This window comes from Pimephales promelas, chromosome 14 (assembly GCF_988280905.1).
Source record: "Pimephales promelas chromosome 14, fPimPro1.hap1.1, whole genome shotgun sequence".
NCBI classification, from domain to species: domain Eukaryota; kingdom Metazoa; phylum Chordata; class Actinopteri; order Cypriniformes; family Leuciscidae; genus Pimephales; species Pimephales promelas.
This window is the reverse complement of record NC_142782.1, coordinates 2641682-2713770: the sequence shown is the minus strand read 5'-3', so window position 1 is coordinate 2713770 and position 72089 is coordinate 2641682. Positions and strand designations below refer to the sequence as shown.

The window sequence follows — 72089 nt, the reverse complement described above, 5'->3', positions numbered from 1 at the left end:
CACGTCCAAATGATAAACTTTCCCTCTCTGATGGTTAAATTTAGCAGTTAATCCGCGAATCACATGCATGCCGAACCGTGTGGATCACGGATCAACCGCGATCAGTTCCACCCCTAATTTGCATACGACTAATGGTCTCCAAACACAATGAATCGCACAAAGCAACTCACCTTTGGTGGTTTAAACGGGTAGTCTGTCGGGAAGTGAATCGTGAGGAAGAAAACCCCACCTTGATATGGACTGTCGTTCTGAAAAACAAGGACAGTTTACTAATGTATGTTTCATATTCTGTTATAAGGAGACACGTCTGACTCATTTCTGACACAATGTAAGAGGAAAAACTCATTTTTAGAAAATGACCGTAAAAGATATACAATGTATTTGAAATCTACAGACGCAAATAGATCATGTGCTCTAAAATATACAGTTAAAAGTGTATTTTGGATGTTTTCTGTCCACTAGTCTGAAAAAAACTTTATGAAAAGCCAAAAAAGCCCAAAATCTCAAAATTGACAGATACATGAAAACAAAACACACTGTTTTTGCCGGGAGTGTCTGGCCTTAATATGTTATAAACTGATAAATACACATAACTTTTATGTTAGATGTGATTAATCGCAATTGATGGATTTCACAGCACTAATAATCAAAATACCAATAATTATTACAATCCAAAAATGATGCGGGACTTAAATCACAAGAAAGGCCGAAATACACTGGGACTCTTGTTTTGAAATGTCTACGCTTTACTACTACAGCTGCTCATTAAGAAAGATGAGATATTAAATATGCACAATCATCTACAACATATAATACAATATAAATATAAACTCAATCAATATTCTCAATCAACAGAATCACGAGCCATCGTTTGACATGGCAAATGTGTGGAATTCATTGATTGCAAATGTTTCTAAAGTCACAACTCTGTGAAACGTTTTGACGTTGAATATTTATGGAATTAAATCATCACCTTTTGAGGTTTAACAATCACATTAGGCTGTGTCGTGTTTGCTGTTTTCTGTCTATAAATGCACACATTTAGATATATTAAGATATTTAAGACTTTTTATAGCCTTAAATTTGATCAAACTGAACTTCTTAAAGGAGTAGTTCACTTTTAAAAAATCTTTTGCTGATAATTTACTTTCTTTCTTCAGTCGAATTAAGGTTTTTGATGGAAACATTCCAGGATTTTCTCCATATGATGGACTTCAATGGGGTCCAAACGGTTCAAGGTCCAAATGAGAGTTTCAGTGCAGCTTCAAAGGGCTTTAAACGATTTCAGACGATGAATAAGGCTCATCTAGCGAAACGATCGCTCATTTAATAAATAAATAACAAAGTTTAAGTTTTATAAGCACAAATGCTCGCTTTGCTCTGTTCTGCGATGCGCGTTCGTGACTCTCCTGTTCAAACTCGTTCATCAAAATGAACAAATCTTTTTCCGAGTCATGACTCGAAGGGTCCTTCGATAAGACCCTTATTCATCGTCTGGTGTCGTTTAAAGCCCTTTGAAGCTGCACTGACACTCTCATTTTGACCTTGAACCATTTGGTTCCCATTGAAGTCCATTATATGGAGAAAATGCTGGAATGTTTTCATCCAAAACCTTAATTTCTTTTCGACTGAAGAAAGAAAGACATGGACATCTTGGATGACATGGGGCTGAGTAAATTATCAGAAAAAGTTTTTTTTTTTTTAAAGTGAACTACTTCTTTAAGGACCCTGAATGTAAAGATTTTACAAATGTTTTAAGTCTACTGGTCTAGAAATCACATTTCACGACTGTGGGAACCCTGTAATTGGAAAAGAATAAGACAGCTACTCACCGGCCCCATTATTGTTGCCTGCCAGTGAAACACTGCAAAACATGAATCATGACATTAAATCAATTAAACACTGATCCAATCATGTATGCTGAGAATGCCAGACAGTGTTATGTGAATATCTTTGTATTCAAACTGTAGTCTGATAGTAGGGATGCACGATATATCGGCCACCATTTCGGTAACTGTCGATATATGTTCATTTTATCGACCGATTGATTAAAGCCGATAAATAATGGATAATTTCCTTCAGATGTGCACTGTTCACCATGATGGATTTGAATTGCTTGAGTTATGATTGAAATCACAAATTCCGTTTCTCAAAAAAGGAAAATACAGAAAATATAGGGATGCACGATATATCGGCCAGCATATCGGTATCGGCCGATATATGTTCATTTTTAATGTTACCGTTATCGGCCTGGTAAGAAAATGTGGCCGTTATATTAAAGCCGATAAATAATGTATTATTCCCTTCAGCTGAGACACTTGTGTAGCACTGTTTATGTTTTTGAATTTCTTGAAATATGATTGAAATCTCTTCAAAAAATGAAAATACGGTTCGGTACAACATGTGCAACGCAAATCTGTCATATCGGCTATACAACCCTATAACATGGACATGGATTTAATTGTGAGACTTTTGTTTTTGTAATCAGGCTCTCAAAATTAGATAAAAATTTGGATTTAAGTTTATCGGCCGATATATCGGATATCGGCTTTCAAATATAAAGAATTATCGGTATCGCCAAAAATTTTCATATCGGTGCATCCCTAAGAAAATTCCTGTCATATCGCGCTACATAAAATTATCATTAGAACATTATAATTGTGTTTGGGACATGGGACATTGTTTTTTGGTTCGCAAAAATTATATAAAACTAGATTTGGATTTATCAGCCAATATATCGGTTATCGGCTTTCAAATATAAAGAATTATCGTTATCGGCCAAAAATGTTGATATCAGTGCATCTCTATCCAGCCCCATCCACACTACTACGGTTTAGTTTAGAAACGGAGAACTTTTGTTACGTTTACAGACTAAAACAGCCAAACGAAAACAGACAAAATCCACAACAGAACCGGAAGACAATACAATGCTGAATAAAGTCGCAGTTTTTGTTATTTTCGGACCAAAATATATTTTCGATGCTTCAAAACATTGTAACTAACCCACTGATGTCACATGGACTACTTTGATGATGTCTTCATTTCCTTTCTGGACAAGGACAGTATACCGTACACACATTTACAATGGAGGGACAGAAAGCTCTCCGACTAAATCTAAAATATCTTAACCCTCAGGTGCTCTTCGTTTCGGAGTCACACTTGTAATCTCCCCGGTCAAAAGTGACCAGACACCTAAAAATGAAACTTTCTCCATCCCAGTAAAACCAATGCAATTTATTTTTGTTGTATAATATTTATTCTTTTTAATTTAGTATTTTGAGACAATTTAATTGAATTTATTAATATTTATGCAATATTTATGGTTTATTTTTGCCATGGAAAAATATATATATATTTCTATATATATATATATATATATATATATATATTTTTTTTAAATATTAATGCAGTATTTTAGTTTAATATAGAGTCTAGGCCTTCAGAAAAAAAATATTTTTTTAAAGAAAATTAGCACCATCTGGTTACAGTATAGAGAAAAATCGTAGAATCACGTAGAGCATGTACAGCTCTCTATGGAGAGGCATGTGAATTCCCCAGCTGTTTATGAACACATTTTTGTTGTTGTTGTTGTTGGTGGATTTGTATCTTTAGTTGAAAAAATCTCAAAGTATTTCTTATAAAAAAATAACAAAAAACACATTTTTTTTTCTTCATTTTTTTACAATTTCCCATTCATTTCCTATGGGGTCATTTTTGACCAAAGACCACAAGTGTGACTATTTTTTTAAGACCACTTAGCATGCTCAGATCATGACCTCAATTTTTTTGTGGGTTCACATACATAAGGCCATAAAAGTCACTAAGTTTCGTAACATTGCGATGAAGCTGTGATTTTTAAAATTTCAAAACAGAAACTTTTTCAGTCAGAAATGACCGAAGAGCACCTGACGGTTAAACTGTGTTCTGGAGATGAACGAGGTCTGACGAGCTTGAGTCATTAATGACATCATTTTCATTTTCGGGTGAACTAACCCTTTAATGTGGACGGAGATCAATTCAAATACGCAGGTAAAACGCTGGTGTGGACGGAGATCGTATTCGTTTTAATTCTCTGTTTCTAATCTAAAACGCAGTAGTGTGGACAGGGCCAAAGACATTATCCTTCAGTCGTTCCTGATATACTCACAGTCCTCTCCGACCGGACCCGCTGAACACTGGGCTGGTGGATCTCTCTGCAGGTCTGTCAGTTCCTGAGGGGAAAACATCAGCTGGATTTAAGTGGCCATTTCATGTAAAACAACATTTCTAGAGCAGGAAACTTTTTGTGTTTGTAAGTGTAAGTCATGGAAAATTGAAAACAAAGGATTCCTGTCCCGAGCAAAACTTCATCAGCACTAGGATGCTTCATTTATTCAAGACGCTTTCTAAAAACAGAGTTTGGCTCATGTTAGTGTAATGTGGCTGCCGAAACGTATTCCTGAAGCTTCGGCTGTGAGGTTTGTTTCCGTTTTGAGACGTGGATCATTTCAGCATCTCTGCCAGCACAGCCGACACTATGACAGTCATCTCACGCTAGCAACTCGGTCGGAGAAGGAAATATGAATGAATATAACTGAAAATATCAGGGTGTTACAGAAATATCAGTTGTGGAAAACACAGGCTCCTCGTGTGTCCTTCTTAGAAAAGATTATTTAAAGTCAAAATGTGATAGAAGTAAAAGTGTATAATTAACCAACATCAATATATATATATATATATATATATATTATGTTTTGAATGAAGGCAAAAATATTGTAATACAATTATTCAAGATGTTATTCACAATTATTCACAATTATTCAAGTACACGTTTGGGTCATTTTCAATGTTTTTGAAAATCTCACCAAGGCAGCAATTAATTGATAACGATATTTTTTTTTAAATTGCAGTTTTCTATGTGAATATGTTGTAAAATGTAATTTATTCCTGTGTTCAAAGCTGTATTTTCAGCATCATTACTCCAGTCTTCAGTGTCACATGATCCTTCAGAAATCACTCTAATATGAGGATCTGACGCTCAAGAAACATTTGTGCTGCTTTATATTTTTGTAGAAATACATTTTTTGCAGGATTCTTTCATCAACAGGAAGTTCAAAAGAGCAGCATTCATTTGAAATGGAAATCTTGTGTGACATTTTAAACGTCTTTAACACTTTTGATCATTTTAATGCGCCTTTGCTGAATAAAAGTACTGATTAAAAAATAAAACACATACGGACAGTGCTGTAAATATACACTTTACATTTGGATTTGTATTATTTTATTTCCTTTTAGTTTAGGGGTAAAATTGGAGCTAAAAATATGTTGTTAACATGTTTCATGACGAGTTAACCCAAATTATTTTAATTAATACTTCAATAATGTTAAATCTCGATTAATTCTCGATTTCTTAAACCTGTCCTTTAACGATAACGATGGGAGTGGGTGATATGACCAAAATCAGAATTATGAAATTTCAATGGTATAAAAAATTGATATCATAACCTTATTTAAATGCAAAAGAAAAAAAAATAGCCTATATCCCATTTTATTTCAAGGTAACGATATATACATCACAAAATAAGGTAGTTATTTTAACTTTAAATACGATTATGATATAAATTTTTTTTTAAATTTGAATCAATTTCATAATTCTTATCACCATTTCAATATCATTCAGCAGAAAACTACTACCATCCTAAAAACTCTGAAGCGTACTGAAGACGAGTAAACAGTGATAAAGAAAGAGCAAAGAAAACAAACGGCAATAGAACAGAAAAAAATGAAAAACTTCAAGCACTAGAAATAAGAAATACTCCATAAATGTATAAAATAATCCAATGTATAAAAAAAAATGTGTAAATTAAATTAAATACTTCAATGTTAAAGTCCAATATTCATTTTCGGACACTGTCACTTTAAGACCGACTGCACGGATCCAATATACTTGTGCATTATTTTCCTTCTTAACTGTGTTTACGTTCACTTTAGAAATATATGACTTGCAAATACATGGTCACTTTGAAAAACACTGTGAAACTTGAAAAATTAGAATATCTTGCAGAGTTCATTTATTTAAATAATTAAACTTAAAACTTAAAAGGTGAAACTAATATATTATATAGACTCATTACATGCAAAGTGAGATATTTCAAGCCTTTATTTGTTATAATTGTGATGATTATGGATTACAGATATGAAAACCTTTTCACAATATTCTAATTTTGAATTTGGGGTTTTCATATCTGTAATCCATAATCATCAAAATTATAACAAATAAAGGCTTGAAATATCTCACTTTGCATGTAATGAGTCTATATAATATATTAGTTTCAGACAGCGCTGAGAAACAGTCTCTCAGAGAGCGTGCGTGTACTGAAATTAGTTGTCTTTTGCTGCTAATTGTGGTTGACGATCCACTGGTTGACGATCACACGTTGATCTGATTGGTTACAAGGTGGTTTGTGACGTCAGAAACACCAGCGATTTCAAAGCGTGTTTTTGAGACTGTCTTTGGTTCACTGCAGTTTTAAGGAGGAAATACTCAGCAATGCTGTCCACTTATCAACTTACACATGGTGTGTCTTAAAGCGCATTAAAAACACCACAAACAACATTAAAAGCTGGATTTTCACCACAGAGAGACTTTCAGTGTATTGTTTTTCGGCCATGATTCTTCTCTACTGAGGTTTTCTAGTTTTGAAACACCGTTTGTAATGTCGGGTCAGTATTTAGCATTAGGCGTATGTGTGTGTACAGTAACTGATCATTCAGCTCTCATCATCTCTGATATGTAATCCTCATGGCCGTGGCACTCCTCTAATTTGTATTGCTAGAAGTTACTGTGTGTCTAAAGATAGACTCGAGCCGTCAGCTGCTCGCCACCAACACTTTCAAGAACTATAACCTTAACGAAACACATACAGTGAGTGCCTCTGACGGGTCAGTCCATATCTATCCTTGAACACAACAACAGAAGAACAATAAATGGCATTGCTAAGTAGCTTGCATTAACTTTTACTAGTGATTTTAAATGGATTTCTCCAAATAGCGTGACAAACTTTACCTGTCTGGTAGAATCTTCGCGACTGCGGCATCAGTGAGAAGCCCAACCTGTGCTTTTAGCGCATGCCAGCATGTGATATTCACCCAAAATCTCTCTGGTCTTGTTTCTATATTCTGCGGCCTTTCTCTTCTTATCATACACTTCGTATACATTTTTTTTCTCTTTCGACCCTCAGCCATTTTCAAAGGAATGGCTGAAACCGCAACTCCGACATAATACACCTGAAAGTGAAAACTATAGGGACGAGCACGTACGACGGCCTTACGTAAACATATCACCAGAATGATTGACACTTAGATCGACCAATAGTATAGACTACCCACCCGGAAAAAGAAAATCCTCCGCTATACCTTTAAGTACTGAGTTACCACAGTTATAATTCACAGAATATGACGTACGATGTTTCCTGTAAACGGAAGTATGAATGTACGTACCATTGTTTGTCGTTCTTATACGTTCATCATTTTCGATAAAGTGAAAAACATATATATGGTCATTTGATAAAATGAACCGTATTGCAATGTCTTACTGATGACAAAACAGATGTTGCTCGCTGAGGCTTTTATTCGGGATTACAGAAAATTGCTTCAATCAAAACAATAACAGTAACAAAAGCAGCGTTTCCGATACGCATTAACCCAATAAATGCCGAAAAAACAGCAAATCACAACTTTTCATTCTGAAGATCTGTTTGTGTGTCTCCGACTCATATTTACTACTAAATGTCATGCACAAATCTGTGCCTAAAGAGTGCCTACTTTTACAATTTATGTAAAAGTAGACGTTTCTGAGCTTGGTTTCAATAAAAGCTGTTTTTGGACGTTTTTGAGTTCTGAAACTTAGAGGATATTTTACAGTACAATTAGCTCATATGTCAAAAGATCAAGGAAAATTTGCCACATTAAATTGACAAGGTATGATTCATACATTACAAACGGACCACAGCTTTGACAAATACATTTTTATCAGAAATAAGACTATTCTCAATTTAAGAAGAAAATTATGAAAGATTATATAATAATTCTATAAACCTGCAATACAGAATATTGGAATATCGTTACTTATCGTCACTTACACTAAGCAAAAGAAAATAAATACAGTCTCAGTTTTCTTAAACATTAGAGTCCATAGTATCAATCAACATAATGCCTGTATTAATATAATGAGATTATTTTGCTTACATGATTCAATACACGTTAAAAGGTTGTTTGTTTCTGATAGCCTGGACATGATCATTGCTCAAGTGTGATGCTTAATAAATGACCTCTGGCAGGATTTAACACAACACACCACATTATACTGTGTTACATGTGTGCTGCTTTTAAAGGGGGCGGAGCTTCTGCTGTCTATTTCTGATCTGTTGTTGTCACTCTCTCTTCACGCCTGGTTGAAGCAACATGACATTTGGAAAAAGTTAAATGCCTGATATTTATCAATACTCTGTACACATTAAATAAAGTGTTTAAAAACGTGCATTCAACATTTTTATGAATTTGCCAGGGCTTCTCAGATCTTTAAATCCCCCTTTAGTCAATAATTGTATCCCTCAAAACTCATCTTTGATCACCAAAATTATTCAATTTCTTCATGCCTTAAAAAAAAATCTTGAATGTAACTCGACACCCTTGCCTCATTTAGTATTCACGGTTCTATAATCTATAATGCAAATGAGCCCGATCTGATTGGTTACAAGGTCGTTTGTGACGTCAGAAACACCAGCGATTTCAAAGCTTGTTTCTGAGACTGTCTTTAGTTCACTGCAGTTTTAAGGAGGAAATACTCAGCAATGCTGTCCACTTATGAACTTACACACATGGTGTGTCTTAAAGCACATTAAAAACACCACACAGACACATAAACAACATTAAAAGCTGGACTTTCACACTACAGGGGGACTTTAAGATCCTTTCTGGTAACTAAAAATGTTAGAGCTGAAATGAAATTTCTCTTTTGTGAGTCCATTAGAACAACACCATAAAGGCGAGTAAATAATTACAGAATTTTTCTTCTTATAATTAGTGATTATGGAATCATTTGAAATCAAAACAGTGTGATTTTCTATCTGTGATTGCAGTAGTTATGCGAACAGGGTGGCGAATCTGTTAAAAATACCCTCCGCTGTCCTAGTGCCCTATTTGCCGAGCCATATATGGACACACTGACATTGGGGTTCAGCATTTGGCAACTTGAAAGCGGTTGTCGCCCATCACGCATGCGCACCAGTGGCGCTTCTCTCATTCATGATGACAGACAACAGAAAAGATACATTTTAACGAGGTTTAGATCTCCACTTAACTTACATGCCACAAATTATTCATAATAACACCTGAAAAAAACCCATAAATGTGTGTTTTATGCGCGCAGTTCCTTGTGCTACAACATCACACATCGCCAATTGACGTTGTCGATCACATATTGCGCAAAACAAACACTCGTATTCAGCAATATCGAAGTATCAGTGACTGTTTATAACATAATGCCCGTGAATCTGTAACGATCAGAACGGGAACAAGCGTCTGTCGACTGCATGCATCCACCATTGGCCATCCGTCTTTGTCTTGACCAGATGGGGATAAAATGAGGAAAGTGCGAGGGCTTTACATTCACAACAGCGTTAGAAGATGACGATGAGGACATTGACAGAGGCTGTGAGGTTATGCGATCCACACAATGAACACAAACTCACCTTTTGGATTCTTTTCAACGCCATTTGCTCGCTGTATTACAGCACAGTGTCTGTTTGATCTAGTTCAGAGACTGTTGGCCTGTACAGTTTGGATGAGAACGCGGTTGTTGTTGTTGTTGTTGTTGTTGTTTTTCCCCTCTCACTGTCACACGTTAGGTACGTAATAACACAAAAGCACAGATTTGGACATTCACACTGCTGTTTAAACGGCAGTCGCCGATTTGAGGAATTCTTACCCCCTCTAACCTCACTGACAGTTTTTAGTGCTGTACTAGACAGCAGGAAGGTAATCTCGCGAGACAACGCAACGTATTTTATGTATTATCGCGATACTAGAGCGTGCGTGTTAGGGAGGGGACGCTGGGAAATGTAGTTCTGTTGGCGTTACGTGGTAATTTTGCGTAAGGATGTGATGTGACAGAAGAAAATTATGATCGAAGATTAATATAAATCTGCACCTTAATCATTCTACTTTCCTTCTATAATAGTAGTAGCTAAGTTTTAGTTTAGCTTACAATTAGTAGTTTAGCTTACAATAGTTTTCGTGGTAACACTTTACAATAAGGTTCATTAGTTGGCATTAGTTAATGTATTTACTAACATGAACTAGCAATGAGCATTTCATTTGTTACAGTATTTATTAATGTTTGTTAATGTTAGTAAATAAAAATACAGCTGTTCATTATTTGTTGTTAGTTTACAGAGCATTAACTAATGTTTAACAAATACAACCTAATAGTATTTCTTAACAGTATTTAATAAAATATAAATACTGACGAAGTGTTGTTCGTTCTCAGTTCAAGTTAACGAAGGTAGTTAATTAATGTGTTACCGTTACAATAACATGCCTAACTAACAGAATAAATTCTAAATTAAATTTTAAATACACGCGTATCTAATCTTATTTTCCCGAAATGTTTAGTAAGTTTTGAAAGTCCATCCAGTGTATTGCTGTGCTGTCTCTATCCACAAGATGGCGACGTTTGACTATTTAAATGGTGGATGATCCAAAGTATTTCCTTTCTTTAACACAAGCAAAAAGCGCGGGACAACATTTCCATACTGTTACACAAAGAACAATTTAACAAAGCCTCAGAATGTCGGGGTGTGTGTTGGGGGGGTGCTACATAAAGTAGGCCTAGTACATAAAAACAAGATGTTGTGGGGATAGTAGTAGGCTACACTTAAGCTGCATGTAAATTATGAAGATTTGAAATCATAATTGAAATCATAATTTTGGTCACCCCTGAAATGGATCATATCCATAGACTGTAAAAATATACAATTAATGCGGATTCAGGGACATGTGTTTAATGCTTTCACTTTATTTGTTTCAGGGGAATCATCATAAATATGAATTTCACAAAATGCCCAGGTCATATTTCACCTCACAATAGAAAAAAAAGAAAAAGAGGAGAAATTATACATATTTAAATATATAATTATATATAATTTATAATGATATACATCATATAATTAGATAATTTAAATATATAAATATACCTTTCTACATTTAAAATATACATAATTTATACATATATTCTTTTACATTATCCTCATGATAATTATGCAGTTTCCTTAATTTTTCTCAATATTCCACCAATATATATATATATATATATGATGGCCATAGCAATTGTAACAATGTTTGTTTCATTATTGTGTAACTGTTTAAATTTCACTTAGTAAAGCCTATAATTTAAAATACTTTTTATATGCTTTTAAATAGCCAATAATAAGTAGTTTCCCCTTGAGAAAACCTTGTGTTTAATGAACAGTATCTTGTTTCCTGGGCAATAACAGAGGAAATGTTCAGTAGCCAGGACTTTGAAAGTCTGGTTTCCCCTACTCATTTATTTATAAAACCCAGAATAGGCTTTTCTATGTTTCCGATGGAGCATACATTTATGTGGTTAGAACGTGTTAAAATATAAAATTATTGGTAAATTTACAGTGGGTTATATTAACATTTTGTACATGGTCAATACTAAATGATTAGTTTCTTTATGTGCATGAGTACCAGAGGCCTTGATGAATCTAGTGTAAAATATTGCATTGTGTTGTATTTGGTCTTATCCAATATAACTGTGACACTAATGGCTTCTCTGTCAGCCTGAGGCAAGTCATGATCTCTCGGAGTGAATTTTATTCCAGCTGCTTAACATTGACCGCTCCTCTCCTGTAAAGCTGCCCCTATTGTGTGCTTAAAGTGAGCCATGCAGGGTTTATTGCTGCTTTAACAATGAGAAACTCTCCTAAAATCAAACAATGTGAATAAACGGCCTCACAAATGTTGTGTTTATAATATATATGGTATGATCAAAAATGAGTAGAATATGGTGTTTTGTTTTGTTTTTTGTTCACTCATAATAATAATAATAATAATAATAAAACCTTTATTTAACCAGGTGAGCACATTGAGAACACATTCTCATTTACAATGGCGACCTGGATAAACATATTAAACATATTTATTTGATCTCGAATGCTGATTGGTCAGCAAAAACTGCCAAAAACAGTTGCTTAAAATATTTCGGATTTGGTAAATAAGACCTAATGATAGTTATATTTAGGATCATGTCCTGAGTAACCGTTTAATGCTAAAATGGTTCTTTAAAGTTCGGGTTCTTTATTCCCGCCCTTTTGTTTTTTAAATTTCTAACTGTCAAGAACTTTCCTTTTCACAGACTGTGATGTGATGTCGCGTTTTAACGGTCTTCAGCATCGCGAATATAATCCTGCAAAGTTTCTTATTTCTTTCTCTTTTTTTTAAAATGTGTGCTTACATTTAACAATATAGGCTAAATTTTTGCATCAAATTACAAAAAACGCTGCTGTGAGGGTTTCTATGCAGCGGCTGTGGACTGTGACGGTAAAGTTAACATCTTTCTCTCGTCTGTTATCAACCTTTCAAAAATATATTAAGAATTATATTAAATCTTTATCCACCTCCTGTAAATTCTGAATATATGCTCATACGTTGTCATTTTAGCCTAATGTTTTATTTAATTAATATTTTTTGAGTAGAGTTGTTCTATAGTAGACTATATAGCCTAAGTGTTCAGTATATTCTTTATTACCTTTTTATTTAGGCTATTTATTTATTCATTTCTTGATTCAAATATGTAATGCTTGGCCATCCCTGAACCCCTGACTTTTTCTCTTGGCTTATGTTTTACTCACTTTTGTGCTAAGCAATTGATTATTCTTTTTCCTTTTTCAAAGACTGCTTTTATCAATCTCTCTCTATTTTTTTTCTTAATTTTCCTCTTTTGAAAGTTGTGAAAACTATATTGTGGAGTTTTTCTTTTGTCATTTGAGCAACCGGGAAATATATTTAATGTAGTTTCTCATTTACCAGAAGTTTACCCATCTATGACGACTTCCTCTTCTGAGAAACCCGGAAATGTGAAAAGAGTCAATTCTCTGAAAGCCACCAAATTAAAGATTTTCAGGAGCTACACAAAACACACTAAAAAGGTAGGCCTACTTTATATACTTCTTAAAATGTGACCTGATCCAGCAAAACGAGTCACAGTGACCCAAATTTCAAGAGATTTTACTAATGGAAAGAGGAGACCAAGCATTCAAATGACAAATCCCAGTCAAAGTCATAGCTTGAGTGGTTGTAAAGACATACGCATTTGAAAATATATGTAGTCAATTTTTCCAATTGAAAACCTGAGAAAATCGCTTTTATTTTTTTGCCCGTTTTTTTTTTCATATCTTAATAACTATTCATAAACTATTTATTTTACAGCTTAACTTGACCAAAGACATTAATATATATATATATATATATATATATATATATATATATAATAAATGCTATTAAACTATGCTAAAGCTCAAATTATTTTTATCGAAAGATCATTTTGCCAGAGCGGGTAACAAATGTCTATAATTTCTAACTTTTAAATTGTATCTGGTTTCCCATACCATATATTTTTCTCAAAACGAGCAGCTCTGTTGAGATGAGGATAATTCTCTCTTCTTCTCCACGAAGCAAGAAAGGAAATGACAGATATTAAATGTACGATCCCTATTATTTGTTCTTAACTCTTACTCAGGAAAGAGTCTCAAAAACATTAAAGATATTACATTTTTATCACTTTTTTTAACATCGTGAACACTGTCCGTGTTCTGCAGAAATGCAAAGCTTATATTTTTATAAAATCATTTGCATTAATTCTTCTGTTAAAACCTGTGTATTATTTAAAGGAGCATAAACTGGCTTTTTATTTATTTTTTATTATATTGTTGTCTGAGGTCAACTTATGACGTTCGCTTGGTTTTTACATTCAAAAACATCAAAATGAATAAGAAATAGGCTATTTTCTACCCTAGTTTTGAGCCTAGCTGAAAAACGCTCGGTTTTTATGGGCGTCTCGCACTGAAGTCTTGGAAGTAAACGCCCACTGCTCTGAGTGGATAACAGTTTTGCATATTATAAAGAGTTTTATTATCGTCAGTGCACATTTATTGCTCGGTAGCTCGATCCGGTTTGTCATCATGAGGTAGGAATCTATGTTATTTAGCTATGTGTGAATGCGCGAATCAGTGGGCGGGGCTAAACCGGCCGTGTTGAAGTAGGCGTTGATCTTCTCCTGCGGAGGTGGTGTTTTATCCTCTTTGACGTCATAGTTCCCCACTTTGAAAAACGAGTCGTTTGCTGAGGCTGGTGTCAATAAAAGCTTTTATTTGACTAACAACGACGTTTTCAGTTCTGAAACTTACAGGATATTCTTATAATATGATGACCTCTTAGATGTCAAAAGCTCAAGGAAAATTTGATTTCTCAGTTCATCACCCCTTAAAGTCAGTAAAGATGTTCTTGACATTCTAATGAATCACTTTAGGGTTTAAGGGCATTATGTTGCTATGTTTTTTTTACATTAAAATCATGTAAACATAATTGTTTATGTCTTGTGGCTACATACATAGTGAAACATATTTACAGATTTACCCATCCAAGGGGAATTTCTTTTTTTGTAATCAGCATCATGCCACAAGTGCTATCGATTAAGCTATATATTATAGCTTAAACAAGAGGACGGACGAGACCAATGTCCCTGTATATTGTCTTATCTCTAAAGTTCGGCCAAAAATGAAAAGTCAGTCCAAACATGTGACTTTCTTGCTTCTGGGAAACACAAAAAGCGATATTCAGAAATTAAATTTACAATTATTGTTTTTGTCTCAGAGGGGGTCAAATATGCTGTTTGGAGGGCGACTTTTTAATTTTTGATAATGTTATCTGTGAATATGCATCTCATATAAGAGATATAAAATATATTGCCACCTGAATTGTGTTAGCTGAAATTCCTACCAACTCTTATTTAATGTTAGACATCCAGGTTATTACTTTTAACCAATGAGATGCGGCTTAACATTTCTTAACTCCCCTTCTTAAGATTCCCCAGACAATTAAATTGGATTTGTACATTTTTCAAATGACATAATCTGAATGATCAAGTGTTGTCGATCAACAGCGCACAGATATGTGTGTCATCTCTCAGCCCGTCTTCCATTAGTTAGTGATACTTCATTTCATTATCTGTTTAGGCTAGCGGAGGAGCGCGCTGATAAACCGGCGGATTGTGAGGGTGATTACTTTATCATTGTGCTGCCTCTATTCATGTGCGAGTCAGCTGGCTGCTCGAATTTCTGCGCTGCCTTGTCTCTCGGATCCTCATGAGTTTCCTTCTCTGTGTTTTAAACAAGGCGAGGACAGAAGAGCGGCCATTCTCTTCACGGGCCCGCATGAATAGCTGGCACTGTTCAGTGCTCTTAAATGGCTCTCCTCAGTGTCAGGTTTAGCGATCTCTCTTCAGTGTGACACTGAGAAGGAGTATTTTCCTTTTGCAGACCTAGAGATTCCAGCTGATAATATGGCATTGTCAAGACTCATCCCTGCTCTTTGAATAAGTCCAGTGTCCTGAAGGAGTCAGATGCAGAAGAGACGAGTAGAGTAGATTAGAAGCGAGAGAAGAAATGAGTGGAGAGTAGAGACGAGTAGAGATGAGACGAGAGTTCATAGAATAATGAACTCGAATAATATCGGACAAGAATAATATCGGAAGGGCATTACAGTCACGCAATGCTGATGTTGTTAAAGGTCCCGTTCTTCGTGATCCCATGTTTCAAACTTGAGTTAGTGTGTAATGTTGTTGTTAATATCTGTAAAATTATAAAGCTCAAAGTTGAATGCCAAGCGAGATATTTTATTTAACAGAAGTAGCCTACATCGAACGGCCCGTTTGGACTACATCCCTCGACTTCCCTCTTTAATGACGTCAGTAGAGCAGTTTTTCGACCTCAACTCGCGCACTTCTTATAACTTACCGTGTTTCCTCAGCTCTTACGGTGATTTTCTGAAGTAAAACTGACGCTTCATCTTTTGTGTGATGTACAATAACTTTATTAAACTCATCAGTATGTGTTTGATCATCATTCGGACCTGGTCCGAAACAGCAGACTTGTGGGCTATTAATAAATAATGGATACATACAAGCAGACGACAATAACCGTAATTAAACTACTAAACTATACCTGTTCCATCTCTATACAGCACTCTGACTCTGTAGGCATTGTTGTCCGACTGGAAATGAACACCGTTACTGAGAGTTTCTGATATTATCGTCATTCCGTGAGATGAAATTGTCGCTCGTGAAGCTCCGCCCCCTGTGCCGGCAGCAGCAGCAGCTCATTTGCATTTAAAGGGACACACTAAATCAGCGCATTTTTCTGAGCCCCAAAAAATGACAATTTAAACTTGCTGTAAAAAATGATCTGTTGGGTATTTTGAGCTGAAACTTCACATACACATTCTGGGGACATCAGAGACTTATTTTACATCTTGTGAAAAGGGGCATAATATGGGACCTTTAACATTAACAATTTAAAGACAAAGTATAAATGGCACGGTTTGACGTGATAATGGTGATATCATAAGCTACCGATTTAATCAGCTCAAATTACTGCAATGCTTTCCCCCCTTAGTTGGTCAGAACAAAATTTAACAAAAATTTATTTACAAGTACTTGCTTGTTGGTCATACTTCATACAATAACGCAAATAACTGCAATTGCAGATTTCAAACAGAGGTGGCAACACAGAGCAAAAAACTACAGACTGCAGCTTTAACATTAAGTAAAATTAAACAATGTATAATGGTTTCCATAAAGATATGAAGCAGCACAACTGTTTTCAACTGATAATAATCATAAATGTTTCTTGAGCATCAAATTATCATATTACACTCTAAAAAATGCTGGGTTGTTTTAACCCAATTTTGGGTCAAATATGGACAAACCCGAAATGTTGGGTTAAAAATGTAATGTAAAAATTTAACCCAACGGCTGGGTTAGTCCATATTTGACCCAAAGTTGGGTTAAAACAACCCAGCATTTTTTAGAGTGTAGAGTGATTTGTGAAGGATCATGTGACTCTGAAGACTGGAGTAATGATGCTGAAAATTCAGCTGATCACAGGAATAAATTACTTTCTACAATATAACACATATAGATTCTTTGTAGAAAATAGAAATATTTCACAATATTACTGTATTTTTAATCAAATAAAAAATACATTACAACTTCTTTTAAAGACATTACAACTTTTGAGCCAATGTACTTTTTTTAAGACCCACAAAAGTTTTAATTTGGCTGGTCAGACCCCCGAAGCCCCCCATAACAACACCCCGGTTATCACTTAACCTCAAGAATAAATATTCTGCACTATTTCTACGTCTCTAATCAAGTAATTGATAATGTGACTCTTGTACAGACGGTCAAATGTTCATGTTTTAAAGCACAAGATGCTCTTTGGATCATTCTCAAATCATGCAGCGCTGCTGTCATTAAAGTAAAATTAGTATCGCACACATTATAATATTGATAATATAATTTGCAATTTAAAGAAATTCCATTAATGTAGGAAAAAAACATCAAAATAGAGGCATTTACATCTGTGAAACGTGTCAAAGTTTTAAGTTTGATTTTTTTGTCCCTTTGGTATAATCAACAATCTTAAAGTGCCGTCCTCCATTTGCTGGTTGTAATGTAGATGACAAAAAACATTGTTGATAAGGTTATGTAATCAATCCAGGGCGGGCTGAAGCTCTTGCCAAGCTTGTGTTTATCAGGAATTCTTTGCGCTCATGGCAGATTTCAGTAGCGCTTCAGGCATGGGACGGGGCAAGAGAAGTGTGTGAGTGTTTGCGTGTGAACGCTCATAAATTTAGAGAGTCTCACACTCTCTCTCTGCCAGTGTTGGGTTGCATAGACCAAACACGTTGCAGTATTTTAGAGTGTCTACTTACACCACCCTAGTAATGATGGATGCCCCTGGGTCCTGGGGTGCTGCGTGAGTGTGTGTGTGTGTGTGTTATAGGAGAGGCCTGACCTCTCTCACACTGAACACAATTGAAAGTGGCACTGTAATGTGAGCAGAAGGGCCTGTGGGTGATCTCGGCCCACTGGCCATATCTGAGTGAGAAACCCCCTTTATACGTAACTTTTAGAGACCTTAAAGTTCAACACTCAAATGCTGGTACATGTTTGTTGTGTAGCTTCTATTGAAGATTTATCAAAGGCCTGTTCTGAGACCAGCTGCTTGATAAGAGTTTCATCCAAAAAAAATCGAACTAAAAGGGAAAAAGAGATGTTAGAGCTACACAAATCACACAATTTTAGTGGTTTACATAGTGAGAGGGTTAAAGAAAGCCCCAAAAGTCCTTATAGGAACAGTCTATTTTATGGGGAAAAGTAAAAAAATCGTCAAATCATCTCTTTTTGTGTTTCTCCTAAGAAATTAATTCAAGGATGTCATGTGATGCAACTCGCCTCCAAAAATGGTATTTAATGAATCATTTATTATTAGGACTGTCAAACGATTAATCGCGATGAATCGCATCCAAAATAAAAGTTTGTGTTTACATAATATATGTGGGTGCATTGTGTATAATTATTTTATATATACTGTATAAATACACACACATGCTTGTATATATTTAAGAAATATTTTCATGTATACTGTATATAGATTTATATAATTTATATTATGTATAAATATAAATATTTTATTTATAAATAATATTTTTTCTTATATATACATGTGTGTGTGTGTGTGTATTTATATATATACAAAATAATTACACAGTGCCTCCACATATATTATGTAAACACAAACTTTTATTTTAGACCCGATTAATCGCGATTTGCAGCCCTATTTATTATATTTAAATAATACATTGATTTTACACAGGAAAATATATTTTAAAACCTTTTTAAAAAAATATGTATACATTCAAGGTGTAAGTAAAATGTGCTACTATGTTCAGGGTTTAATTCTCACTATTAACTATGACTTTCGCCTCTAATAAACTCCTGATTACTGCTTATTAATAGTTCGTAGGTAGTTAAGTTTAGGATTAAAGAATGTAGAATATGGTCATGCAGAATAAAACATTAAATATGTGCTTTATAAGTACTAATAAACAGCCTATACCCAATATACTGTAATATGCATGCTAATAAGTAACTAGTTTGTGTTACCAATAGCTTAAATTAATATTAAATGCAATTAGTTCTGTTCACCATAAATGTAATAGTTCTTAACCCAACGGTTGGGTTTGTCCATATTTGACCCAACTTTGGGTTTAAACAACCCAGCATTTTTAGTGGGTGTAATTTTAAATAACATGCTACAATTAAAATTATAATCAAGTGCTTTACATGAGCTTTAGTCAAAAGCACAAGTGTGCTTTTTTAGAGCTTGACAAAAGATGATTAAATGTACTTTAAATGTTTTGTTTTGACATTACAACATGCTCTTTTTTCAAGTCAACATGAGTGCGTTTCGAAACAGACATGAAAGTTCACTTAATTGGCTTTTTATTTCAGCAATATTCAGTTTTAAAAATATATATTTTAGTATTTTGAGAACGCTACAAGTCCACATTCAGTCCATTTAGGCACACTTCTTTTTCACAAGTAAAACTAATATATTTGTCCTTTTTCTTCATCATCATGGACACTCTTTTAAACTAACCCTTATAGTTTTGACGGTGAATAAACGTTAAAAGAAAATGTCACATTCCTTTCAGTTTTCACATCACTTTAAGCAGAGCACACAAGTTCCCAATCATCGACATATGCTTGAATGATGTATAAAGAGCTCTGTGCACTTTACTATAAATCTCTGCCCTTCAGCAATCTCCAAACTCTTTGGCCACTTTGTAAAAGCGCATCATTAAATTAAATTAAGCTAATATATATGAAGCATCACGTATGCAAGAAACCAGTGGGAAAATCATATTTCGCCTGGCATGTTGTGCATTGGTTTTAATGGCAGTTTGATTAAATTGGGCCCATTGTCATGCCAGCGGAGAAGAGCAGCTACAGCCCCTTTGTTCTGCGTCCACACTGAGAGGTTTGTCCACGGCTCTTATCAATGAGACTGATTTGATTATGAGCTCATAAGAGCGAGAGCAGTTCTCATGTTTATGGTGTGCTCAGCAACCCACAGCACAATGTCAGCCTGTCTGCGGGTCAATTCATGAAGAGGCTTCATTCTCTGAACTGCAGTCATGCCTGCACAACCTATTTCCTTTATCTGGCATTTAATTGTGTTTGCTGTGTTATGTCTAGACCTTTGTGCTGTCTACGACGGATCTGAGCCGTAGGAAACACACGGTTAATCGTTAAACGATCACAATCTCGATTTAAACATCCTTATTCCGATTCGGAAATGTCTATTTTAAACTTTAACAAGTACGATCAGAGCGACTGAGATCTGCGTTTTGGCGAGAGAGAGCAGTTGTTTCATCTATAGGTATGAAAAAGCTTTACAAACAGCTTTTCAACCACACAATTACTTCTGAACGTTTAATGTTTGGATATAAACACTGACATCTATGGTAGTGATAAATCACCGTCTGAAAGTAATTTGAAGATCGCAATAAAGATTGCATCAATTGCATCGTTACACCTGTAGGTGGCGACAAGTGGCTGTAAAAATTGTATTTGTCGTTTAATCATTCAAGAGATTCACTCAAAAACACTGATTGGTCTAGTAATGAGTTAAAGCCCCTCTGAAGTGCCTTGAAACGCGCAGCATTATTCAGTGTGTTGACATTGACGGGCGGGCGGGGCATATCGATCAGCTCCTCCCCTTTTTAAAATAGCCAGTAGTGTTTAGTTTATATCACAGCTCGGCCATGAGCCGTTGACCAGCAGTTTCCTGCTCCTAATCTCTACAGTTTCTCCTCATAATCTCCTCTATATCACTTCAAAATATAGTATTATGTGCAGAACTCAAAAGGTGCGATATGTTTTCTGTTCTGAGCGACTCGATCACATGATCCGCTCTGTGTGTCGTGTCTCTGGACCGAAGCTGTTGCGGTTCGAGCGACACTAACGTGAATCCAGACTTCATCCGCCCCGATGGAAAGCATATTTACGTTCCCTGTCCCCTTTATAGTGCACTATGTGCCATTCACCATGTAGAAAATAGTTAAAGTGTGAATAAGTGATCGTTTCAGCCGCAACTTCAGTGTCTTTTTATAGTGTACGGGGCGGAGCTTGTGTAGAGTGATGTCATCAAAATCATTGATCCTTATTGGCGGAAGTGAGAGACTGTAAGTTTTGAACGCTTATATCTTCTAAATATGAATTTTGTCATTGTTTTGGGGCACACTAGCTTATAGTAACACATTCTCATCCCAAAAAGTCATATAACTGACGTCTTGGGACGTATTTTGACCATACGTCAATATCCGCCTTTTTAGGGCCCCCTTAAACGTCGGTAGATGGCGATCCCGGGCCGTCATACAACTGACGCTTTACCTTTAACGTCAGTTAGGTGACGGTTTAGGTTTAGGGTTAGGTTTAGGTCTGGGGTAGAGTTAGGATCCCATAACTTCATCTACCGACGTTTAAGGGGGCCCTAAAAAGGCGAATATTGACGTATGGTCAAAAGACGTCCCAAAACGTCAAATATATGACTTTTTGGGATGAGACTGCGTTGCTTATAGATAACTGCAATATTAACATATTCATAATAGAAGCAAAAAACCTTCCATTTTGATTTTTTGGGGACTTTAAGTTTTTGAGTGACTCATTGAATCATTCAGTAAACCTGTTTCACGGATTTAAATTTACGCACTTAACGTTATGTTACAGTCATTTGTTTAGTTGTCTAAATCGTGTCTCTTTAAAAAAAAAAAAATTCTAGCTCTAAAACACACACATAGGGTTTTCAGCAAAGGGAAAGTTCACCTAAAAATGAAGATTCCTTCATATGTGGAAGACAAATGTAAAAGTTTTGAAAAATGTCCATGCTGTACTTTTCCAGGTGTTGTCAAAATCATAAAGGCAAGCATATGTTGTCAAATTATCTTGTATTGGAAAGACAATTTTTACTATTTTTTATTGAAAAAAAAAAGATAAAAGTCCATTTTAATGAACTATTAAACCAGTATCTATTTGTTGTATTAGATGGTGAGGCGTGTATTGTGTTTCATAATCAGTCGAACCATCCTTAGAAATTAAAATAAATCCCTGTATCAAACAACCAGGAAACATAATCAAACAAAAGCCAATCTAACTTGAACATCTTGATTACTTTCAAGAATTTATACATACAGTGACTTAAATAAAAATTTGATATTTTTAAGGCATAAAATCAACAATAATGTCTGTATTATAACTAAAAAGGTAACTTTTGAAGAATAAAACTCATTAAATCTTATACTCTTTATTATTATTTTTTAGAGAACAATAAGCAGTGAAGCAGTTTTGTTAAAATAATTAATGCTATTTTTGTGTGTAAATAAATAAATAAAATACCGTTGAGTCAATTATATATATATTTTTTTGTTTTATAAAGAAGCAATACAAACACGAATACTGTGAAATATTTTTACAATTTAAAATAACCATTTTCAATTTGAATATATTTTAAATTCAATTTATTCCTGTTTCCATCAACAGCAACAAAAATCCACAAAAAGAAACTTTGCCAACATAACGTTTGGCTTGTCTTATAGGCTATAAACAGAACACATGTTGGGTTTATTTAACCCGTCGTACTGGGTTGATTCATTTTTACTATAATACTAGCTTTTTTTTTTTTTAAATAATTAATGTTTACGGATTAACTTAACCACTAAACCTTTAACCACAAAATTACTCCACACAACCACTGGTTTGCATGATAAATCCATTATTTTTTTATGATATTTTACTGTATACCATATTTTAGATCGTTTTGAATTCATATTGCATACATTTAAGCTCATTTTACAAATATTAGAAGTAATTTAAGTGTAATGGACCAGTCTCTGTTGTCCCGCTTCCACCGTATCGGCACTGGATCTCGTGTCGTGTTCAGCCAGCTTCAGTTCAGACATCGTCCTGACTCATTCATAGCCGAAATATGCTTTGACATCGTTTCCCACCAAATTTCATTTTTACCCACATTGTTTGGCGAGTCGAGGGTGTTAATCTCAATCCCTGAATGTTGCGCTCCTGTTTGTCATTGTGCTAAAACTTCACGCCAATAAATCATCAGAAATATTGCTGACTTGTGCGTCTCAAGCCCTCTTTACACTCGTCCTAATGCCTGTTAGGTGTCCGTGGATTTATCTATAGTTGGTGTTGAAAATAGAAACGTCTTTAGACATGAAAAATCGATTTTACAATCAATTCAATGAACACTTATGTCTCAAATCTAACAGATTTTTTTTCACAAAAGTGACAGTCCTAATGGTTAACAAGGCTAGGGTATTTGTCTTGCATATTTGAAAAACTGAATTGCCTTAATATGTCATTGCAAGGTGAAAACATAAGCATCATGTCACTGAATGTACATGTTCTGTGTACTCTATTGATCTGTCCACCTAAAACACATTAAAAAAAAAAAAAAAGGGCGTTAAAATTGGTTTTCGAACGTAAAGTGACAGCCCTGTTAACCAGTCAGGATCAGTGAGGTGTTCAGCGAGCTGGGACTCATGCTTAATCAGAAATAACCGTGATCCCAGTTCGTGACAGAGAGTGGCAAACAGCCTGATATTGAGTGGACGCATTTTTATTTTTATCGCAGTCTCAAGAACACGTTTAGGTTCTGGGTCAAGTGTTTTGCTCGCAACAGCTTCTCTGTGTGTAATACAATCTGTGAAATTTATGTGAAGCGCCACTTGCAAGACTCTTGCTTTAAGACCTTTCTTTTCACCCAGGATTCCTCCAGCACCGTCTGTACACATAACACACACACACACATACCGATGCACTCGCCCAAAGATGGTCCCTCTTCCTTTAGTTTGTTGTCAAGTTTTGTGGAAATGTCCTCGCCTGTGCACGTTCCCTCAAGCTGGGTGCAAACAGAATCGTTAAGTTTTTTGTCAAATCTGTATCTGATGAATACAAGGAGCTGGGGGAGTTTTATTCATTCGTGGATTCATCTAACTGTACAGCATATTTCCCATAATGACACATAATGTCCTGGGCCATGCGCCGGGCAATAACTGTTACATTCTAACCCAGGATCTGGGTAAAACAAAAATTACCCAAACACTGGGTTGTTAAAGGGTTGGATCTGGGTTACACAAGTACCACCCAAACATTGAGTTGACGTCTGACCCAGGAGCTGGTTAACACAAAAATTACCCAAACACTGTGTTGTTAAGTCTTACCCAGGATCTGGGTTACACAAAACCACCCAAACATTGGGTTGACATCTGATCCAGGAGCTGGGTAACACAAAAACTACCCAAACACTGGGTTGTTAAGTCTTACCCAGGATCTGGGTTACACAAAACCACCCAAACATTGGGTTGACGTCTGACCCAGGAGCTGGATAACACAAAAACCACCCAAACACTGCGTTGTAAAGTCTTACCCAGGATCTGGGTTACACAAAAACTACCCAAACACTGGGTTGACGTCTGACCCAGGAGCTGGATAACACAAAAACTACCCAAACACTGCGTTGTTAAGTCTTACCCAGGATCTGGGTTACACAAAAACTACCCAAACACTGGGTTGACGTCTGACCCAGGAGCTGGGTAACACAAAAACTACCCAAACACTGCGTTGTTAAGTCTTACCCAGGATCTGGGTTACACAAAAACCACCCAAACAATGGGTTGACGTCTGACCCAGGAGCTGGGTAACATAAAATCTACCCAAACACTGGGTTAAGTCTTACCCAGGATCTGGGTTACACAAAAACCACCCAAACATTGGGTTGACGTCTGACCCAGGAGCTGGGTAACACAAAATCTACCCAAACACTGAAAATAATATCCAAAAAAATGTAGCCAAAAGGCTTAACCCAGGATTTAGTTAGAAAAAATAACCCAAGATTGTTTAGAGTGCAGAGTAGTTTAAATGTTCTGCTCCACTGAGAGCGGCACTGCCCTGAGGCATGCTGGGAGCTGTAGTCCTGTAATGCATTAGCTCCCTCACAGCATGCAAATGAATCAAGCCAATTAAACACACACTGCCCGGGGCAACCTGCGCACTTACACAGCAACGCTCTGCTTTCACAACCAGCAGAACCAATTCCACCCTGTACTTAATTGTCTTAAGTGATTCATCGCTGAGAGGGCGAGCTGATTTACCGGCGGGGGGTCGTTTCTTAATAACTCCTCATTTCCTTCATTTTACACAATTAGCATGAGTTATGTGTTCTGTAAGAGGCGACGTAGATGGCCGGTCTCTCATGAATGTCAGCACTATGCCGGAGAGCCTCGGCCAAGAATTTGACCCTTGTGTTTAATATATGACTTAGTGACTGCTAATGATAATTGCGAACTACTTGATTATGCGTCAGAGTTTCCGAGGTGCATGTGATTTAACGTACAGTAAAGCAGCTTCTTTGTGCTTAATAAAGGATGCATTGTCACAGATGAGGAGCCATCAGTAACCCTCATTAAAGATAGTTTGAGAGCGATTGTTATTGCGTTCTGATGGGAAAAACTTGCAACAGCTGGAATTTCTGAATCACAGTGCAGACAAAATAAACAGGGAATAAGTGAGCATGGCTTTAACATGCACCGCTGTTGATGCGAGTAAGCCGTGTAAACCTTTGAATACAATGTTGTGGAGCGATCTACCCAAAACAGTTGTTTTCAGCTGGTGACTCGCAGTTGTACTAGAGTTGCGGATTGCAGAGAACCAAATGCTAAATGCATAATGAAAAAGAAGTGCACTTAATTGTGTTGAGTGTACACTTGAAGTGTACTCCAAATCTCTTCAGTATGCTTCTTTGAAAACTGTATGAGTTAATATAATATAAAAAATGAAATAAAAGGCACTTAACTTAAGTGTAAAGATATATGACTAAGTTTTTAAGTACAGGTACACTTTAAGTAAATGCGTTTCACTTTCAGTGACATTCATTTCACACTCAAGGATATTCTTTATATCCGTAGTATTCTCTTTTTAAAAGTATGCTAGTGTGTTTATGTTTTAACAAGGAAGGAAATGCTTCCGATTTGCTTTGTGTTTAGCATTACAGTCCTCTCAACTCAGCAGTATTTGGGTTAAAATTCATCTGTCCCTTTAAGCTTGTTAGATGGCTTATATATACTTGACAAAGTCCTCATCCTTAAACATCCTTAAAAATAAATAAATGTATGACCCAAGTTATATTAAATAAGATTAAAACACCTTTATAAAAAGGTGCAACTGCAGAATAAATAGTTTGTGGCCAACACAGTTTGTGGTAATATTAATACCTGTGTGTGTGTGTGTGTGTGTGTGTGTGTGTGTGTGTGTGTGTGTGTGTGTGTGTGTGTGTGTGTGTGTGTGTGTTTGTTTGTTTGTTTGTTTGTGTGTATGTTTTAGGATTGGTATTTTAAGAAATTTGTATTGTATTTTAAGATTGGAAAATACTAAAATACTTTTTATTGATTAAAATGTATTGATATTTGAAGGTATTAAACTAAATATATTTTTAAATATATACTTTTACTTTGAAAGAGTTTCACCGCACTCACGGCAAACAAGGTGCCAGACAGATACCACTTGACAACCCAAAAAATAAATAAATTGTCTGCACACTTGAGTCCTTAAAGCAAAATTTAATGCCACGCTTTCGGTAATACAACCATCCTCAGGGCATGTATATACTTTTACTTCAAACCTATATTTAGGATACGTTTAAAATATATTTAAACCAGAAGAGAAATATATTATTTTTACCGTTGTATTTTCTTTACTGTGAGGTAAATTAAAAAAAAACGTTTTAAAGATAAAGATATAAAGATGCAACTGTGCAATATAAAGTCACATTGTCACAGAGTTATTGTGACAACAATGTACTAAAAAACAGAAAAGTGTTTTTTTGTATGTCTTTTTTTAAGTACAGACGGCAACATTGTAAAAAAGATCTGCAAAAACTATTAAAAAACGCTGTACTACTCATGCCAGGCCAGTAGTTGGCGATGTCGATATGTAAAGAAACACTACGCATCTATAGACTGAACATGTAATACGCATGGCATGTGCATGACGTCACCGTTGATTGCGATTTCTCTTTTTTCATTTTAAATAGTGTGTAATGTTGCTGTTGGTGCATGAACAGTATCTGCAAAGTTGCAGCGCTGAAAGTTCATTGTAAGCAGAGATATCGTCTTTTAAAAACCAGGAAGTTTAATGCCTACAAAAACGACTCGATTGGGACTACAGCTGGGTTTTATGCCGCGTTCCAGGCAACCTGTAACTCGTGTTTTTCCAACCTTATACCTGTGAAAGTGCACTGGAACGGCAGTCAAACCCGTGACTTCCCACCCGTGAACTCGTACTAGACCGATGTACTCCCAGTTACGAGTTCTGACGTCACATAGCCCGCGAACCTATACAAAACTACAATGACAGCCCCTACGGATGCAGTGTTTCTGCAGGCGGTACTCTGTGAGAATACACTTTAGGACAATATAACGTTAACTAGTTTTCAGTCCATTGAGTTCAAGGATAAATTAATACCAAATACATTTCCAAATATAAAGTAAAAAAAGTATAACAGTTTATTTTGCCTCATGCGTTATTTTGCCTCCTCAGTTTCCCACAAATAAACAAGGAGTAAGCACCTTTGGTGTTAGCAATTATTACAAATGCACGTGAGCCCGTAAGGTCCACCATGCTGGTTTGTTTACATCTAGGTAGTTTGGCGTGAATGACCTGGAATGCAACATAAGTCGTAAGTCGTGGTTTGAAGTCGTGATTTACGTGCTCAAAAACCTGCCTGGAACGCAGCATTAGACGTCACTAACCCACACATTTGCATCAACCCTCCCTCCGGAATATGCAAAAAAGGGCAAGGCCATATTTCTGCGGCTCGTCGAGTGTGTTATGTTCACGCAGCTGTCAGGTCCTCTGTGTTCGAGCTTTCCACGGACGCTGTAATTCGTCAACAATGGATACAATTTATGTTTGATTATGTTCCTGAAAATGACGATCTTAATCTAGTTCCCTGTGCTGCGCATTTACGGGAGACAGCTTCCAGAATCTCCACGAGTTCAACACCGGATTCAACAAGAAACTGTTACTAAAACGTGAAGCAGTTTCAACTTTAAAACCAGAGACAGCAGTTGTTGGGCCACAACCTGTAAGTAGGCTAAGACTTCATCATTTTAAATGTATTTGCATGTATAATTCCAGACGTAATGTTTTAGTTTTATCAAATGCCAGCGCTGGCTTTATAGCCAGTAGTGGTGCAACGGATCATCACTGATCCGTGATCCGTTCGGATCAATGTCTTCGGTTCGGCACACACGTGATCCGCGGATTGATTATGAAAAAAACAAAAAAACAAAAAAAAAACGTGCGCATGTTGGTCAGTCAACGCACAGCTTTGTAATAGCGAGCGGAGGACCGGAGAAGCTTGAACGCCCCGTGTCATTTCAGGGCTCCAAACCAGACTGCGACCAAAATTTGAGAGTGTGCGACTGAATTTTACATCCAGTTGCACATGTGCGTCCAGTAAATTTGCCACACGTTAAACGCATGGTAAAGCGGCGCGTCAATGAATCCGTGACAAGAATAGCGCGCGTAAACATCTGTGGGAGGGAGACGGAGACAAATATCACAACCTGATGTGCGTCTGAGCAATCAGCGATCTATCGACTCGTTAGTCGTTACCTAGCAGCGAATGCAAACAAAATGAAAGTGGAACGAAAATACGCTACTCATTTATGATTAGGACCGTGGAGCAGCAGCAGCGATCCATTGACAAAATAAAGCCCCGAACTTGACAGTCGCGGGCCGATCTCGCTCACGCAACACTGTTACTAGGAGAGCCAGTGAAGAAATCCATTGAATTCGCCTCAGAATTAATAACATCAACACCACGAGATCCAGTGAGAAACACTCCGATTCGGCGCAGGTTTCTGTTATAAACCATATCAGATCAAACAGAGCTGACGTGGAAACCAGGAGAAACACTTACAGAAGGCTTTCAGTCCACAAATCAGCCTATATGATAATGTGTAAGAAATAGTCAAATGCTTACAAGTAGCCTACTACACATCTTTTCCCAGCACTTCAATAATATCATAAATAAATGTTTTATTTTTTTTAATTTTTTATGTGATTACCAACACATTTTTTGTTTATCCTTTAAAGATTGTCCTAAAATGAAAAAAGTACGATGATATTTTCACTACTTTTATTAATTGATATTAAGACATTATAAATGATAAAAACTAAGTTAATTTCATCTACACCCTAAATTAAGCTTAGTGATTTATTGTCAGCCCCAGTGCTACCAGAATTATTATTATTATTTTTTTTTTTTTTTTTTTGTAGAACTCGCTGTGAGTTCTCATTTGAGGTGATGCTGCCCTCAACTTTCAGTCTGGAACCCTGTGAAGTTAAAATAAAACAGAATATCATAATGTTAAGTCTATTTATTATTAAAGAATTTGTCAGTATTACAGTTATTTTGGGGGAATTTTTTTTTATTTTTATTTTTTTCTGATCCGAAAAATGATCCGATCCGTGACCCTGATCCGAGAAACGATCCGATCCGTGAGTTTTTTGATCCGTTGCACCCCTAATAGCCAGATAGTTATGCTATTTCGTGTCTACAACAAACGCGTGCCGTACAAACATTTTGGACCTGAATTTGTATATGAACTAATGTATATAATATACTTAATGACGTTGTTTTTCGATTTGATCAAGAACGTAAACCAGTGCCAACGCTGTTTGTGTATATAGTAGTCAGTCAGTTGGATGTTATTGTGTAAAACAAATGTGTATAAAGTTTAAAAAAATATAGGCAAATTACCATTCAGAAACATTTAGTAAGAGCCGTGTGTGTGAGGTTCTGCTCGACTCTCTTCATCGCCGCTTTCTGGGTCTGATTCTGACTCATAATGATACTGCAGTATCGACACCATTATTTACATTTGACAGGAACACACATGCAACTCTCTCCCATAAAGGTAATGGGCGTGAAGTATCCGGACAACGTGCACTACAGTTTAGCCAATCACAACACACCGGCCCAAACTAACCAATCGGAGCCCACTGCCTGTTTCAGGAAGTCGACCGGTCGTTCAAATTACAGAGGAGAGCGCGGCTTACAATAAGTAGTAAACCACCCCTTTAAGTAAACCACCCCTTTAAAATATTCCTGGTCTACTGACATTTGCTATGACATCCGCTTCAAACATTACAATGCTCATGGTCACTTTCGTTAAAAGAGTAGTTCACTTTAAAAAAAAAAATGTTGCTAATAATTTACTAACCACCATGTCATCCAAGATGTCCATGTCGTTCTTTCTTCACACAAAAAGAAATTAAGGTTTTTGATGAAAACATTACAGGATTTTTCTCCATGTAATGGACTTCAGTGGGGTCCAAACGGTTCAAGGTCCAAAAGACAGTTTCAGTGCGAAACGATCGCTCGACTAACCGTTTGGTTCCCATTGAAATCCATTATATGGAGAAAAATCCTGGAATGTTTTCATCAAAAACCTTAATTTCTTTTTTCGAGTGAAGAAAGAAAGACATGGACATCTTGGATGGCATGGGGGTGAGCAAATTATCAGCAAAAGTTTTTTTTAAAAGTGAACTACTACTTTAACTCTACAATAAGTGAATCCACTTCACCAGCTACTCATACTCTTTGATAGCGATTCCATAGAAATATACTGAGTGACCGCAAAAACTAACGTTCAAACACAAAAATGCGCGCTTGTTTCTCTTCTAAGAATTTTTTAGATACAGTTTATTATTTTGGACTGTTTTAGTGTTCAGGCGCCAGAGGCAACTGTAAAACCGTAAAAAAGATGGAAGTTTATTGCGAATGCCAGGCCAAACAGCGCTATGGGGAAAACTTTTAACACCTTACCGGCTCATACAGAGCCCTTTTGTCTTGCACTCGGTTACATAATCATTGAGATCACCAAGAGGAGACTACAATAGCAGTCTGAGCCTTTTCTTGCACACGTTCTCACTCATCCAATCACTCATTCATTTGTTCACTCCCTCGTTTACTCAGAGATATATGAACCGTGTGACTCACTCTTTCTCAAAGAAGAGACAATTGCGACTGGCTTTGGCTAAACAGCAGGTATAAACATGTGAAAAAAGGAAATGCAACACCCTCTAGCATAAGCCTTATTACGGCTCCTCTCCAAATCCATAATGACATGTGTGGTGAACGCTGCAAACCAGAGTCAATTATCATAGCAGCGATAATTATAGAGGGCGTGATTGTTTTTTTAGCTATTAGTTTGTTTGATTATGTGACAAATAATTTGAGCTCGCTCCTGTACACTCCTGTTCACTCCGCCTATAGAGTTATTGTTACTACAAATCATAAGTTAATATTGTGTCCCCGTGTAAAGAGCTTTCAGGATCTATTATTTGTTTCTTTGAGGACACCATGTTTCTTCATGTTATAGTGGAAAGTATGGCATTGTACATTTTGTAATATACCATTTAAAGGTTCTGTAACTTCATTTATCACAATATATTATAAAAATGCTATCTTTTCCTGTGATCAAAGCTGAATTTTCAGCATCATTACTCCAGTCGTCAGTGTCACATGATCCTTCAGAAATCACTCTAATAGGTTGATTTACTGTTCAATGTTTGTACATTTAAAATATATTAACTTTAAATGTAATATTGAATAACATACAGTTAATATAATTAATTATACAATGGTATGTCTGAATACTAAAATAATAAAAATAATAAAATACTGATTTGCAAAAAAAAAAAAACCCTTTAATGCACAAAGCTCCATGTCAGTTATTCTATATTAATGCACTGCTCTTATTAAAGCGCACACACATACGTCACTCGCACACATCGGAGATCGAGCTGCGCACACAGCGCCTTGCGATTAATAAATTAACTTTGCTGCTTCTAAAACACTACATTTTATTACTCGGCAAGAAGGTTGTTGTTACGTATGCTCTGAAACAAGGGGATCCAAATACAGTTTATTTAAAGGGTTGTCCACAACTGTAATCCAGCCAAGGGTCATACACAAGCAAAGAATTTAAATGATAGCAGTTAAAGGTGCTGTGTGTAACTTTTTACTCTACTAAATCATAAAAATACCACAATATGTTTGCAGATATTTAGGAAACATGCTAAGTTCACAGCTAAGTTCCACTTCTACTGCCAGTTATTTTACTTATTATTTTACACGTTCCGTGTTGTCAGATGGTTTTTGTTTCGGTCTGTGTGACTCCGCCCACTGCCAGTTCAGCCAATAGTATTTTGACACCCGGGATGCCAGTTGGCGGAAAACACAGCATATCGCAGCCATGGAAACGAGCAAACAAACTGGGTCAGAGATTTCAGATTCCACACAACCTAAAAAGCCTCGATATCCATCTAAAAATCTCTATGAACAAGAGCATATTAAAACGCGGATAAATCAACTCAATAATTTAGTGTGTAAGGCTGAATCCCGATTCACCCCTTGGCCCTACCCCTTGTTTTCGAGTGTACCCCTTGGCCCTTAAAACAGAGTTACAAGAGCCAAGAGGATGAAATATTTCCCTACGAAATGGAACAACCCTTCATGAACCCGATACGTCATCAGTCGTCGGCGATGGCTCTGCTGTTACAGAGTTTATACAGGATTTCTCCATGACGACGACTGACAATCAGCGCAGCTGCTTTTAACTTTGAATAAACATGATGATTATAACATCCCTTCCTCGAAATGTATGTCTTTTCTAATTGGAAAGGTAATTTATTATAGCATTTCTTAATTTAAACGACTGTAGTGTTATTATAAGAGTAAATAAAGTGCGTGATGGAATCATCTGCCGCTAAATTTAAGCGTTTAACCGTTTGCGAAGCCATCTCGCCGGTGATTTACGATGCATTCCGTGAACTTTCTCTTAGCCCTCCATTTGGAGTGTGCCTCTGAAAAATCTCCGCTTCGAAGGCTATGTAGCCCTACCCCTTCGTCCTACCCCTCGATCCCAACAAGAATCGGGACACCCTACCCCAAGACGTGAACGCGCAAAACGGAGGGGAAGGGCCAAGGGGTGAATTGGGATTGAGCCTAAGTTTCCTTTTGTGTGTCCTCAAACTGGCAACCCGTGTGAGCGTTCAGTCTGAGGGGGAGGGGGAAACAACGGTCTCTGATATTTTGAATTTCGATTTCATTCTTGCATACAGCACCTTTAAGGCCTGAGGCAAAGAGAGAAATCCGACCAAGAAAACCATGAACTCGGGAGTAACAGACAGAACGCTCAGAATCGCAGTACAAACACTAAACAAGACTTCACAGGGAATGAATGTGAAAACCAGGCTATTATAGGGTGAGTTCAACAAGGTAATGAGACGCAGTCTCTCGTCCTTCACTCTTAGAAGAAAAGGTTCTATATAGAACCTTAAAAGGTTCTATCAGTGCTACGTATTTGTGCTACGAACCCGTAAAAGGTTCTATACACTCTTAAAAAATGGGTTTCTCTGGGTTCTATATAGAACCCTGGGGTTCCATACTTGGCCAATAGAACCTTTCACCAAAAAAAATGGTTCTATATAGAACCATTTTGGAATTCCATAAAGCGGGGGATGGAACCATTTTTGGTTCTAAATAGAACCATTTCTTCTAAGAGTGTTCACTGTCATTGGTCCTCCTTTATGCTTTTGCTCCTCCGTGAGAGACACGAGACCGGTGCGTCATGCAGGTGTCGCTCATCAATAATCACGCCACCGGCCTCGCGCCGTTCCCTCACGGCCCTCGGCCTCGTCCTGCTCGCCACTACAACGTAGCATGAAAACTTTTAATTTGACATTATTACAGTGTGTTTTTAAAACAAACATAGCCATGATAGTGGAATCTTATTAAGTGGCCTTTTATTTCATCAATATTTATCTGCAAGTACAGTTTTAAAAAAAATACCCTTATAAAAAGTGCACAACAAGTGCACACTCAATACAATGAAGCACATTTCTTTTTCACAAAGGCTCTTAATGCTGTTCCTTATTTCCAAGTGAACACTAGCATTAGCATTTCTGCTGCTTAGCTCTTTGAGTGACAGGTCATCCAGTAAGCTTGTACAGTCCGTGAGCTTCCTTAAGAAACAAAAGCGGGAAATCCTCCTCTGCGCACACACACACACACACACACACACACACACACAAACAAACACTTGTTTCACTAGATTAGCGAATGAATGATATTTTCTATGTCCTAACCCAACCTGTACCCCTAAACCTACCCATCACAGAAACATGTGCAAAACACTATAACCAGGTAAATGTTCTCACTAGTTGTTTTTCACTATATAAGTGAGGACATTTGGCCCTAACAAGTTTAGCCAATCCTACTAACACACACACACACACACATGTTTAATTAGCTATCTAAATGGGGACATTCCATAGACGTAATGGTTTTTATACTGTGCAAACTGTATTTTATGTCCCTTACACTAACACAACCCCTAAACCTGCCTATCACATATACAACTTTGTACATTTTTACATTTTTAACTAAAAGTACTTAATTTTTATACCAGATTTACAAATGAGGACATCCCTAAAGGAAGGTTTTTTGGAGATTTTGTCAGGTTCTGGGTACAAATTTGTCCCCAAAATATAGTTGAGTAGGTACACACACACTCTCACTCACACACACACACATACATCATTACAGTAACACCATTACACGTGATCAAACAGTTGCAGTCCACAATGTGTGGTCATGTTGCTTGTAAAATCTGAGGTAGAAGAGTGTGACAGATTATGAGTGTGACGTTGAATGAACTGAAGCTTTCTAATGTAATGAACTCAACTGGCCCGGCGCTCTGAACGAGCCCTGAAACTGTACTTCAGTGAAAGGCAGCGTTTATGTGGCACTCTGTATTCTGAAAGGGTTCTGCACTGTTCCTTTCATCAGAGGACTCTGTACAAAAACAAGCTTTATGTGTGGATAAAAGACACGACTGCCCTTTTGACTGTGCCCTTGAAACCCAGAACGGATGGAGAGAGACTTTTTGTGCTTTATTAGATATAGTCAACAAAAGAGAAAGAAAGATAGGAAGAGAGAAAGTCATTAAATCGACCACCAACAAAAGAGCAGAATTATAAGCCAACAAGAAAGCCAAATTCCTTTCCCTAAGTCACAATGCATTATTGTTATAAATAGGGTGAATTCAGGTTAACTCACCGTTTGCCATTCAGGTGATTCGGGAAGAGTGTCTCAATCTACCCAAATTCACACGCGTCTCATGTTTTTTCAACGCAAAAAAGTGTGTGAATGTCCCATTAATATTGTTTATACAGTAGGCTATGTCTGTGTGGTGTTTTTAATATGCTTTAAGTCAAACCGTGTGTAAATTCATAAGTCTGTCGAGTCGACTCATTGCTGAGTATTTTCTAATTAAAACTGCAGTGAACCAAAGACAGTCTCAAAAACACGCTTTGAAATCGCTGGTGTTTCTGATGTCACAAACTACCTTGTAACCAATCAGATCAACGTGTGATCGGGGCTCATTTGCATATTCATAGAATCGCGTATACTAAATGAGGCAAGGGTGTCGAGTTACATTCAAGATATTTTAAAGCATTAAGACATTTTCTTTCAAGGAAAAAATGTTTAAATACATAATTTTAGTGATCGAAGATGAGTTTTTAAGGTCCCGTTCTTCGCGATTCCATTTTTTAAACTTTAGTTAGTGTGTAATGTTGCTGTCAGAGCATAAATAAATACTCTGCAAAATTATAAAGCTCAAAGTTCAATTCCTAGATATGTTATTTAACAGAAGTCCCCTTTCAAATCCTACAGCGAACGTCTGGTTTGGACTACATCCCTCTACTCCCTTTTTTAAATTATGTTTTTGAACAGTTTTTGACTAATCTCCGCCCACAGGAATATACAATAAAAGGGGGCGTGGTCGGAGAAGAGCATGGCAGCTTGTAAGGCTATATCCATGGTAAAAATGAAGTTTATTTATATAAAGTTGTTTGCATGAAAACAATTTCAAAAGAACTATACACAACAACAAAAAAATGATTTAATTGTTACAGTAATTTTTAGATTTCTTTGCAGCAGATATTTTCCACCTCCGTTGGTCACAGTTACCACATGTACACCTATAAAACATATATTACTAATATAAATTCGTGCACACATGTAACTAAGGTAGGAATAAACAATGGACTTATTTTAAAAATTCAACAACACCATCGTTAATTCGACAGATTGAAAAAAAAAACAGATACCACAAGCTATTATAACAGTTTGTAACATTAAGCATTACAATTTAACCAATTAAAAGTATGACAAGTCGTGAGCTTAGAATTATAAGGTTCTATCTCCACTTTTGGTCGAAATTGAGTTTTTGACATAATCTGATCCATTAGGTGTTTATTAATGCCTGTGTGGTGTTATTTTTGTAAAAAAAATATTTTGTTAGTAGTTATTAATAAAATAAAAAGGTTCCATCTCACAAAACATAAACCGAGTTGGGATTATAAGGTTCTATCTCCAGTAGATTCAATATCCAATCAAAACCCTGAATGAACACGGACGGACCAATCAAAACCCACCTCTTAGCTCTGTAGCCTGACAAGATTGTGAGTAAGATTGTGTTTTGTATAAACACTGCTTTGTTTTGCGGTACTGGAAAAGTATCTGGGAAACCAACGGCACAGATAGAAAATGTGGCATAAAGACAACTACAGAGAAAATAATTTTATACGAAAACACCCTTCAATTTAGGAAGTACTGTACAGGTGCTAAGCAATGCAATTGTCAGGTATTAGGTGTTTATTAATGCCTGTGTGGTGTTATTTTTGTAAAAAAAAATATTTTGTTAGTAGTTATTAATAAAATACAAAGGTTCCATCTCACAAAACATTAACCAAGTTGGGATTATAAGGTTCTATCTCCAGTAGATTCAATATCCAAGCAATGCAACTGTGACTGTTTATCCTGTTGAGTCCTGGACAGTGCCTCAGTGGGTCCCATTGTCTAATCTTTCTAATATTTATCCATGTTCAAGTACATGCCTGCAGTTGACAAAGCATACTACAAGGCAGTATTTAGAAAGTAAAGATAGAAGGTTGGAAAGAGTCATGACAACATAAATTACATAACATGAAGTACATTATACAAAACAAAACCGACATACAGAATAATAAGGGATGAAAACATAATTTTCATGATGTTACAATATTTTGTATTAATCTACTAAATTAAACGTTTTTAATGTAAGATGCTTCCTAAATGTTTTTTTACAGTACAGAGGAGTGAGGTGTAGTATTGTGTAATTACTCAATGTCCATGTTCTTTGAAAATATTTTTTTTTCTTACAAACTTGCTTGCTTGGCTTTGATACTATACTATTATATTATATTATCAATGGTTATATACAATTATTCTTTGAAATGTGGGGTTTTATTTGTAAAAGTGGAGATAGAACCTTATAATTTCAAACAGAATCAGAGCTCTCAGACTTAAAAGGTTCTATCTCCATTGGCGTCATCTTAAAAAATCCCATTTCCAAATGTGCCAGGATTTTGATATTTTATTCACAAAGTACCTGTAGGGTGATGGTCTTGTTGAGCTATAATAGAAGATTATACTACATAACAGTTTTGCCTGTTGGGATGTAAAAACTTTGATGCTCAATATCTCAGAACTACCCTAAACGGAGATAGAACCTTATAATTCTAAGCTCACGAAGTACTAAATAAACAGCTTACCACTGTGAAACATCCTGCAAAAGTCATGTTTAAACAGGTTATAATCCATTCTCTCATCTGTGTTCTCCGAGTCTGATTCAGGCTCAAACTGATATGGTAATATATGTTTGACATTTTTACAATAACAATCTACGCATGCATCTCCGACTTATGGTAAGAGGCGTGACCTTTCCGTCAATGTGCGATAAGCTTCTGTCCAATCACAACACAGAAACCGCTGGCCCAATCAGGGGTGCGTTTCCCGAAAGCATTGTTAGCCAACTATGGTCGCAAGTTCCGTCGTTATCTGCATAGTTTAACGAGTCTGTGTTTCCCAAAACAATCGTTCCAGCGAACATTCGCAAAGTTGGGTGGTTTGAACGACAGCTCTCGACCTGTGGTTAGAGGTATCGTTTCTGTATTTCATAACATTTGGAGGTAATAAATCCTTATCTTGAGCAAAATAAGCAAGCTGACATTCAGTACAACCGGTGCCATTTATTCAGCATACATACAAATGTAATTTACGTCTTTTGGTTTTTCAAAAGATTTGAAGTAACGTGTTTGAAGAGTGCGCATGTGCGAACGTGCTCTATGTAAGAACGAGCCAAATATTGAGTCTGGTAATGAAGCAAAACAATTGACTGAGAACAATTAGAAATAGTCCTCAGATGATATATCTTTAATTTATATAAAACAAATCTAGCGTTAATTGGATCTCAACCAGTTTCATTAAAGGTGCTGTATGCGATTTTTAGCGGCCTCTAGCGGTGATGTTTCAGAATGCAACAAGAGTGCTAGTGCTCGTGCTCGTGTGCGTGCTAGATCTCAAGAGCGAGCATTCACTACCGGCCACACGGAGACTTTCAACGCAACGGGGAAATAATCACACAACATGCTGGAAACTCATGTAAACTCCCACTGCAGGTACAATAATAGCTTACTTTTATCAGCTTGACGTTGAACTAATGCTCTGTGCTCGTACCATGATCATAATGTTACAATAAACTGCATTTAGCCGACATGTGATGATATCAGCCATTTCACTGACTATTCGTGTATCTTTCACAATCACCAATGTCAACACAGGTGAATGTATAATATGATAACGAAAACGGCTAGTGAACTAAACTGAACAGTTTCAGTGTATCAGTAAGATCGTAGGAAGTAACATTACTGTACTGAACGTGTCTGTGTATTATAAACAATATGATAGATGAGTGACGTTAGTCAGTAGATCTAGTAAATAAAATAAGTTACATCCTAAAGCACCGACTTTTTGTTCTCCTGGAGCATTCTTTTGTATTCATGTCATGTTTCATGTAGTTTACCTTGCTGTTTCACTTGAGTTTACTATGTTGATCCGCGTTTTCGTCCGGAGTCGATCAGATTCACGTTTTGCCTGACGAGCTTCAGCAGATAAAACTTTTTTGTTTTTATATTTATGTGGAGTTTGTGTTGGAGTCTGTGTTGGACGTTTTGGGGGGTTATCAGACTCCATGTCATCAGCTGAAGTGCCATTGGTCGCATGGTTGACTGTATAGAGACTGGATAGAGACATGGTTGACTGGAAGGATAGAGAGGCTCGGGAGCGCGCATGCACGTCACATCTGATGGATTTCGCAGGAAATCCGACCCGGAGACCTCACTTAGAAATATGAATATTGGTCTACAGAGGTAATGGCGAAACTCGAAAAGTGGATCATTGCAATGTGTGATTACAACCCCTTCAAACACAGGCAATAAAAAAAGGATTCATTTTATAAAAAAAAGTTGCATATAGACCATTTCACTGGTCCAGAAGCACTTCCTGTTTCAGTTTTTTAACACAGGGTTGCCAACTCTCACGCATCTGGCGTGACACTCACGCATTCAGCCTCAATCTCACGGTCTCACGCTCAACAAAGGAATCTCACGCTAAATTAGAAATTCTTCTGTGCTGTATTTTTTTTGTATTACTATAAGCAAGTTCAGGCTCTTAATTACCAGTGTTGGGAGTAACGCATTACAAAAGTAATACATTACAGTAACATATTACTTTTTGCTGTAACGCAGTAGTGTAAGGCATTACTAATCAATTTTCAGTAATATTTTACTCGTTACATGTTCAATGAGGCTTGTATTACAGTTGTATTACAGTGTATTGTCTGCTTTTACTTCTTAAAGGCAACAGACTATGGGAAAGTTTTAAAGCAGTCTTTTAGTGCCAGTTCAGAGCGGTCGCGTCTGTAACATTGTTTTTTCCTCATAAATACGAACACGAAAACTAAAATAAAATGAATATTTTAAGTTCTATGGAGACTGGAGAGCCAATCCTTCCTCATCCGATTTGCGCAGTGTAATTAACAGAATTACAAAAAATATATTTTGCCTCCTATTTTTTTTTTGTCACGCATGAATGTGTGTCTTTTCCCTAATATTAAAAATAAAACATAGACTGATATTTGTCTAATGTCTGGAGTCCTTTGAGGAAGTAGCCTATACGTTTCAATACATGTATTTTCGGAGAATTTTTAATTCAAGTTTTGACTGCAAATGTCATGTCCATAATGCTCCTTAACTAGTTTTGTGGTGTAGGTCTACGTATTTTATAATGTTAACTTCAAATAATACTAATAGCCTAATTTAAAGATAAGGCAGCATTGGATCTGGACGGTAAGGAGAATAACGCTGGGAGTTGGAAGAGGTGTGTCGCGATTCTGTTCGTGGATCTGAGTCGTGTGGCGAATCGCGATTTCGGTTTCATATTGCATATCGTTACAGCCCCAAAGTTGTTCTACTTAGTTATTTTGGTGAAAGTAACTCAAAAGTAATACATGAGTAATGTAACGCATTACAATTCTGAGACAGTAATATTGTAAGGTAATGAATTACTTTTAAATAACAGTAACAAGTAATACCTAATGTATTACAGTTTGGAAGTAACTTGCACAACACTGTTAATTACTGATTGGACCACTGCATTTTATCACGCAGAGAAAAATCGCGGAAAAGGATGACACTGACACCGACAGACAGAGAAGTTTACTCTTGATATGGAACGCTTTGGCGCTTTTAAATGTGACAGATCGCAGTAGCACGTCAGTTCAAACAGCACGTGATACAGTTGCCTAGGCTACAACACCCACAGGGCACGAGCAAAATACTGTATCTGGTAATATCCCGCTTTATATTAAACAAATAGTCAACACAGGCTTTTGCGATGCACAGAGAGACGCTGCGCAGCCTATGACTTTGAGTGGACTTTGAACGTGAGTTGAGAGCGTACATTTGCCCTACGTGCCTGTCTTTTTAGCAAAAAAGATACCCTTCACTGAATATCTATAGTGGCGTAGGGCGAGGGCGTGAGGTACTTGAAAGTAATGTAAGTAAAATATGCTTTTGAAATATTCATTTTCATTTATACAGTACATTTATTGGCTAGGCCTATATGGATTTTACGTAATAGGAATAATTATATAAATCATTATTACATTATAATAATCGTTTGGCATCCTAAAACAGAAGATTTGATCCCTCTTTAATGTCCAGGTACAAGTCGAGGCTTTTCCTTTTTTCAATGTCACAGTTCATGGGTTGAAGCCAGTTAAAGCTCTTAATTTTGAGTTCTCAAAGTGCACCAGATTGATGCATTTAACCTTAAAATGTACAAAATTTTGTACCCTTACGGGGGAGCATGCCCCCGAACCCCCCTAGAGGAACAGCTCTCAACATAGTTAAAATTATATGGGAAAGAACAATAATTTATGAACTTTACTCCCAAAACAAATTCTGTTTAAATCAGTAAAACTGTTAGCTTATTTGGCCTACAAGACATGTGCCCAGGGGAAATTGTGCCCTACAAGACATTGTGACGACACCCATGAGGTACCATTCACACCCATTATAAACCTGGAAGAATTTTAATTAATTTGATTTAATATAACAGACATCCCAAGTCTCCCGGAAGTTCCGGGAGTCTCACGCATATTGATAGCGTCTCCCTGATACCCGCAAATGAGTTAAAATCTCCCGGAATCTAGAGCGAGATACTGCGTGTATAACATATATAGCGCGCGGCGCGTGCACGGCAGAAATATGGGAAGCCAAACAAACCAAAAGTGGGACGAGACAGCGGGGCTTTACCGCCCCGTTAGATTCGTCAGCGCAGCGCGGACGTGTTTCCTAGCGACACTCAATAGTCAGTGCGGCGCGAACAATCCTCACCAGCGCTGCACTGACCAATTTAAAGCAGCGCAACCCATAGGCTACATACTACATGCAAATAAATGTACAATAAAGAAACCCCTCCTTCCTTACAAAGAATTGTTCTCTACTGAAGTTTATGAGTTAATTATGGAGAATTCCATAATTAAAACAATCATTTGTTAATATTTATGTAATATGTAATATACGAGCCCGTTCTCATCCCAAAGCGCCATATACAACGCTTTTGCAAAAGCGTAAATATCCAACGCACATAGCACCCTTTAACGTCAAATGAGACGCAGATATATTTGGGCAGAAGGCACCCCCTAGTGGTCTAACCCTTACCCTACACCATACCTAAACTTAACCATAACCGAAGCGTCTCATTAGACGTTAAAGGGTGCCATGTGCGTTGGATATTTACGCTTTTGCAAAAGCGTTGTATATGCCGCTTTGGGATGAGAATGCATTGAATATACATTAACATATTTTATTTTATATTTATTTTAAACATATTTTAAATATGTTAATATAACATGTGGAGGTGAACAAACAGTATGTGGAGGTGAACATGTTTTAAATATTATTCATCAGCTGGAAATAAATAATTGTGAAAAAATGTCCAGCGGTATCATTCCTCTGTGCCGTTATAGTTGTGATTTACTGCAATTTTTAAAACCAAATCTTTATCGTTATTATCATTAGTCTTCCTTGGTTATGCTTTCACATGTCTGTGCCTTTACACCAGATGTGTTATTATTCAGGCTACCTATAATAAACGTGTTGATGCTTGTGCTTTTTCTTATTTTTGTCTTTTCTCATTTGTATAAGCAGTTTAGTCTTGTTGTGTTGTGTTTTGCAGTTTGTTTTAGCCTTCATATAACAGCCATTTGTATTAGCCGTTATACATATTTTACATTAGCCTTATTGTTTTAGCCATTATATATTAGCTGTTCTGTAGCTGTTAAATAGTCCATATATATATTAGTCCCTATATATATATATATATATATATATATATACATTAGGGCTGGGTAATAAATATTGATTTCTCGATATTAATTGATTCTCATTTTTACGGACCGATATCGATTCTTAAATCTCAAGAATCGATTAGTCATCCTGTTTCATTTGAATGAATGGGACATTCTATCACGGATGCGCGCATCCAAAAAACGCAATAATCTTTGTCCTTTGTTACTATTGATATGAAACAAAGTATCAATTTTCAAATTACGTCCATTTTCTTTAGAAATTCAAAAACATAAATAGCGTTTTGGCGCTGTGGCGTGAGATCGCTCTGGAGAAGCAGCAGCGCTGATCTCTCTTCCGGCTTAATAATGCCAGTCACAGCGCCAAATAAACATGAATGAGCATCTGAAAGTGTGTTAAAAGATAGAGTACAACTTATCGAAATATTATCGATATATATATAAGTGTGTGTGTGTTTATGTGCTTTGTATTAGCTGTTCTGTAACTGGTTGAATAGCTATTATGTATTAGCCGCTATATATATATATATGAGCCGTTTTGCCGCTGTTTTGTTTGAGAAAGTCTTATTTTAGTGTTTGTGTGTGTGTGTGTGTGTGTGTGTAAAAGAGAGAGGTCTTCTCATCCTGTCTCACAGTAAACAGTTGCTTTCCCATGAGCACCCTCGTGTTCCTGTTGTTGGCCAGGTTTGCGCACACTGGGAAACATCCCGGTCCCTATTGTCCTAAAGGTCAAAGGTCAGAGAGTTTTTCTAAAGCGTTCAATGAGCGAGGTGAGAGGTGGATGCAAGTCATGATAAAGGGGCCTGTCCTTGGAAAAAAACCCACATTAAATGTATTCGTTTTCCTCTCTCACTCTCTTCTTTCCCCCTTTTCTTTCTCCTTCATTGATTATCAGATTCTGCTCTTTCAAGAGGATGTTCTGGAGGAGGACAAAAAGAGCCGGTCTTCGCACACAATAGCACACACTCACCAATTCACCGTAAACTTCCTGACTGGCCCCAGTCAATCCCCAGTTTGTATTGAACAATTTTCCCTCTCCTTGTATTCCGGTTGGATGTCTTTATTATAAAGATAGGATGGACATCAGCTTTCCCACTGTGGACACGAAGAGTAGCTTGACCTGTATTTTATGAATGAACGAGAGCATCAGATATTCAACTAAAACACCTCCACCCCTCACTGATGTTCAGTCAGAGAACACACGCCAACAATTCATCTGCTAATTAATTCGTAAACAATGCCCCAAAATGAATCCTATCTCTTTGGTGTAAATTAGTTTTTGTCATGACAAGCTATAAGTGATGGCACATTTTGATGGTCGATTGCATTTTTATCAACACTCGTGGCAATTCAAAACTATTTTACCTTTTGGCAAATTCATTCAATCGCAGTAATTTCCGTTTTCGTACGATCTTTTTTCTGTTTACTTCCAACTTGATGATCTGCCTATATATCAGTCCCTCCAGAAAAACGCAGTTTTTTGTGATTGTTATGGGCAAAAATCCTTGATTGTGCAGCCCATCTTCTTAAAAAATGCGATTGAAAATTCAGGATATTTATGCAATTTTACTGCATAATTTAATGAAATTGCGGGAACTTGGAGAAACTGCGGTTTGATGAAAAAGAGAAAATAAATAAGTGATTTCCAACACCCTGTTCTCACTAGATTACTACCTTAATGTAAAGAGTCATTTCTTATTATTTCCTATGATAAGCAAGCGTATACATCACAGAAAGTGCTGTTTTATTTCACACCTTAATAAACACATCAAATGTCTTGACTCGTATGTAATACATTGTTATTTATTTTGGCGGAATGGGTTATTATGGGGGAAAAGCTTTAACTTTGATTGTATCTGCTTTATGTTAATGCTTTGAAAAAGTTGATAAATAAATGTATAAAAAAAAAATCCAATGCATTAAAATGCAAAATCAAAAAAAAAATAAATAAATAAACAGATCAAACTTACAAGGCATTGATGAGTCAAGCAAGTTCTGTAGCTTTACAAAAGGAATACGCTACAACTTCTGTAAAAATGAATAAATTAAATATAAAAAAATAAAGTGTGCTCCTGTTTTACAGCTTTTCGATGTTTACGCCGCGTAATTACCGTTCATAACGTTCCCATGGCAACAGGGGGAAACAGCTGCTCTCGTGTGAAGCAACGAAAATGTGAGGATTATGAAATCATTCAACCCCGCATATTTTGCACGGAAATAGGCAATTTATGCGGCGTTTTTGAAAAAAATGACTTTGGACTGATTAAATCATGCGATCGCATAATCGTGTTTTTCTTCTTCTTGACCTGTTTTGCTCATAGACAGTATAAGAAATGGACAGAGCGATCTCATTGGAACTCCATTGAGACGATTGAAGCCCCATTTTTTAGCACTTACAGAGTCGCGTGGGGATGACGCAATCGTTAGCCTACTTTCACTAAAACTGCTTCTACGGGGCCATAACATAAGCTACTATGTAATGGAGCATTTTATACATTGGTGTGTTTCTTTAGAAATAAATAAAGGACAAATGGGGTCTTTAAACAAGTTATTCACAGTCAAAGTGACGCCAAAATGAATGGGAGTCAATGGGAATGCTAACGCAAGTGAAGTTCTGCTACAAGATGGCAGCTCTCGCGAGGCTTCAACTTCCGGTCGATGGATTACCCCCTTGGTTTTGATCAGGTGATTCAGTGCTCTTTCAGAAGATGTGCAAGAGCGCCCCCTACCGTATAACAGTGAAAACACACCTTTAAAAAGTTTGTCCACGGCGGGGAAAGAGTTAAAAATTATATGTTTTCCACAAACAATTCAACAACAGTGAAATCTGATTGTCCCACATTGTTATTGGCGTTGGGTTTTTGGCAACATTGTTCTGTGATTGGAGAAATGTTTGAATATTTGGTTTACCCCATATAAAAATAATAAATAACATAAAAAGTTAGAAACTAATATAGACTAAACTAAAGAAAAACAACAGATTTTCTTTTTAAATAAATTGACGTTTCTGTCAATGAATGTAGATGTGGTTTTCATTTCATGTTCAATGACTACCAGGCTTTGTGAGAATTTACTTTGTAACAATGTAATCCTACTCTAGAAAAATAATAATAATAAAAAACTAATAAAGAAACCCAAACTAGCAGATGAATGAAACATGAGGGATGTCCTGAACGCTAGCGCTGGTCATGTGGTTCCTGTTGGCCTTTCAAAGCGTCTTCCATCACAGTCGTGAAAAGACCAGATCAGCATTTATTATCCTTGCCATGAATGTTGTCAATGTTGAAATTTACTGCTGGAGTGTTCATCAATCTGTCTTAAGCTTAAACACACACACACACACACACACACACACACACGCATGCATGCACAAATACACACTCACACTCACATTTGTTTTACTTAAAATGAGTAAAGTTCACATAGACCAATTTGTCATATCATCTTTATAGTATTTGTTCTGGTGTGTGTTTTACCATAACTGTGTCTGTGTGTGTGTGTGTGTGTGTGTGTGTGTGTGTGTGTGTGTGTGTGTGTGTGTGTGTGTGTGTGTGTGTGTGTGTGTGTGTGTGTGTGTGTGTGTGTTTTACCATAACCATGTGGGTGTGTGTGTGTTTAGGGGCCTCTCTGCTACTGTAGTGTTAGTAGATGCCTGTGGCGTGTCGCAGAGCTGTACAATACAGTGGCACATTTACTACAGAGAGAGAGAGACAGACAGACAGACAGAGAGAGAGAGAGAGAGAGAGAGAGAGAGAGAGAGAGAGGGAGAGAGAGAGAGAGAGGGAGAAAGACAACCACCACTTTTAAGAGCAACATTTTAAGAGCTGTGTACTGTACATTCCCTGTCTTTTGTAAAACACTTTTCTTGCAGTCTGTTGCTCGTTAGAGAGCACAGCTCAGGAGACTTTCAGCCCAGGGTTATTATAGTTCACTTCAATTCACATTTATTTGTATTCCACTTTTCACAAGGCATGTCGTTTCAAAGCAGCTCTGGAAAATACATGTTTTTATGTTACGTTCCAGTGCGTAAATTGCAGAGATTTAGCTTTCACTTCGTGATTTCACGAAGATTCTCTTCAGAACAAGAGTTAAGAGTTGGAGATACACACTTCTCAAGGCCAATGGAGATATACGAGATAAGCATCTTTACACACTTTAAAGAGAGGTCATTCGGCACATTGAAAAGTCCAAATTGCTGAACCTTCAGAATCAGAAAGCACCAAGCCTGCTACAGATATGTTGTGTGATCGCTCAGCCTCGCTCTGTCTGCTCGCTTCAATATGGACATCCTGAAGCCTCGTTCATCTTCTTTATGGCCGAGGGAAGTTTGATTTCCAGATGGGCCGTTTTGGGCGATCGAGAGATTCCTGATGCAAAACGTGCATCTATTTAATACATGAATTTCAGTTTTCATTTTCGTTACTTGAAGTAAAATAAAATATTTAAAAACTTAAACTTATTTTATTTCAGCTAGTTGTGGAGGCAACATTTCACATTCAAATTCGCTAATGCTGCTATTGCCTTATTGTCTCTCTAACTCGACCAATCGTGTTCTGAAACGAGGACAAAAATGCTGGTTTGTTTCAACCCAAATTTGGGTCAAATATGGACAAACCCAAATGTTGGTTTAAAAATGTAATTAGAAAATGTATAGTTGAAAGTAAAAGTTGAAGTTGGGTTCAAATTTAAATTCAAATTTTTTTTAACCCAACATTTGGGTTTGTCCATATTTGACCCAATTTTGTTAATTATCTCAGAACTACGAGATAATTTTTCATTGGAAAAAAGTTTTTGCTCTGTTTTTCTGAATTAATGACTTGATTATCTCAAAAACTTTATTTAGAAATTTTGAAAAATAGAGCAAAAACTTTTTTCCATGAAAAATTATCTCGTAATCCTGAGATGATTAATTACGTAATTCAGAAAAACACAGTAGCACCTTAAATGCAGTACATGAGATCCACGGGGAGGAGTCGGATGAAGATCCAAGGGGTGGAGATGGGTAGGATAAGGGTTGGGTTTAGGGATCAGGGGGCGGAGTTGGGTAGGTTTAGGGTTGGGTTTAGGGATTAGGGTTGGGTTTAGGGATCAGAGGGCGGAGTTGGGTAGGTTTAGGGATGGGTTTAGGGATTAGGGTTCAGTTTAGGGATCAGGGGGCGGAGTTGGGTAGGTTTAGGGTTGGGTTTAGGGATTAGGGTTGGGTTTAGGGATCAGGGGGTGGAGTTGGGTAGGTTTAGGGTTGGGTTTAGGCATTAGGGTTGGGTTTAGGGATCAGGGGGCGGAGTTGGGTAGGTTTAGGGTTGGGTTTAGGGATTAGGGTTGGGTTTAGGGATCAGGGAGCGGAGTTGTGTAGGTTTAGGGTTGGGTTTAGGCATTAGGGTTGGGTTAGGGATCAGGGGGTGGAGTTGGGTCGGTTTAGGGATGGGTTTAGGGATTAGGGTTGGGTTTAGGGATCAGGGAGCGGAGTTGTGTAGGTTTAGGGTTGGGTTTAGGCATTAGGGTTGGGTTTGGGGATCAGGGGGCGGAGTTGGGTAGGTTTAGGGATGGGTTTAGGGATTAGGGTTGGGTTTAGGGATCAGGGGGCCGATTTGGGTAGGTTTAGGGTTGGGTTTAGGGATTAGGGTTGGGTTTAAGGATCAGGGGGCAGAGTTGGGTAGGTTTAGGGTTGGGTTTAGGGATTAGGGTTGGGTTTAAGGATCAGGGGGCAGAGTTGGGTAGGTTTAGGGTTGGGTTTAGGCATTAGGGTTGGGTTTAGGGATCAGGGGCGGAGTTGGGTAGGTTTAGGATTGGGTTTATGGATTAGGGTTGGGTTTAGGGATCAGGGGGCGGAGTTGGGTTGGTTTAGGGTTGGGTTTAGGGATTAGGGTTGGTTTTAGGGATCAGGGGGCGGAGTTGGGTAGGTTCAGGTGTATATAAGATGGGAGGAGTTGGATCTGGATCCGACTCCACCCTGTGGATTTCATGTTCTGCATTGAGAACCATCTCGAAAAACAGAGTAGATTTTTTTTTCTTCAAGTGAATGCAATACACTTATGTATATTTCTCTCAAATATTGTTCACAACTCTGTCTAAATCTGTGTTAGTGAGCACTTTGCCGAGATCATCCATCCCCTCACAGGTTTGGCGTATCAAGATGCTGATTAGACAACATGATTAAATCACGCAATTCTGACTTTATAACACGCAATTGTGAGATAAAAGTAAATTATCTAATTATCTTTTAAAATGATTTATTCTGTGGCAGAAACAAGCTTTCATAATTTTTCCTTATTTATCACATGTATTTAAAATGTATTTAAGATGATTCAGTGATGTTTAAATAATATTTTTAGTCTTGAATAAAAATAGATAATTTAGATGATTGCATTTTTTTCAGTATACATTATAAATATTTTAACATTGTTTCATCCTTTTTTGTGTTTAATTTTTTTTCAAGCAAAATAAGTAAATTATTATTTAAATAAAAAATTTTTAGTTCTTCAGTGCCGGGCTGGTATAAACATCATGGAAATGCCAAACAAATGCAGAATAAACCAAATAAAAGTCTCTGAGCTCACGGGAGACGCGTGCATGAGGCAGTTTGTATTGGCCTGTGAGATATGAAATGTGATGTGTTTTTAGTGTGTGTGCTGGTTTCATATGCCTATATGCGACACAATGAAAGCCACTAAAGTTTCGTCTCCAAAATCACGCCAGAGGCTAAACTTATCACCTAATCTCGCACCGCTGGCATCAGATGTAATTGCGCTCCGTGTTTGTGTGTGTTCGAGGACAGCTGGAAGTGGTTTGGTGTGCGGCACAGAGCTTGTTTTCAGATCAGCGCTGACTGAGGAAAAAGATCTGGCTGTTATGCAAGTATTGGTTTTACTCGTTTCTGACAGTGATGGATATCTATAGTCACCAAGACAGAACGTGTCTGTTTGTGCGAGTCTTTAGCTCAGCTTACACTCAATTATCACTCCATTAAGTCGACTCAGAAATCACGTCGTCTTCAGGCTCGAATCACAGGTTTATTGGAGGCACGTGTGTTTAAAACACCGTCTGTTGTGCTCCTCTAAAAAATACAAAATGTGGGGAGGGGTCAATTCCTCCATCACCCCCGGTCTCTTTCGCTGAGGATGGAGTGGGTGATTTTCTCCTGGTTTTATGAGCACATAAATCTGACTGGTGCCAAAGAACAGAAAAACAGTGGATTAAAATTCCCCTTTCGCCATGTTCAGGCGTCCAGCTGCACTCGGCTGTTTGTTTAACGCAGCTGCATGGAGAGACAGACAGAAAGAGAGATAAAGACAGGCACGTTTGCCAACCAAAATGCCTTGTTTTCATTGGCAGGTACTCAGGTTTTCTCAGAATTATGATTGCGCTGCAGTGCACCACAATGCAGACTGACTAAACCTCCGAAATAAAGAAGCAACGCTGATGGACAAATCCTTCCAAAGGCGCCTGATGGGACATCATTAGTGATGCGGTGCAAAAAAAATCAGGAATACTCTCATTAGACTTAAGTATTCATCAGGAATGTTGAGGTTTTCATTTGTCTTTTTTTTTCTGTTAAAGTTGCAATGTGTAAAATTTTTAATGTATTCCCAACATGTATGAACATCTTGTATCGAAAACACGGATGCAATCCATGCATAAAAAACAGAATTTGATGCGTATTTTCATGGAATTTTGTCAGTAAACTTATAAATAAACTAGTTTCTGTGAATATTAAACCGCAAAAAGGTATTTAGATATGAATCATACATATTCTGTGTGAATAAATGGTGACATGAACACATCTCCAGAGCCGGTCACTTCATTTGAGAAAAACTATCGTCATATGTCGCGTAAACACAGAGACTTGAAGCTCTTCACGGCAACCCGTCAAAATAAAAGTTCGGTTTATCTTGATGAAATTATGACAGAATTATATTACTGTTGTACAGTCAAAGTTATCTATCTAATACTAACACTAATAATAATAATTAAAACTTTATTTTTTGAGGAATAATTAAACATTTTCTTCCACATTTTAATTTGAACAGTAAAACTTTGTTGTGCAGCACTTTGTTTGACAAAAAAGTTTTTTTTTTTTTTTTTTTTCTACGATTAAAAGATAAATTAAAATAATGTTTTATGCCTTCATTTGATTGCCAGAAAAGTTTAAATACACAACACATAATTTATGGAAGGTAAAAAACTTTTCATAGAATAGATTCTTAAATCATTGATTTATTTAAAATTTTATTAAAACGTTAAAATTGAATCCAGAATATCATTGAATATCATTTTCATATTCTAAATCTTATAATTATATTTAATTTATACTTTATTTTTTTTCTGATGAAATATGAGATGTCTCTTCTTTCACTTGCAGTTAATTTCTTTCAATTCACTTATTTCTGTCAGCTCTTGCAGTGGAATGTTTGGTGAAACCTTTGTTAACTTGGCAGTTGAATGTAATTCACACCCATGTCTATCACTCCCACACACACACACACACATGCCGCCCTCGTGAACACTAACTGACCGATGGCGAAGTGATAGACGAGCATGTTGGGCCTGTTCATCTGCATTCCTCCGGGCCAGAATCCGGCTCTCATAGGATCGGCTCAGGGATTGTCACACACCGGCTTGTCTTCAGTACCTGATTTTGTGTTGATTCGTCTCGCTTTCATTTATCGTGTGTTGAGTTTCACCAAGTAGATAGAGAGCATTGTGCATCATGCAAGATTTAAAAAAACTTCCTTACACTAGAATTACGCAAGTTAAGTTAATAAAAGTTAAAGGGAACTCCGGTCAATTTTAACATTGAGCTCATCTTTTTGTACATTTGGAGTGCTGTCAGTACAGACAAAAACGCCCAAAATCGGTGTTGCCTACACTGTGTTATCCTCTTTTTTAAAATTCACACCCTGTTGACTCCAATGGGGCAAGTTCTAAACCTGCTTTTAGCCGTTTACATCCTTGATGTTAAGTACTGGTCACAGAGGTTGGAGGTGGAGACCAGGGATCCACCGACCAGACTGAAGCTGCGGGCTGGCAGATCCACGGCGACTCCACCTCGCTGAAGGAGATTAGATGAGGGGCTGACAGGCAGAAGCGGAGGAGTAGAGCGGTGGCCGATGGAAGGAGGTGGGAGAGGGAGGCTGGGTGGGAATTCAGAAGGCTCAGGTTCTGAGAAGCAAACATGGAGCACTCGCTTGGCAGGGCTGATGTGGAGCTTAGCCTCTGGGCTGGACTGGACCAACGTAACACAGTCTCATCCCAAATCGTCATATAACTGACGTTTTGGGACGTATTTTGACCATACGTCAATATCCGCCTTTTTAGGGCCCCCTTAAACGTCGGTAGATGGCGATCCCGGGCCGTCATACAACTGACGCTTTACCTTTAACGTCAGTTAGGTGACGGGTTAGGTTTAGGGTTAGGTTTAGGTATGGGGTAGAGTTAGGATCCCATAACCTCATCTACCGACGTTTAAGGGGGCCCTAAAAAGGCGAATATTGACGTATGGTCAAAAGACGTCCCAAAACGTCAGTTATATGACGATTTGGGATGAGACCGGGTTGACCAACGGTGAGGACTCTGGGCTGAATTGGACCAGCGGTGAGGGCTCTGGGCTGGACGGGACCAGCGGTGAGGACTTTGGGCTGAATAGGACATAGAAAATTGAAAATTCCCACTGGCAGAGCGGGCATGGCGTGATGCATAGGCTCAGCGGACGAGACTCAGGACCGCGGATGATGGCTGGAGATAGTGGTTGAGTGGTGATGTTATCAGCTTCACCCACGGTGAAAGGGGATCCACTCAATCACAGCACATGATCCAGGTACTGAGCAAATGTGCTTGAGATTGCCACCACTGGAGCTCGACACGCTCCAGGAAGCCGGCAACATATTCCTTGATGGAGCTGCCATCTTGAAAACAATGGATGGGGATAGAAGGAAGCAGGTAACTTCCATACTTCATGTTTGGTCAGTTGTTCTGTCACGGTGTGGTGTGGGTTGCAAAAGACTCAAAGTCCAATGGCTCCAATTTACTATATATTTTACTCATAGGCACATACAGGCAGGATCGATCACTCGCTCGCTCACTCACTCACTCACTCACTCACTCACTCACTCACTCACTCACTTACTCACACGCACAATCAACAACCGACAAGGACTGACTGAACTTCACACTACAGGATTTTAAGCACGATTTATGCCCGATTTGCAAATCTTGAGCTCGGCGACGACAGGTCAGGGTGTTATTGCGTGCAAATCGCGGGGGATTAGCGGACAATGAACGCTTGCCGATCTGTTAGTATGAAAGAGCCAACAACGCAGCGAAAACGCTCGCAGACGCATCGCCGAGCCCAGAAAATTATCTAGCCTGCTAGATATCCAGAGCCGTCGCGCAACTCGACCTCAGTGATGTCATGAGTACAGCCAATCATAGCAACGCATGGGTTGAGGACACCAGGTAAATCTTTGTTTTTCTTTTTTTGCATTTTTTTTCAGAGCAGATCGTCACGCAAACAGTGTGCAGCACTAGTTTCTGTCTGACGTCCATATTCGTGTGTAGTGTTCTCTTCTTTGCTGGGTATTGGCGCACGTACGCGTCATTTCTGGTTCGTTTTATTGCTTGTTTTTCGTGACAAAATGGTTTGTAAACAGGATAGAATCGTTGGGTGACAGAGTTGTTGTCAACTCGTTATTTATTTGATTATTTTCAGAATTTAGACCGTACCATAGTACTGAAACAGCTCTCATTAGAGTCAAAAATGATTTGCTCATATCATCCGATCGTGGTTGTATCTCTATGTAGTGCGTTGTCAACTGGTGTAGTGAGTTACCTCCTGTTGTGGATCAATCTCGTTGTGTTGTGTGGAGTGAACAGCTAAACAACTTGAACACTCATGATTTCACTGAGAGCAAGTCATGTAGTGTGAACCGCACAGTTCAGCCCGACGTTTTAAAATCATGTACTGTGAATAAGGCATAAGGGAACTAAATACAGAGACTGATGAATTTAAGACAGATGATGATAATTAATTAAACACAGGTGAGAGTGGTAAAACTGAACAAGACAGACATGTGAAAGATAAAACCAAAACAGAACAGATTAACAAATTACAAACTATCTAAACATCTTGGTAACACTTTACAAAGGTTCGTTAGTAACATTAGTTAATATGAACTAATAATGAATAGAAAATATACAGCATTTGTTAATCTTTGTTAATGTTATTTTCAACATTTACTAATACTTGATTAAAGTCTTGTTAACATTAGTTAATGCACCGTGAACTAACATGAACAAACAATGAACAGCTGGATTTTCATGAACTAACATTAACAAAGATGAACAAATGCATTAACAAATGTATTGCTCATGGTTAGTGCATGTTAGTAAATACATTAACTAATGAACCTTATTGTAAAGTGTTACCAACATCTTTACTAGATATGTTTACTTTTTTTGTATTATATTTAAAAATTTTATTATTGTATATTATTGTAATATTGTATTATATATATATATATATTTTTTAATTTAAGAATTTGTATTATATTATATTATGTTTGATAAAAAATACTTTATTTATTAAATATTTATTGATTAACCATCCTTTAAATATTATAAGTGAAGTTGAGAGGCAGAACTTAATAGATATTACAAATATAACTGATTGATAGAGTTCATATAATAAAAGATATTAAGTCTTATATAACGTAGTTATAAAAATGACAAAATTTTGCTTTATTCATTTCATTGTCAAAAAATAGACGTCCTTTTCTTTAAGCTAGACTTATTTCTTTGTTGTGATTATTTTAGGAGGCAAAATATGACCCGGACGTGTTCTGGAAAGGTTTTGTAAGATTCACCCACAAGGAAAACAAATTAGCTAAATGTTTCTTGCACAAAAACCTTTTATTCTGCCGTGTCAAAAATAGCCCTACTGATATAATCAGTGCGACTGAGAGTGAGTGTTTCCTGTTCTGTCCCTATTAGTGTTTTCCAGAACGATGACTCCGAGAACAGAGAGAAGCGGGAGAGCAACAGGTTAGTGTTTGTTTTCCCCCAGCTCTCGACAGAAAGTGCTCTCAGAAACAGCACTATATAGGCCTCGATGCCTGAAAATGGTTGTGTTGTAATCGTGTAATTTTATGGTCTTGACTTTTAACACAGCAACACATAAAGATGATGGTTTCCAGACGCGCTGCTTTATAGGGCAGATCTGCGTGTGTGTTGGGAATGAAATGCTGCGAAACAGAGCCAGGGAGAGAGAGAGAGAAAGAGAGAGAGAGAGACCATGGAGAAGTGGAGACAGAGCAACTATGAGGACATTATCCATCAAATTAAACAATAAAACACAGCTTCAACATTAATTAGGTGAAGAAAGAGATTGTATCCTACTAGCAGCAAGATATACTGATTCCTTGTCACAAAAAGACAGAGGAGTCGACTAATCAGTGATGCGCTCACATTACACACAAACACATACACTTGCGCATGCAAACACTCACTGAATTCTAAATTGTTGATCGAATTTTGTAAAGTTTATTAAAGGGATAGTTTTCTTTGAAATTAATTTTTGATATGTTTTATCTTACCTCAAGGGCATCCAAGATGTAGGTGTCTTTGTTTCCACAGTATTTTCAATTTTGCTATTTTTCAGTCAAACCGTTGTTGTCTCTCAGTCATATAATGGAGGCTAAGGGGGTCCACCTCAAAAAGCATGCACAGAGAAGTCCAAATTAAACATGATTTAATGACTCGTACATATAAGTACACATTGATGGCCTAAGACACGAAACGACCGGCTTGTGTGAGAAAACGAACAGTATTTATATAGTTTTACCTCTTGTAATCATCTGCGAAGTGATCGCTTGCGCGCCGACGTCACTCTTTGTTTATACAGAGATTTCGGAAGTTTTACCTTTCACTAAACATATTTAGATATACGGGAAACCACAATGGAAGACGATTTCGGTATATCTAAATATGTTTAGTAAAAGGTGAAACTTCCGAAATCTCTGTGTAAATATTGAGTGACGTCACACGCAAGCGATTACTTCCGGCGTAACATTGAACTGATTCAGTTCGGTTCAGTTGGACACTGCACAACTGATTCAGATCACTTGGACCTCACTGTGATTACACAAGGTAAAAACGATATAAATACTGTTCATTTTCTCACAAAAAACGCTCGTTTCGTGTCTTAGGCCATCAATGTGTACTTACATTTATGAGTCATTAAATCATGTTTAATTTTGACTTCTCTGTGCATGCTTTTTGGTGGACCCCCTTCACCTCCAGTGTATGACTAATAGACAACAACAGTTTGACTGAAAAATATCAAAATTGAAAATACTGTGGAAACAAAGACACCTACATCTTGGATGCCCTTGAGGTAAGATAAAACATATCAAAAATTAATTTCAAAGTGAACTATCCCTTTAATTGTTCTACTTTTTTAATGTATGTTCATGTATGATGATTGGAAATGCCTTGGCAATACATTGAAACAATTGTCATGTTAATAAACCACATTTAATTTGAATTGAATTTTGAGAGAGAGAGCAAGAAAGAGAGAGAACATGAGAGAGAGAGCATGGGAACAGGCATCAGGATTGTGGTTGTGGCTCAGCGTTTCCCAAGGCCAGCGGTAGGAAACAGAATTACTGGATCTCCCTGACCTCCTCAACTGCCCCCCCCGGGGGGTTCCTGTCTCAATGTTTAAAACAGACCGTCCAAACGCATCCTGGAGAGGCCGAGCCCAGTGTCGGAGCGGCCAGAAGAATAGAGCGCGGAGGGAAGCTAAGCCGGGTCTACGACTGCTAATCTGAGGACCACACATACGAGGAGCAGGTCATTGTGTGTGAAGAGGCCAGCTGGGAGGTGGACAGTCCTCGGGCCCGGGGTCGACCTAAAGGGCAGGTGCGAGACCCCGATATACCTTCATTCACCCCTCACACAAACTATTTTGCAAGAGCCTTTCACAAAAGCTACAATGGCCCTTTCCAGGAATGAGGATGCATGGGGTTGTTTAAACTCATTCACTCCAGTGCAATAGCACTTTATACAATCATTCAGTCCTTCAGGATTTCATAATTTAATGTAAAATAAATCAAGCAAACTGCATTATTTGTGGCAGCGTGCATTTTGGTCTTAATACTGCAAAAAAAAGTTATAACCAGTAAAGCAATGAAAATCCACAATCCAAACAAATTAATCGTATTGCAGTTGTATTGCAGTGAAAATGTACGAATTGAGGCCCATTTGAGGGAATTTCAGTAATATGTGCATTAAAATGTACACCTGTCACAGTAAAGGGATATTTCATCCTTATTAAAATGAAGTTATAATTTACTCACCCTGGTGTTGTTCTAATGCCGTATGCCGTTTTCTTCTTTTATGGAGCACAAAAGGAGAATTTTTATAAAATGTCCCGCTCGCGCTCGTCCATATAATGGCAGTGAATAGCGACCAGCATCAAGCTTTTAAAAGAAAGAGACGAAAGTATCACAGAATGATCCCATGCGACACGTGTTTTTGGGGTTTACCATATGAAAGATGGTAGAAAGTGTCATGGTAGACCCCCAGAACACATGTCACATGGGATCATTCTGTGATACCTTTGTCTCTTACTTTTAAAAGCTTGATGCTGGTCGCTATTCACTGCCATTATTTGGACGAGTGCGAGCGGGACATTTTTAGACGGCAATGCTGTTGACTTCATGAATTTACACATTGTGTCTTAAAGCACATTAAAATCTCCACATAAACAACATTAAAAGGGGACTTTAATTAATTATTTTCCTTTATTAGACTATGCAAACATTGGATGCATTTTACCGGATTCAGTGCATCAGCATCTTGAATCTGTATTGTCTGGCAGGTTTGGGCAGGATTTTCTCTTATCCAGTATGTGTCTAGATGAAGTCCGGCTGGTGTATCTGTACTTAATGGCTTTTAATGAAGGCCACACTGGTTCCTTTGCTCTGTCCATCTGTCATCACTGAAGCATCCGTCTCTATTGCGCTGGGTGGTTATTTTCCCTGCTCTAGAATGACTAGAACATTAACATGCATTTTGCTAAATAAATAGGGTACATTTTCATTTCAAATGCGAATGCATTTATTTTTGCTCTGACATTGAAGAATCTGTTACAAGAAGGATTTGATGTTGACACTCGTCAACCCACCAAATCCGGGTATTAATCAACTCTGGCTGTCAAATCACGAGCCAATTTGGTGTGTTACTCATTCACTCGCTTTGCTGGGGAAGTTCGTGGAAACCAAATCTGCGCCGATTTAGCGCAAATACTCAACTCGTGAGTCATTATATATTTAATACAGCGTATTGCACAGAATGCAAATCTGATCTTATTTACTTGAATAAACGTCACTATGCAGCATAAAGGCGCGCTTGTTCATTTGCATTGAAGCGATAGCGAAGATTAAAAAGCATCTGGTTAACAGAAAAGATGTCGATATTTTCCCATATCCTACATTTTATTAATATTCAGACTGATCTCATGAAGTAGCGTGTTCGTATTTCCATTTTTGGCGTGCTATCAACACGCATAATCGCTTTTCAGCATGTTTATGAACGCCGTTGACTTAACGTTATTACTGTATATATAAATATATGATTTACCTCAACCCCCTCCCTAAACCTACCCGTCGCTGGGGTTAATGGCATTTATGATTGTTCCCTTACCATCCTAGGAAAAAAAAAAGATCGCTGCGCAGATGTAGATCTACATTTTGCTTCGTTTCGCTCGGACATTTAACGACGTGTGCAGACACGCGGAATCACGCAGACGTTAATGGCGTAGACATACACGTATACACGCGGATAGCTCAAAATGCGTAGAGATAACACGCCACTTGACTCGAAAGTGGCGTGTATGTTTACGCAAAAATCAAGATGTCATGTTGTAATATTCGTTGTACTATATCGATCTGTCCACCTAAAACACATGTTTGGTGATGAGGATGAGGATGAAAGAGGAAGGAGATGGCTAGATCTGGATTTTGTTTGAATAAAAAATGAATGAAATCCAAATTTTATAATCTATGAAAAATATATATACAGTATATATATTTATAAACTGTGACGTTGTTAATTTGGTTAATTTATTATTATTATTTATTCATTTTTTGGCTAGAAGTTCTGAATGGCCAGTAACTTAAAAATGTAGGAGCCAAATTTGCCGGTAAATGAATAAGTTAATTTCAAACACTGGTTTCAAGTCAACTCACATCTTGTTGCCATTTCAGGGTTATCAGCACATCTCACCGTGAGGAAGATCCGATGATCCAGTCACCCATATTCTGGATCTGCATAGCCATTAAAGTCTGAGACAAAGAGTGAATTCATAAGAGCGGCAGTGGGAAAGAAGAGAGAGTGGCTGAACAGAGGAATGAGAGATAGAGAGAGAAGTATAATGTTACTTCCAGCTGTCCTCCGTCATCCATGCTTTCTGTGGGACGTATGGCCACGAGTTAATGCCAAGCATCCGGTGTATGTCAGACCCGTGAGCTTCTGCACGGGAATCAAATAAGGTCGACGACCTCTTGCACAAGGGGCCGGTCCATCATCCTATGGCAACTCTCAGAATGAGTTCAGCTGAGAAAACACAGATGCAGCCCATGCTGTAATAGACAAGAATATTTACATCAATTTCATCTGTGGTGACAGGAACTATGTGGCAACTCAAGACATAAGGGAGTTGGAGGAGTGAGTGAAGAAATGAGTGAAGCAGTGGGAGGAGTGAGTGAAGGAGTGGGAGTGAGTGAAGGAGTGGGAGGAGTGAGTGAATGAGGGGGAGGAGTGAGTGAATGAGGGGGAGGAGTGAGTGAACGAGTGGGAGGAGTGAGTGAATGAGGGGGAGGAGTGAGTAAACGAGTGGGAGGAGTGAGTGAATGAGGGGGAGGAGTGAGTGAACGAGTGGGAGGAGTGAGTGAATGAGGGGGAGGAGTGAGTGAACGAGTGGGAGGAGTGAGTGAATGAGGGGGAGGAGTGAGTAAACGAGTGGGAGGAGTGAGTGGAGGAGTGGGAGGAGTGAGTGAATGAGGGGGAGGAGTGAGTGAACGAGTGGGAGGAGTGAGTGAATGAGGGGGAGGAGTGAGTGAATGAGGGGGAGGAGTGAGTGAATGAGGGGGAGGAGTGAGTGGAGGAGTGGGAGGAGTGAGTGAAGGAGTGGGAGGAGTGAGTGAAGAAATGAGTGAAGGAGTGGGAGGAGTGAGTGAATGAGGGGGAGGAGTGAGTGAATGAGGGGGAGGAGTGAGTGAACGAGTGGGAGGAGTGAGTGAATGAGGGGGAGGAGTGAGTAAACGAGTGGGAGGAGTGAGTGGAGGAGTGGGAGGAGTGAGTGAACGAGTGGGAGGAGTGAGTGAATGAGGGGGAGGAGTGAGTGAATGAGGGGGAGGAGTGAGTGAACGAGTGGGAGGAGTGAGTGAATGAGGGGGAGGAGTGAGTGAATGAGGGGGAGGAGTGAGTGAATGAGGGGGAGGAGTGAGTGGAGGAGTGGGAGGAGTGAGTGAAGGAGTGGGAGGAGTGAGTGAAGAAATGAGTGAAGGAGTGGGAGGAGTGAGTGAATGAGGGGGAGGAGTGAGTGAATGAGGGGGAGGAGTGAGTGAACGAGTGGGAGGAGTGAGTGAATGAGGGGGAGGAGTGAGTGGAGGAGTGAGTGAAGGAGTGGGAGGAGTGAGTGAAGAAATGAGTGAAGGAGTGGGAGGAGTGAGTGAATGAGGGGGAGGAGTGAGTGAATGAGGGGGAGGAGTGAGTGAAGGAGTGGGAGGAGTGAGTGAATGAGGGGGAGGAGTGAGTGAATGAGGGGGAGGAGTGAGTGAACGAGTGGGAGGAGTGAGTGAATGAGTGGGAGGAGTGAGTGAATGAGGGGGAGGAGTGAGTGGAGGAGTGGGAGGAGTGAGTGAAGGAGTGGGAGGAGTGAGTGAAGAAATGAGTGAAGGAGTGGGAGGAGTGAGTGAACGAGTGGGAGGAGTGAAGGAGTGGGAGGAGTGAGTGAACGAGTGGGAGGAGTGAAGGAGTGGGAGGAGTGAGTGAACGAGTGGGAGGAGTGAGTGAACAGGTGGGAGGAGTGAGTGAAGGAGTGGGAGGAGTAAGTGAACGAGTGGGAGGTGTGTCTTTTAACGCACCAAATTTTATTATGCACAATCACAAGTTTTTGAAATTTGAAAACAAACAGAGTGCAAAATTTCCAGCTAACATTGCAAAGCTACCGTGTGGCTTCAGAATGACTTTAACAAAAGTCATATGGAAAAGGTTTTTGTCATTTTTGGAGCTTTACAGCCTCTAGTCAACATCCATTTTCTTTGTAGTAGCAAAATTACTCCTTCAGAAGTCATTCCACAGAAGTCATAAAGGATTTGTAATGGCATGACGGTGAGTAAACAATGATGAACTATCCCTTTAAAGTTCTTTATTTTGTTTTCAAGGAATCTTAAGTGAGTTTTGTTTATTTAATATGTATTTATGTTGTATTTATTAGTATTTCAAGGAGCACAACCTACTCTGGCTTACCAGGAAGAAGATATTAATAGATGGCAAAAGAAGGTGCGAGTCCACAATGTTATGAGGCAAAACAAGCTGCTGGAGCGCATTAGCAAAACTGCAGGTATGGCAGCCGAACCTCTTTGCGTCCATTTGGAAACACAAGAATGTTTTCAAGTGTCTTTGGATTCGCACACAGGCTGCATTTGGCAAGCTTTGAAGCCCCAGAATATAATGCATCTTAAAAGCTGCCCATGGCTTTGAGGAGCACTGACTGGTGTTTCAATCAGAGACCCTGAAAGACTGCTGACCAACATACATTACTTCATTTTCAATCTTCTTTCTGTCTTTCTTTCAACTTTCTGTGCATGGATTCGGAAGCTTCTTTTCTTATGTGTTTGTAGCTTGTTTCTCAGTCAAACGAAAAGCTTCAAGATTACCACAGAAACATCTCTTTTCACCATCAAACTGCTCCAAAGTTAAACATTTCAACACTTTTTTTTAGCACTTTTACATGTCAACAGCATAAAGCATCTCATCTCAGCCACTAACAGAACACAGCATCTCATATATACCTCAAAACACTGAACACAAGAATAAAACTAGTCAAACCGAAGGTCTTTTATCTTCTTTAATCAGTTTCCTCTTATACCCTTTAGAGTGTGAGAGCTGTCATCTTATATGACACTCGTAACGTTAAAAAGCCCACAGGTCTGGCTTGCCGAGAGTGAAACGGATGTGAAGTTGTTTAATAAAACACATGATTGCAGTACGGTTTGCCTCTCAGGATGGCTGTCAGCCTGTGGAAGAGACAGGAAGGAAAAGCCTTCATAAACTCAGATGAAAGAGATACTGATGTACAGGTGCACAGCGAGGACATGTTTTATTGGCTGATTCGGGTTTTGGGTTTTATTTAATGTTTAAACAAAGCATGATGGTGTTGACACTGAATCAGATATTAAAACTAAACTGATAACATAAATATTTATTCTATGTTTTACAGCTTGCCATATACAGTAAAAACAATTCACGGTATAACGTCATATATTGGACCAAAACTGCATTATGTGGTCCATTATGTGTACTTTTACTGTAAAATAATGTCATCACATTTATTTTCAATAACTTTCATTAAGGTGTTTTATGTTATTTGGTTAATGTTTATGGCATTATTTTAATGCCACGCACGTTACCCTGATGGTGTTTTGACTGTGTGTACACAAGTATTGGCCATGTTTATGGATAGGACACTTACAAAGAACTCTGATTGATCATGTGGCTTTCCATTGTACCGTCTATATTATCATGTTGGAAGATACAACGCTGATTTTGGTAGTTCAAGTAGCTTGGTGTAGATAACATTATATCACAGGATGAAATATGCAGTTATAAGTTGTAAAATATACATGTCATTCAGTAATACCTGATATATTGCCACCGTATTTTTTTTGTAATTTCTCTGCTGTTCATTTTTATGCAATTTATGCATACATTTTATGCAATTTAAAAGACACTATTCTCTTGGTTAAAATTAAACACACTATCACTTCTAATCAGGAGTAAACGAGGCTGGTTAGTTAGAGCTGTCCAGGTGAACCTCGCAGGTTGGCGTTGGTTTAAACCCCATTTGGAGCGGAGCAAGTAGAACTACTTGCAATTGTGCCGTGACTCGGATGAGAGTGAAGTTTAGGAGGGAGACCAGTTGGGGGCTAAAGTCGTTAGTGTCCTTTGGCTCTTTTCCACTTCGTGGTACGACTCGGCCTGACACGGCTCGCTTCGCTTTAGCTCGGTTTGATTTTCCACTGCAGTTAGCACCGCTTAAGTGGGTGGGATTATATTCTGATCGTTGTAGTTTATCCGCTCCTCAGACGGCAACCAACGAGAGGAACATTTGCTCTTCGTCCACTGACCACGATTCAGCTATTTATTTTTTGGAAGTTTTCTTTCTTTCTTTTTTCTTCAAGCAAGTCAAGCTAGTAGTTTTAAAACAGGTGCTACAGCAGTGGCTGTTACTGGCTATTTAAATCTAGCGGGTTGGTTTGATGTCTCGCAAATTCTGTCTGACCAATCAATGATCTGCAGTGTGTTCACGTCACATTTTAGTACGTACCATACCATGCAGTGGAAAAGCGGCACAAGTGAGCCATACCAAGCCGAGCCGTACCGTACCATACAGTGGAAAGGCGGCAAAGCGCGCCGTACCGCACCGTATCATGCAGTGGAAAAGCGCCACTTGTTAGGGTGCTTGCCTCCCGTGTTGGTTGATTTGAATCCGGCTTAGAGCGGTGCAAGTAGGACCAGTTACATTGGTGCCGTGACCCGGATGAGAGCAAGGGTTAGGCGGGTGTGTGTAATGGAGGCCAGTTGGCATCTAAAATTAGAGGCTAAAGTCTTTAGCGTCCTTGTAATGCTACGTTCACACCGAACGCGAATAGCGCGTCAAATTCGCGTCTACCGCGTCTTGTTTGACGCTTGACCACTTTGTGTTAATTCGCCCGTCAAGAGCGAAACTGACGCGGGTAAAATAAAAAGTTTGAAGCGAAATTTACGCGCTTCTCGCACGTCAAAACCGAAACCGGCCATCTTTGTTTATGTTGATCGAGTATTCATCGAGAGGTTCACCGCACTGTATTTGCTCTGGAGAGCTAGAAGAGCGGCGTGGGGATCATCGTCGCCCGTATTTGTGTCCTCCGGACCCTTCGGAGGCGAACCGTTTGGCTAGTTTCACCATTTGCTCGCTCCAGGAGCTGCGCTGGATGACGGCCGCTGTCAGCGGTACTTCCGCCTGTCCCGCGCCCAGTTTGATGACCTGTTGTCCCTCATCGGAGCGAGGATCACCCTCGCCCTCATCCACCTAATCTAGCTGTCATTTATTTTTGTTTTGATGATAAATAGAGCCAGCCTCCAAAAATTATTAACCTGTGCTGTGATTTTGTTTCTCTCTCACGTCCAGACACGAACTTATGCACATATGTTGATTGTCTTTACATCATAATACTATTTCATATAATCTAGATATGGAATAAATAACATTCAATACAAAATGAACATGTCTCGTATGTAGAAATAATGTTTTAAGTGATCAAATATTTGCTTTGTTGTGCATTAGAACCACACCAGGCATTTAGTCATATTACAAAATAATTTATGGAAGCATCCAGACACTTCACCACGTGAGCAAGCAGCTAGGCTCCTGATTGGTTGACGCGGCGCAAATTCACGCCAAAGTTCAGATTTTTCAACTTAGGCGGCAGACGCGAATTCGCATCAAACGCGTGAATGCACAAATGGCACTAACTAAATAATTTTAAGCTTTTTAAAATTTTCTAAAGCTTAATTCGCGCGAACTTGACACGCAAATGAGGCATATTCACGTCTTCCGCGCCACGCCTCATTCGCGCCGCAGGAATTTTTTACGTGCGTAACACGTATTTGCATTGACTTAACATTGAATTAATTCGCGCCTGACGCGCTATTCGCGTCCGATGTGAACGTAGCATTAGGGTGCTTGCCTCCCGGGTAGGTTGATGCTGGTTCGAATCAGAGCGATACAATTAGGACTAGTTACATACATTGGTGCCATGACCTGGATGAGAGTGAGGTTTAGGGTGTTCAGTGTAATAGAGGTCAGCGAGAGGCTGTGGTCTTTAACATCCTTATTAGTGCACCCACCTCACATGCCAGTTGATGTTGGTTCGAATCCCATTTGGAGCGTTGCAAGTAAGATGAGTTACAGTGGTGCCGTGACCCAGATGGAAGTTTATCAGGGTGAGTGTAAAGGAGGCCAGCTAGAAACTAACGTTAGGGGCTACAGTCTTTAGTGTTCTTGTTAGGGTGCTTGTCTCCCGTGTCGGTTGACACAGGTTCAAATCCCCCTAGGAGTGGCACAAGTAAGACAAGTTACAATGGTGCCGTGACCCGGATGAAAGTGAGGTTTGGGGGGGGGGGGGGGATGTAACGGAGGCCAGTTAGCATCTAACGTTTTGAGGCTACAGTCTTTAACGTCCTTCTTAGGGTACTTGCCTCCCGAGTCGATTGATGCTGGTTTGAATCCCATTTGGTGCGGTGACAGTAAGATAAGTTACATTGGTGCCGTGACCCGGATTATAGTGAGGTTTAGGGGGTAAATGTAACAGAGGCCAGTTAGAGGCTTTAATGTCCTTATTAGTGCGCCCACCTCTCATGCTGGTGGATGTTGGGTCGAATACTGCTTGAAACGGTGCGAGTAGAACCAGTACCTACAGTACCTATAAAAATGTCTCAGCCAATGAAATGGCTTAAGGGTCCAAAGAGGGATATGACTTTGCAGGGCCATCCTTACATCCGCTACCTCTCACTGTATTGCACAAGTTAGGATCTTGAGCGTTCAGAAATGTAAGTTTAGATTTAGCTTGCAACATCATTTCATCTCTTTACTGTGCTTGTTGGTCTAAAAAAGGTCCAGTAAGATGCAGCTTTGGCTCTTGTTCTGTATTGATGTGCACATACACACACACACACCAGCGTGAGCTCACAGAGCAGAGCTGTGGAGGTTGCTGACGGGGCCGGGACAGGAACCCCTCATTAGCACTGAATTAAACACAACCTACATCAGTTCAGTCTGGCAACACATGAAAGAGCACCCGTGAGAGACAGGGATCCGCACTCGTTGTCACACTTCATCCCTAACACACACACACACACACATGCATTGAAAACCACATCATTGCCACATACAAACAAAAACTGTATTTCGTTATACGCAAATATCCTGTATGCAGAGATTCCCAGATGACCTAATACATTTCAATTCATTCATTCTTTATTTAACCAGTTTTTTTAAACGCATTGAGCTGTAATAAAAAACGTAAATACACTACAAAACAGAAAAACACGAAGATTGAAGCGAACATTTGTATTAGAAACACAGAGAGACAAATTAGATGGAATTAGACCACAAATAGACTTATAAAACAATACCAAATAAAGCGTATTCGAGTATACAAAGAGGGCAACTCAGCTTTATCATATAAAGTGCAATGATGTGCTTGATAACTTTAACAAGTACTGAAATGTAAATAATGTAGTGGGGCATTGCAGTTATATTTAACCTTACATTTCCCGTGTAACAGAAGAACAGAAAGTCATAATGGTCATGATTAATATTGCTTACTTCACTTTGTATTCAATCTGACCAATCAAGGGAAGACATTTTTGCACAGAAGATATAAAATCAGTATTTCCAAAAAGAAAAATGGACGCTACTTGCTTGGGTCATGTGACAGACGTAGGGAAGTCCACCATTAACTCAACCCCTAAACGAAACCTTCAATGAGATGGAGGGAAGGTTACAAGAAAATTATATCATACGATTTCAGAAATTTCACCAGAAATTTGCCAATGAGAGCATGTAGTATAAACACGCTGTGTGCTATTCTGTGAATGGCAATAGTGTTTGTGAGCATCACGCCAGGAGGATGAGAGTCATGTACCTGATTTGCACAAAGAACTTCAAAGCAAAATAAATCAATGTTGTGTCAGGCTTCGGCGTCTCCTCTGGTCTCTTACACCTACAACCAAACAACAAAAGAGAACAAGGAAATAAATATGCAAGCATGAACACAAATGCTTGATTTCTTTTACAAGCACTGTCCCATTGTACATACTTTCCAACATCAAAACAATTTATTATTATTATGGGAGTTAACTATAAACATATTCATGCATTTACTCACTTGATGAGCCATAAAACATGATGGGGGTGATATTAGGAGGCGGGACATCATTCTACAGAGCGTTTGATTGGAGAAACACCTGTGTAGTGCCAGATGAGTCATCAATATTTTTGTTGTTGTGGAAGAAAAAAATGAAAATTTAAATTGTTCTAAATTTTCTGTATGTCTGTTAAAAAAACACATCGTTGTCATTTAGAAGTACCAAGTGGCAACCTTCCGACACGGAAGTGACTTAAACTGCAATTCATCGACTGTCCACTAGAGACAGGCTGCAGAAGAGAGTCAATCCCATGAACCGCCAACTTCACAGCAGAAAAAACGTTTACAGCCTGGTGCAAAAAGTGGTTTTGTTCTATATCGCTAATTTTGCCCTTCACGACAACTGTGAGGGGGGTGAATTTTTTTATAACTCATCCGTTTACATTATATTAAGCCTTAAAGTTCTGCATAATTAAGGGCGTGGCCACTTGAGTGACAGGTGGATTGCAGCTGATGTCACTACTAGCGTTTGTCTGTTAGCGTCACGTCTCCTCAGCTAATCCGCCTCGATGCCCGTTTCTGTTGATCCGGGAGTGACGCGCGGCCAAGATGGCGACGGCCGGCTCCGCCCACTTTTCAGAAACCTACGGGTGCCGTCACAGACACTACGTCCATATTTTTTTTTCTATGACGACTACACTTCTTTTTTTATTTTTTATTTTATTGATTCATTTAGCAGACACTTTTATGAAATGAAATAACTTTGAGTGATTTGTCACAGATCAAACCATGTTTGTACACAACGTCAGAAAACTAGAATATGAAACGAGCAAGTGAAATACAGAAAAGAAGAGAGCAGACATGAACAGAAAGACAGCTCAAATGTTGATTTCATGGGGTCTTTATCTGATTGCTCAGCATAGTTTTCTTCAAACTCTGCCGTAATATACGGAAAGATCTTCTGATTCAAGATAACGAGGCACGTAAATTAAAAATAATAATTGATAAAAAATTAACAAAAGGCGAAATACAGCAATAGTCCATTAAACAAAATAAGAATTATCAATTTTGAATCACATTTTGATTTCAAACACGTTCGCACTTAAAGCTACAATACCTAAGATTTTATGCCGCTAGAGGGCGCAACATTCAAAACAACAACAACGGCTTTGCTTGATGATGACGTGGAGGAACGCGGAATGATGGGAACTGTTGTTTTCAACTCCACCGTGGATAAATCAGTCCGACGGGAATCGAAAATTAGTTGTCATGGATGAGGTAAAGTTCGATTTCTATAACTGTTGCGTTTAATGACATGCTTGTTTTTTATTAAACTGAAATAACCGCAAGAAAAGTAAGGTTTAAAAGTAAATTAGTTATCACAGATGTTAGGGGAGAGCCGGAAACACTTTTCAGATAAACGACGTTTTCTAAGATACAGCCAACAGTTCATATTCCGAGAAGTATTCGCGGTGAATATGACCTTACGATTTTTCACATCATATGCACAGACAACAAGACATTCTAACAATAAAACTAGGCTAATTGTTTAGCATCGTTTACTGACATGAAATTTGAATACAGAACACGGTGTTACTCACCTGTCAAGTAAAACACATGCAAGATCGGCGTCTCTTTCTAGTTCGAGTTTTTCACGAAGTTCTCTCCATTTCGGAAATGCCACACCGATGTTGAGCTGGTTTTATTTCTCTGGGTCGTTTGGTTGATCCGTTCGTTGACGTTTGCGTTTATGAGACTTGTCTTTGTAGACAGAACCAGGTGCAATCGCTAAAGAATAATTGTGCTCCATTCCATAACAAATGCGGGAAACAAGCTGACGTTTGTTGCTTGATAGACGCTAACGCACAACTACAACTTCCGCATTTGTCCAGGACTACACGCAGTACGAGCGGAAACCGCGGTAACGCGGATATTACGTGATGGGCTGGCGACTCCCAGCTCACACGCCCCGTTTCCTTGGTTAAAATCTCAATTTTCTCGCGATTTGAAACATTTGGAATATTGTAAGTTATCATCTTAACTAAATATATAACACTGGCCTTGTGATTTTGGGATATGTTAATGCAAAAGTCTTAGGTATTCCACCTTTAAGGACCAATTTAATTTAGGGGTTTTTTTGTTTAAAAAATTTTTTTTTTTTTTGGAAAAACATTTTTTTAAACTAACTGTTAAAAATGTGGCCAGATTACATTGTTCTCTTCAGATCCAGTTGCAAACTTACGTGTATGTTTTTCATTAAGGCAGAATCCAAATCTGAGCACATCTGTCATAGAAGGCGAGAAAAAAAGCTGTTTAGATTTCATGTGTTTGCTTTTAGGACAAACCACACAAACACACAAAAAAACAGCTACAGATTTGAGTTTGCCAACAATCATCCCGTATTTCTGCAGTCTCTCTGAGCAAGGCTGCAATGTTTGACTATATATTATTGTTACGGGTGAAACCCAGCGGTTCACACAGCCGTGGATACGCGGGATCCGCTTTAACACACTACTGCCACTTCACACCATCGCTTTATTTATTCTCTATCAGCACGTCTCTGGAAATGACGCAGGTGTGTATTCTTGCCAGTGTGTGTGTGTGTGTGTGTGTGTGTAAAAGAGACAAACCAGACATTCATAATTTAAGAGCAATGTCTGTTGAGTGAGTGACTACCTGGGGGGAAATGAAACATTGGATTTGTTGAATAAAATATAAGTTGCAGGAACCCTCGTGTGGGTTGTGTGTGTATGTGTGTGTGCAGGTAATGATGTCAGTAGGGACCGAATATGTAACGATCATGCAAATGCACATGGTTGTTTAAAATATACACACACAAAGTACAAGCCCAAATACTATTCGGAGACGATTCGATTTCTACATTAAAGCTGGTTTCGCTGAGTTAATGTAAATGATATCGTAGTTGCATGATCAACTGGAGGGAGTGCCGAAGACCCGGGGATGATCGATTACGCGTGCAGAATACGAGAGTGTGCTGGTTTGACGTTTTGAATACAATAAAAGGTATTATGTTTTGGGCAGTAAATGTAGCAGTGTGTGTGTGTGAGATATTGGAAACTGTCCCTACAGGCGAGTTTTCACACGCCTGCAACTAAAGCTGGAGCTGACTTGTATTGTTCAGGCAAACGATCCACCTTGGGCAGAGATGTGTGTGTGTGTGTGTGTGCCAGACTGCATCAAGACACATGCACAAATGCATGTATACACATAATAAGAAAGCCACACACACACTAATGAGGCCCTGCGAGGCCCTGCCGGTCTGTCTGTCAGTCTGACACACGCCTGACAACAACATTGAGCTTCTTCTGTCTCTTCCACTCACTTTAATTCAGCAAAACTACTGACAGGATTATAGAGACACTCAAATTAATTCAATTAATAATGTGCTCTGTCACTCTCTCCCGAGGAGGACAATAATAAACTCTGATTTGTGAAGGAAGAATGTGTGTGAGAGACGTGGAAACGTGACACACACTGATGGTGTTGCTTTACAGAATATATATGCGGTGCTGCACGCAAAACAAAGATAAATGCGAATATTATAATGTATATAATAGCAAAATTAACGGAGGAAATAAATGTTCCCCGTATGTTTTGTTGTAGATAGATATCTTCTTTTACATTATCTGCAAGATTTTAAATATCTCTAAAACGCATCATTTCAGAAATGTAGCTATACGCTAAAATCCAGCTTTTATGTGGTGTTTTTAATGCGCTTTAAGACACACCATGTGTAAGTTGATAAGTGGACAGCATTGCTGAGTAAAACTGCTGTGAATCAAAGACAGTCTCAAAAACACGCTGGTGTTTCTGACGTCACAAACCACCTTGTAACCAATCAGATCAACGCGTGATCGTCAACCAGTGGATCTCTGAGCTGAGGGAGTGAGTGGAGGCGGGGCTTATTTGCATATTCATAGAATGGCATATACTAAAGGAGGCAAGGGTGTCGAGTTACATTCAAGATATTTTAAGGCATAAGGAAAAATTTTCTAGGAAAAAACTTTAGGTGATCAAATATGAGTTTTAAGGGAGAAAATTAATGACTTTGTAGGTTTTCATGAATTTATATACCATTTCAAGTTCATGACTCTTCTTTACACTATGAAAATATTTGTGTACACACATATTCATTATTTATTTATATATTTTACATATAATTATCAACATAAATTATTTTTTTTTTTATTTCTGACAAAGTCTTTACATGAATATATTAACAGATTCACGGAGGATCTGTTTGGAGAGATGTGTATTTTCCAACAAGGCATCGCAAATGCAATAAGCGATAAACAAACATTTTGCCAAACTACTCAAGGTTTTCTTATTTCTTCATCATTATGCACCTCAAAATTACAATATATCCTGTAAATCACAGATATTGCGTATTACAGTTATTACTGTACTGTAATATTGACATGATCAAGTAATTGCAACTTATGTTCTTACATTAAAATCATTATAATTTTACCCCTTGACTGTCACTGTCCCACAGGTGGGACGCTTGCCATTATATTTTTTTATGTTACTTATGTTTTGCTCACCAAGGCTGCATTTATTTGATCAAAAATACAGTAAAATGGTGAAATATTATTATGTTTTCCTGTAATATTTTAAAATATTTTATGATCAGTGTTGAAAATACAGTTGTTCTCATTAATATTTTTTTGTTGAAACTATGATTTTTTAAAACCAAAGGTTTGAAATATAATCGTTTGCAACATTATAAATGTCTTTACTGTCATTTTTGATCAGTATAATGTGTTTTTGCTGAATAAAAGT

The 72089-nt window shown here is 38.1% G+C and overlaps 1 protein-coding gene and 1 long non-coding RNA gene across 2 annotated transcripts in view; one reads left to right on the top strand and one right to left on the bottom strand.

Annotated features, from left to right (window-relative positions):
- Positions 1–10004, bottom strand: part of ube2d4 (ubiquitin conjugating enzyme E2 D4) — a 16273-nt gene extending 6269 nt beyond the window's left edge. The window contains exons 1-4 of the mRNA XM_039674968.2: positions 9732–10004; positions 4148–4211; positions 1833–1864; positions 171–248 (exon numbers count right to left, since the gene is read on the bottom strand). Coding sequence (XP_039530902.1) covers positions 171–248; positions 1833–1864; positions 4148–4211; positions 9732–9755 — 198 coding nt within the window. The 5' untranslated portion in view covers positions 9756–10004. The remainder of the gene's footprint in view (positions 1–170; positions 249–1832; positions 1865–4147; positions 4212–9731) is intronic.
- A 3103-nt stretch (positions 10005–13107) lies between these two features.
- Positions 13108–59863, top strand: LOC120481152 (uncharacterized). The gene is made up of 4 exons (XR_005623262.2): positions 13108–13211; positions 55081–55131; positions 56818–57009; positions 59358–59863. It is a non-coding gene; the product is annotated as an uncharacterized LOC120481152 (long non-coding RNA).
- Positions 59864–72089: the final 12226 nt, after the last annotated feature.